This window comes from Panthera tigris, chromosome X, assembly GCF_018350195.1.
Source record: "Panthera tigris isolate Pti1 chromosome X, P.tigris_Pti1_mat1.1, whole genome shotgun sequence".
NCBI lineage: Eukaryota > Metazoa > Chordata > Mammalia > Carnivora > Felidae > Panthera > Panthera tigris.
In genome coordinates, this window is record NC_056677.1 from 10,148,837 (window position 1) to 10,209,784 (window position 60,948).

A 60,948-nucleotide genomic window follows, 5' to 3' on the forward strand; every position below is an offset into this window, starting at 1 on the left:
CCACCACAGAGCTCCAAGAACAGGGTCCCTGACAGGCACAGGATGAAGCAAAGCTGTGTATACCTGAAGATTCCCCTTGCCATACAGAATTTCACGGAACAAATGAGAAGGTGATGGATATGAAGGAAGGCACTTGCTGGGACGAGCTCTGCGTGTTGTGATGAATCACTCCATTCCACTCCTGAAACCAATACTGTGCTAAACTAAAACTTAAGCTAACATTTAAATAAAACTAAAATTGAAATAGTAATAAAATGCAACCAAACAAAGAAATGGAAAGAAAAACAGACTGGGAAAACATCAATTTCTAGAACGTGTCACTACAATTAACATAGAAGACTAAGAATGAAGAGGTGCCATTTTCCTCTTGAGAGGAAGGGTGATCTCGAAAATCTCTTGAAGTTTGAGGGGAGGGCCACGTGATGGAAACCGAGACAGGACCTCGCCCTGTGTGTGGCCTAGGGCATGGCTCTTCACACAGTGGAGCTGCTTTTCCATTTGTAAAATTTTGGAGTCGGCCCAAACCAATGGTTCTCCATCTTGGTTTGTGCTTAGAACCACCAGGGAAGATTCTAAGGGTCCCCATGCTCAAGCCATGGTTCATACAGTAGAAACTGTGGAGGTGGGGTGGGACATCGGCAATTTCAAAGCTTCCCAGGTGACCTCAATGTGCAGCTGAACTTGAGAACTACTCCTTCGGGTGATCTCCAATTGTTTTTTAAAGTTTTTGATTTTTCTTTATTTTGAGAGAGAGAGGGAGACAGAATCCCCAGCAGGCTCTGCTCTGTCCGCGCAGAGCCCGACGTGGGGCTTGCACTCAACGAGCCTTGAGATCCTGACCTGAGGGGAAGTCGAGTCCAATGCTCCACCGACTGAGCCGCCCAGGCGCCCCCTCCAGGTGATCTCCAGACTCTCACTTCTTGGGACGGCAGCATAGACATCACTTGAGATCTTTTGAGTAATCGAGACTCCGGCCTTATTCCAGAGCTAACACCATCCGAATCTCCATTTGAACAAGACCCCCAGCTAGTGTGTACTGACCTTCGAGTTTAAAAGCTCTGGCCTAGACGCTTCCAGCCGTTTGATCTCGCAATGCTTTGCTTCTGGTGCCGCTATTTCAATACAACTTTTGGATCTCAGCACCGGGCACTATGTCAGCGTTCAAAGTTTTATACGTGTGTTCCGTGTGTATATTTCAGAAGGGCACAAGAATATCCCATCACACCTGTACCACGCAGGGGGCTTGGCGAAAATAGATTGGAGGAAAAACAAAAAAACGTGGTAAAAGGTGCGGATGATTTTATGAGATTCTGATCAAAGATTGTTTTTCCTTTGTAGGAGGCAGTGGGGCCCCCTAAAGAGCCTCACTCTCAACGTCAGCGACGCCAGTGTGGTTATTAGAAACACCTGCCTCTCCACGGCAGTTTGTATCCAATGTCTTCTCACCTGGCAACACATAATTTCCAGGTTCCTTCTCTGTTCATCATGCTACCCGATGGCGCCTTTGTCCGCAGCTCCCCCTAGGAAGTAATAGGTGGGTTGGCAGAGGAGAGTTTGACCACTCTGGAAGGTTCCTGTTATAACGTTCATCACCTCCTTTAAGCAGACAGAAGAGAGGTCTGTTCTGAAAAAAGCAACAATCATAAAACAGCCTCACCTTTAGAACTCAGTTTTGGTATTTTCAGTAAATCTCACCAGTTTTGGTGTGAAGAGTCCAAAGGATTGGGGTCATGGCCTTGAAGCGGTCATCTTACTACCTTATTCACGAGACTCATTTGACATCTGAAGCCACCAAGGATTAAGAAGAGGAGAAAAAGGATTTCTGGAACAGCAGAGCTCGGGGGAGAAGGGCCCTCCTTTCCAATCCCAGCTTCACACTTGTTAGATGTAGGACTTTGGGAAAGTCGCTTAACCTCTCTGGCTGCCTTTCTTGACACTTTAAAAATGGGGGAACCAATGATCACTACGTATAGAGTTGTGGGTGTTGAGTATGATGATGCGTGTAGAGTGTTAGGACAGGCCATTATCTATGAGCAGCTCAATGGCCTAACTGGTTACTGACCAACGATACCACATCCATTGGAATACCTACAACCATAAAACCAAAGATCCAACTGAACGTGGCTTACACCAATAAGGAGATCCATTATGGTTTAAATCAAGACTCTACCACTTGAATCTTCCCATCTCCGCTTCTCACATTTTGTTGGCTACAGTTAAGGCATATACTCATTATATAACCATGAATCAAGCATATCAAGACAAACCTCCTCTTTCTCCATTATACTTCTTTTGATTTCTAATACCAGGTCATAGGCTGCGTCCGCGTAACAGAGGGTCACAATGAGCCTTATTAGTTTGTCTGGCATCGCTGACCTTGGCTGAGCTCATTCGTGTATCTGGGGGTTGGATGATACAGGCTAGGCTTGACTGAGTGGCTCTGTTCCTCATTCTCCTTGGCCTATGATGCCAGCTGGGCCATGGTCTTCTCTTGTCCGGGAGAGGGGCTCAGGTGTCTTATGGCGTAGGCTTGGAACTGGCAACTTGGCTAACTTCCGCCCTTATGCCACTGGTCGAGGCAAGTCACAGTCAAGTCCAGAGACAAAAACGTGGGGCCGCAGGTTGTGTCCACCGTGAAGCCAAAGGGTATGGATGTGCAGGGGAGGGGTGGAGGAAGGTCCGAACGTGTTTCTGCCATTAGATTCTGCGCTGGTTATATTACAGTGTCATCCGATGGTCCCCTAAGTAAGCCGTCGCAGATGAGCCTGAGAGATCGCTTGTGAAAGGAAGGGTTTGCCCCGGACTTGGTGACCTTCCAGCTCTAGCCGGCCATGATTTACAGTGCGTGGAAGAAAACCTAGCGGAGTATGAAGACCTAAACAAAAGTGGTACAGAAGTGCTCTGAACCAGCATCCTGGGCTCCTGCTTCGACTTCACCGAATTCTGAAACCCGAGCGCAGGTATCCCCGGAATCGGCCCCAAACAGATGGCGCCACGCGGTGACTCTGCCTGGAGACAAGCGCCCTGAGCCCCGGGGGGGAAGGTTCTCGGGTGAGCAGAGAGCGCGGAGGATGCGCGGGTCGTGCAGGAGGCGGGTCCCGGCCAGATGTGCACGGCCCGCCCCGCCCTCCCTGGCGCGCCCGGCCCCGCTGCACGGGGACAGGAGCCGCGCGCGCCTCGCCGGGGCGCCTCCACCGCCCGCTGCGACCGCGCCGGGGAGCGGCGGAGGCCCCGAGCGGCGGCCGAGGAGAGCGGAGGCGGCCGGCCCGCAGCGCCCCGGGGCCCGCGCCCTCCCGAGGGGGCGCAGCAGGAGCGGCGGGAGGCGGCGGAGGGAGGCCCCGGCGCCACGATGCCGCGGCCCTGGGCCCTGGCGCTCCCGCTGCTGCTCCCCTGGGTGGCAGGTGGATCGGGGGACGCGGCCAGGTGAGTGGTTATCGCCCGGCCTGAGCTCCCCCGCGCGGCGGCTTCTCTCTCTCTCCTCGGTCCCTCCAGGCACCCCTGCAGCGTAGGGGAGGGGGGCGCCAGTGTGCGCGCGCGCTGAGACGGGGTTCCAAAAGGTGCGGGGCCCGGGGCGCCCACGGGCTCTCCAACCCGCGCCCCTTTGGCGAGGCTTGCTCCCCGGCACCCCGCACCGCCTGCGCCCCACCTGGCGGCGTCGGGCGGGTTTCGGGGGGGAGAGAGGCTCTGTGCCCAGCCCGGCGGGTGCGCGTTCTGGTTGGTGGTCTGCACACATCTGTGCGGGTGCGAGCGGCGGTGGGTGGGTGGGTTCTGTGCCCGTGGACTTCTGTATCTTCCGTTCTGTCTGTAGGGCGCCCACTGATTGTCCGTCGCTAGTTTTGCTGGAGAAGGAGGGGGAGAAACTGAGGCCGAGGGAGTAAGTGTTTGCCGTGCTTGGGCTGAGCCCCGGGGGGGGGGGGCCGCGCCCCCCCCCCCCGCCCCTCCTCGCCCCTCCTCGCCCCTCCTCGGTCTAGGTGCCTTTCAGATTAAGGTTGACGAACCGGAAAGAAAGGGTGTGGGTGTCGGATGAAATTGACTCGTTTTTTCTTGCTGTGGCAATTGAGACTCTGAAGCCGTTCTCTCTACTGTTGATAAACTTCTGGAAGCCCTTGAAAAACTTCCTTCTCCAGAGATCAGCAAAGCCACTTGGTAAAGACGAACGTAGTTAGGGCTTACTGTCGGCCTGGCCCCGTTCTAAACACTTGAGGACTATTAACTCCATTGAAAGCCCGTAAGTGTTGTGGTAATAAGCACTATGATTATAATCCCCATATGGCAGGGAAGAGAAATGAGGCACAGAGCAGTTGAATAACTTGCGCAAAGAGGCACAGCCAGTAAGTGATGGAGCCCGCGTTCAAACCCAGGCAGTCTGGCTCAGATTCCTGCGCTCCTCTCCCGCACTAGGGCAGCCTTTTAGGAATCACTCCCTGAACATGCTTTCCCGGTTCTCTGGTTGTGATACCTTGCTTTCTGAGGTGCCCACTAGAGCTGGGTTCCTTTGTTGTAGCGCTGTTGACCTTTGGGGCTGGGCTGGACAATTCTTGGTTGGGGGTGGGTGGAAAGCTGTCCTGTGCGTTACAGACTTTTGAGCAGTATCTGTGGCCTCTGCCCACTAGATGCCAGTAGCAGCCTCTCCAGCTAGAATGTCCCCAGACACGCACCAAGGTGGGGGTGGCGGCGGTGGCTTCCAGAATCCCTGCCCTGTGGAGATTTTTTTGTGTGTCACTAATTCCCAGGGAGAGCAGGCTGAGAGCCTTGGTGTGGAACAGGCTTCTTAAAGGTGAGCCTATCTTTGTTTGACTTACAGGGGAAAAAAAAAAATCTTTCATCAGTCAGCCACCGTATTAAGGGATTTTGAAGTTCAAACAGAACAAACCTCAAACCAGGTTCTTAGAACATATGATCGTAAGTTTCAATTTCCTTTCCACAATAAAAATGTAAGCAGATGCAATTTTGCTCATAATCACGTTTTCCTGGAACGTTGGGGGGTTCTTGTATGGCTAGAAAGCCTACTTAAGAAAGACCAAATGCTCTTTGGAGATGAGATTAACGGTTCCTCAGCAGCCAGCAAACCGACCTCCAAGAGCTCCACTCGCAAAGAGCCACCAAATTAAAATAAAAGCCGAAAAGCCCTCAAATAAACCAAGGAATAGTAAAACGAAGAATCCACGTCAGGATTCTGCAATTCCTTGGTTTTCGAGATGTGAAATGTGCTTCCTTTACACGGTATCAGGTTCACAAGCTGGTGTGTTTATTACCTGCTCAGCGAGCTTGGGAATGTCAGGCGGTCAGCCCTCCAGGAGCTGCCCAGAAACCACGTTTAATCAACTCCAGCCCCCACGTTACAGACGATATGTTCACCAAAAAGGCAAGGCACTTGCTTGGAGAAGAGTGTGTCTTCCAGTTGTTTCCTGAGGCTTCACAGCCTACAGTAAAATCTGTGACTGCTGTGTAGAGCTTTCTAATAGAAGCACTGTTTTCTTTTGTTTTTAATTAAGATACTGCACCATGATTTTCGTGATCTAGGAAATGGCATGCCTCCTAAATGGTGCTTAGTGCATAGTACACACTTATCAGTCATCAACTGAATAAATCATTAGCAGCATGCATTTTCCTGATCTTAAGCATCAGTATTTGGCTTGAATCCTATGTATTTTTTTAAAAAAATCTTTCTAACGTTTTATTTATGTTCGAGAGAGAGACAGAGACAGAGCGTGAGCAGGGGAGGGGCAGAGAGAGAGGGAGACACAGAATCCGAAGCAGGCTCCAGGCTCTGAGCCATCAGCACAGAGCCCGACGCAGGGCTCGAACTCATGAACCGCGAGATCATGACCTGAGCCGAAGGCGGACATTTAACTGTCTCAGCCACCCAGGCGCCCCTGAATCTTATATTTTTTAAATGGTCTCTGGGCATTGGGACTTTTTGCCGGTCTAGGACATTTATTGATCTGAATTCCACCTCCACAGTGTTCTAGGACCTAACACCGGTGTCTTTTGGCCTTGAGCACATGAGATAAATGTTACTGTTGTTAATCTTTTCAAGTTTGGAGCAATTCCCTGTTATAACATATATCTGGTAAACGTTTTTTTCTCTGTTGAAGTCAAGTGAAAATGTGAGAGGAAGGAATGAGTGGGTTCATGCTGAGGTTCTGTGCTCAGGGAGAGAGATGCCTGCTTTCTGTAAATCACGCCTATGTTGAGAACTGATTCTTCTCCGAGCCCTGCTAAGAAAGTGCCCTTGTACGAATTTTCCACACGTTTTGTGGCTTAAAAAATACACAGATTTATTCTCTTAGAGTTCTGGAGATCCACAATCCAAAATGAGTCATAAGGGGCTAAGACAAAGGGGTTCGGAGGGCTGGTTCCTTCTGGAGGCTCCAGGGGAGAATCTGTCCTTGTCTCTTACAGCTTCTGGAGGCTTCCAACAATCCTAGGCTTGCATCCACATCACTTCAGTCCCTTCCTCATCACCTTGCCTTTTTTCTCTTAGTCATCTTCCTCCCTCGAAGAAGCAGCCTGTGATTATATCAGCCCCACCCAGATATTCCAGGATGGTCTCTCTCTCATAAGATCCTTAATTTGATCACATCTGCAAAGTCCTTTTGCCATAAGGTAACACGTACAGGGTCCAAGCCTTAGGACGTGAGTATCTTTGGGGAGACCATTTTTCAGCCTTCCACAGGAAGCATGAACTGTGAATCCGTTGTTCTTGGTTTTATGGGCTGGATCTTTTTTTTTTTAATTTTTTTAATGTTTTATTTATTTTTGAAAGATTGAGCCTGAGCATGAGAGGGGCAGAGAGAGAGACAGACAGACAGACACGGAATCCAAAGCAGGCTCCAGGCTCCAAGCTCCAAGCTGTCAGCACAGAGCCCTACACGGGGCTCGAACTCATGAACCGTGAGATCACGACCTGAGCCGGAGTCAGACGTTTCACCGACTGAGCCACCCAGCGGCCCCCCTGGATCTTGTTTTTAAACACGATTTTAATGATTTGTCAGTGGCTGAGGTATCATGCATCTTTTACATTTCATGGTCACTATTTCCTAGAAGAACTCCGCTCATTGGTTTAGGAGGTTATTAAAATCCTATTTATATGTAATTGATGCGTATAAGCCAAGGTTGCACGAACATTAAAATGAAAATAAGTATCTTACCCAGTCTTCATAAATCAGATCAGCATTTAACAAATACTGTTGACACTCTACTGCGTGTCAGCGCTTTTCAGTGTGATTTCGATCACTTCTCTCCTCAACCCTAAGAAAGAGATATTGTACCTATTTGACAGACATTGGGATGGACAAGCTTGAAGAGATTTGATGAATTTCCAAGAACCTTATTTGATTGGCTCTTCTGCCTTTAGAGCAGTGACATTCCAATATTCCAAATTTATTCCCCCACCCCCCAAATTGGATACATCGATGCTGACATAATCTCAGAAGCAATTCTGAGACCAGGATTCGAGTGTATGTGGTTTATTTGTAAGGTGACCCCAGAAAGTTCTAGTAGGGAACGAAATGTTTTCAAAGTAAGTTACCACTGTGATTTCATCCCGCTGGGGAATTCTGGAAGACCGTAGGACACACGGCTCAGAGTTACCCCCCTGAAGGCAAGGGAGCTGGGGTATTTATACTCCCATCAGTCATTGGTTGAGGGCTTCTGAGGGGGGCAGTCTACACTTTCAGCTTACCGTGGGCACAGGCAGAGCTGGCTGCCGCCGACAGAGAAGACCCTTGAACATCACGAAACAAGGCTGGCCACCAGCCACAAGGCACCATTTGTCACTAACCTGATGACACAGGGAAATGCCGCAGGCATTTGTGCTTCTGGTGACAAGTTCCAGGACACAGAGTCCTCTGGGGAGACTGGGGGCAGGACATACGGGTGTCCTAAGGTTTTGTGGGCTGAGTTGTGTCCTCCCCTCCCAAATTCACATGTTGAGAATGTGACTCTTGGGGGACATAGTGTCTTTAAAGTGGTAACTAGTTAAAAATGAGGTCATTAGGGTGGCCCTAATCCAGTATGACTGGTGTCTTCCTAAGAAGACATTAGGACACAAGGCTCACCCACGCGCGCGCACACACACGTACAACCACAGGAAAAAGACTGGAAAGACCATGTGAAGGTACAGGGAGAAGATGGCCATCTGTAAGCCAAGGAGTGAGGCCTCAGAAGAAACCATCTGTGGCTTGATCTCAGACTTCCAGCCTCCAGAATTGTGAAAAAATGAATTTTGGTCCTGAAGCCACCCAGTTTGGGGTACATTGTCACGAAAGCCCTAGCAAACGAACACGCAAGTTAAGCGCACAAAAGGTAGAGACCCTATGGGACGTGATCTTGATTTCCGGTTGAATGCACACTGAAAACTGGGCCTCCCAAGACATGTGACGTTGGGGATTTTAGGTAGGAGATGTCAGAATAGGGTAACTGGCCAGTGAGTAGAGCAACATTGCCTTTTGACCCTTTAATATTGGCCACAAGTGAGAGAAAACCCACATAACCTTGGCTTAAACAAATAGAACTGTGTTTCTCACATAGGAGGGGGTAGTTGGGTCAGTCAGGCGCCCAGGCTGCACCATCTAACATCTTTACCAGAAGGTTCCCCCTTCGTAGCCAAAGATGGCTTCTAGAGCTCTGGCGAATCTATCCACATTCCAGCCATAAGAAGAACAGATATTGAGGTCCCTCTTGCGATGTCAGCCATGTGTAAATTACAGATCATGTCTCCAATTTACAGATGAATAAACTGAGTTTCAAAAGACTGAGTGATTAAGTGATTTGCTTAAAATATCATAGCAGAGAGGTAGCAGATTTAAAAGCTGTGGTTGGGGCGCCTGGGTGGCTTGGTCGGTTAAGCGTCCGACTTCAGCTCAGGTCATGATCTCACGGTCCGTGAGTTCGAGCCCCGCGTCGGGCTCTGTGCTGACAGCTCGGAGCCTGGAGCCTGCTTCGGATTCTGTGTCTCCCTCTCTCTCTTCCCCTCCCCCACTCATGCTCTGTCTCTCTCTGTCTCAAAAATAAATAAACATAAAAAAAAAAAATTTAAAAGCTGTGGTTGTCTCCCAAGGATAGTTAGATCACTTTCCATGAGGTGTTCTAACCAGAGTAATCAGTGTACTGGTTTAAATACTAACCTGTTTTAAATCTGAAGGTCTCGGGGCGCCTGGGTGGCTCAGTCGGTTAAGCGGCCGACTTCGGCTCAGGTCATGATCTCGCGGTCCGTGAGTTCGAGCCCCGCGTCGGGCTCTGTGCTGACAGCTCAGAGCCTGGAGCCTGTTTCAGATTCTGTGTCTCCCTCTTTCTGACCCTCCCCCGTTCATGCTCTGTCTCTCTCTGTCTCAAAAATAAGTAAACGTTAAAAAAAAAAAAAAAGAATTAAAAAAAAATCTGAAGGTCTCATTTTTTGTGGGTTTTTTTTAAAGTTTATTTATTTGTTTTGAGAGAGAGAGAGCATGAGCTGGGGAGGGGCAGGTGGAGAGGGGGACAGAGGATCTGAAGCAGGCTCTGTGCTGTCAGCAGTGAGCCCAATGCGGGGCTCGAACCCACAAACGGTGAGATCATGACCTGAGCCAAAGTCGGACACTTAGGCGACTGAGCCACCCAGGCGCCCCTGAAGGTCTTGTTTATGAAAACAAATGAACAAAACCCCCCAAAACCCAATGTTCTAAAAGTAGTTAAAACTAATTCACTTCAACTCAACATTAATTGAACAAACGACATGCCCAAACATTCTCCTGGATGCCAGAGATACATATCTCTCTGCCGCCCCCACTGAACAACTTTGTAGGACAGGCAACATCTCTGTCTGTTTTGGTGAATGGGGTGCAGGGTGAGGGTCGTAACTCTAGCTCCCAGCCCCGTGCCCGGCACATAGTAGGTGTTGCATTCCAAAGAATGAATACGTATATATTATATTTTTACGTATTACAGTTGACCCTTAACACGCGTTTGAACTACTTGGATTTTTTATGGTACAGTACTGTGGATGCATTCTCTCTTAATAACATTTCATTTTCTCTAGTTTACTTTACTGTAAGAACACCATATTAATACGTATACAGAATACGTGTTAATCAACCTTTGTATGTTATCGGTAAGGCTTCCAGTCAACGGGTAGGCTATTAGTTCAATTTGGGGGGAGTCAAAAGTTATACAAGGATTTTTGACTGTGCCGGCGGCCAGCGCCCCTAACTCCCACGTTGTGCACAGATGAACTGCGTCTGTTTATGTATATATAGACACGTATAAAACTATATACACATTTGTGTGTGTGTGTGTGTGTGTGTGTGTGTGTGTGTGTGTGTGTGTGTGTGTATGGTGGTGGGGAGAGAGCATAGAGAACATAGGAAACATTCCACGGAAACCAGATAGGAGAAATTTAGTCTGCGTGAGTCAGGGAAAGTGGAGGACAGGGGCTGACATTTAAACTGTCCTTGCGGAATGAATATGAGCCCACGTGATAGAAAACAGAGGGCAGAAAGCCAGGATTCCACTGCTTAATTCCCAGTAGATGTTTCATAGGAATAAACGAATGGCTGGCTGGATTGATACATACCTGCAAGAGGAATGTGAAAGGAAGGCATCGGGCCCAGATAGGAAGTGGACTGGCCAGCATCTGGGGTCACGAGCCCAGGGACAGCCAAGAAGGCAAGCTGGAACCAGGCTGCAGGGAGCCTGTGGGTTGGGCCACGGGACGTGGGCTCGGTTGTGAGAGCAGAGAGCAAGGGGGGGGCCTTGCAGGCCGCGTTCTGTAAAGCTAACCCCATCATGACCAATTCAAGCTCAGAATGATCACACAATACACAATTGCACTGAATTATCTTTAAGGCAGCGGACCGTAGTTCAGTTGGACTGGCAGTATTTTTCCTTTCCGGATGTACATATTAGCGCGCTTATGATCCGTGGCGCCTCAGACTTGATGAAAACAAATGCAACATTAAAAATCGTACCAAAGCACCAAATATCTTTACAAAGACCATCACCTCTGCTCTTCGGGTAGTCCCTTTGCTTGGTTTCTGGGCACCACATGCATTAATTTTCTACTGCCGTTCTACAGAATACTCCAAAGCTCAGAGGTTTCAAACGACATTTCTTATCCCTCACGGTTTCTGTGAGCTGGGAGTTCGGGAGCACGTCAGCTGCACAGGGCTTGGGGCTTTGCACAGGGTTGCAGCCAAGTTGTCGGCCAATGCCGTGGTCCTCAGAAGGCTGGACTCCGGCTGGAGGGTCTGCTTCCAAGATGGCGCACTCACCCGACCACAGCAGGAGACTTTGGCTCCTCAGTGGCTGGTGGCAGGAGGTCTCAGCCCCTGGCCTTGTGGACCTCTCCATAGAACTGCTCGAGGGTCCTCATGGCATGTCAGCAGACTTCCACATCGCAAGAAATCCGAGAGAGAGAGAAGGCGAAGGTTGCTACGCTTTCTGTGTCCTGATCTCGGAAGTGAGCCTCTGTCACGCCCACCATGATCTCTTCGTCTGAAGCCAGGCACGAAGTCCAGTCCCACATAAGGGGTGGGGACGTGGGCTTCACTTTTTGAAAGGAGGACTGGCAAAAAAAATTTGTGGGTATGTTTTAAAACCACCACATCACACTTTCTGGTTTTCCTTCTCCCACGCTGGTTACTCCTTCTCAGCCTCTTTCATCAGCCTCCATTTGCACAGAGTTCCATCTCTGACCCGAGTTTATTCCTTGTCTATACTCCATCCAGGCGATCTTTCCAGTTCTAGCTGTTTCAATGCCACCTATGTGTAGACGGCTTCAAAATGTCAGCATCGAGCCCCAGGTGCTCTCTGCTGTACTCTTGACCTGTCCATTGGGATGTCCCGTTGAGCTTAGGACATCCCAAACTGAGCTCTAGATCAGCTCTCCAGAACTCACTGCCCCCCATCTCACCCAGTCTCTCTCTTCCAGAACAAACAGTATCCCCACTGGTTCAAGCCCAAAACCTGGGCATCATTCCTGACAACTCACTCTTCTCCCCTCTTCTCTTCAGTCTGGCGCTAAATCCCATTGCAGACCGCGTCCCAAGCCCATCTCCTGGCCTCCCTCTCGCCTGCCACCACCCGGCCACATCACCGTCATCTGTCACCCGAACCCCTACAGTAGCATCCCTTTCCCGCTTCTTGTGTCCCCTCTAGTTCAGTCCCAAAGTGTTCCTCTTAAGATTTAAATCAGATGGTGTTAGCCCTCTCCCTAAGGCCTTTCGGTGGCTTTCCATTGATTAAGAATAAAATCTGTTCCATCTAAGATGATGTAGAAGGCCCTGTTTGATCTAGCGTTGCCTAGTTCTCAGACTCCATTTTCTGCCCTTGGCCCCCATGCCTTTCCCTCCTCGACTAACCACTTGTATTCAGACCCTTGTTTCGATCGGCCTCTGGAAGAGCCCAAACTAGGACCACCCCCGTGCCCAGTTTCCACGGGCTCCTGAGCTTGGAAGGCAAGCGAGAGAAATGGAGGAAGCCATGGGAGGCACCACGTGTTGCACTACCATTCATGACCCGGGAGAATGGAAGGTAAGGGACACATCCCGGGGGCACACCTGATAGTCCGGGCATTTTTTGATGAGGCTTTTCAGTGCCTACGCATCTGGGAAGGTGAGACGCTTTGGGGCATCCCTGGGCCTGTTGGACTTGGGCTCTGTATATCGAAGATGTGTCGGAAATCAGAATTAATCCTAACCGGTTAGGTACAACGGACCGGCCGTCCTGGGAATTCTGATAAACACAAAAGGAAACAAAGCAAAGAGACCTCATGGCCGGACCTGACGGCCCCTCTCTAGAAACCATTTCGTTCCATTTGTTTGGCCATATATAAACGTGAGCGAAAGAAGTTTTAACTCCTCAATTTGTCTTGTAGAAGGAATAGCCTAAAGTTTCCTGGAACCTGACCATCAGCAAGCAAAGTAAGAGCTCTGGCACAGTATGTTTTTGCGGAAAATAAGGAATCCCATGAAGACATACTACACTACTTACACAATCCCTGGAATGTTTTTAAATTAACTTCAGCTGTGGAGATGGCGATTCGTGATTAATTCGATCAGTGTAGACAGCAAGCTGCATAATGCGTTAAAGGAACTGGGGACAGTTTGGCATTTAGCTCAGACTCCCACAGCTCAGAGCCTCCTCTCCACAGACGTTTGCTCATCTACACTGACACGTCCCTGCCTCGGGAACAGGTTCCCCGGGCCTCCGATATGCCAAACGTTGTTCAGCAAGAGAGATCTGAGAGAGACCGCCGCTAGCCGACCGGGCCAGACCTCCCGAGATGGCCGAGGATGTTGCTGGGGTCAGTTCAGCCCACGATCAGGAATCCTCTTTCTAGGTTCGTAAATCCCTTTGGATTGATGACCCCGCGTTTATCGGGTCCCAGCAGGTTAGGTAATCCAGCCAAATGCATACAAGCACATTATAGTCCGGCATGCATTAAATTCCAGTGGTTCGTACTGTGCCGGAAGCATGCCTCCTTCGTATCTTGGAATGCACTGCTCCAGTTTTGTACATTTAAAAAAATTTTTTTTTTACATTTATTTATTTTTGAGAGACAGAGAGAGACAGAGCACAAGTTGGGGAGGGGCAGAGAGAGAGGGAGACACAGAATCCGGCTCAGAATCTGAGCCATCGGCACAGAACCCGACGTGGGGCTCGAACTCACGAACCGCGAGATCACGACCTGAGCCGAAGTTGGACGCTTCACCGACTGAGCCACTCAGGCGCCCCGCCAGTTTTGTACATTTTAAGAAATACATGCTGGGGTGCCTGGGTGGCTCAGTCGGTGAAGCGTCCGACTGCAGCTCAAGTCGTGATCTCGCGGTTCGTGAGTTCAAGCCCCACGTTGGGCTCTGTGCTGACAGTTCAGAGCCTGGAGTCTGCTTGGATTCTCTGTCTCCCTCTCTCTGCTGCTCCCTGCTCGTCTCTGTCTCTCTCTCAAAAATAAACATTAAGAAAATAAATAAAAAATACACGGTTCACTAAACAGGGAACTGAATGCAATTCATGTTGATAGTTTCGTAAGATTTTATTTGTGCAAACAGATGCACGTATGAGAAATAAAAAAATAAAAAACAGATGCGCGTATGAGGAAAACATGTGCGCTAGACTTTAGGAAAGGAAATCGCTCTTGAGATACTACTCTGTTGATCAGGGTAGGCTAATTTCTGTATCAAACCATCTCAAGTTTGCAGTGGCTCAACACGGTTAAGTTTATTTCTTCACCTGCCTTGAAGTCCAAGGCATGTTTGAGAGACTTCTGCTACATGTTTTCACACGGGTCCAGGCTCCAGGTCCACAGAATCCTTTTTGTTCAATGGGCTGTTAGAAATGGAGCGTGTCCGGGATCCCACGGGAGGCTTTGTGAACAGACCTGGGGGTGATCTGCCCGCTTTTGATTGGCCCAAACCGGTCATGGTGACCCCACCTAACTGGCAGGCTGGCGGGCAAGCATAGTGTAGCCCAGGAGACACAGAAGCCGATTTGCCGAGTACCTATAACGTTCTCATCCACGATCGTTAAATCGTAACGCGCAAGTTCAGAAACATGGCCATTTTGGGGGGCCAGTTTCATCTTGTAAAAATTTCATGTAGCTTAACCTAACAGTGTATGTCCCTCATCCAGAATACAACCAGATATTAAAGTAAAAACGATAATTGAATTAATGGTGGGAAAGTTAGTGATTGGACAGGAATTGGAGCAAAAGACAGGTGGAAGGAGGATGCTAGGGAAGTAATCTGAATAATTCGCTAACATTAACTTGCAATGCCGTGCAAGAACTCTAGATTAAAGAACTATAGATTAAACCTTTTTTTTTTTTTTTAGCGCTTTTTAAAGGACTTTATAAGCCCATGTGCCCTGCTAGTATTGTCGAGATGCTTGCCTGCGCTGCGTTCCTTTCTTCCCCTCAATCGTATTGTTTCAACTTAAACAGAAATATTTTAATACTTACTTTTTTATCCATCATTTTAAATAACTGCATATGTGCATTTCAGAAAATAAAAAAAGAAAAAAGAAAAACCCGGCAAACATAGAATGTAGAGCCGGATTCTTGGGATAATAAATCAATTTCCTCTGGCATCTACAAACCAACAAGTAATTATTAGCCATTTTATCCGCCAGAGAGTACCCCCCCCCCCCGCCGCCTTTAAACTAGTTTTCCATTTTCCTGACCAGATGTAGAATCGGATGATTAAACCACTAAAATCCCATTTGTGGCTGTCCCTTTGAATTAAAAGGCATGTTGCTCGTTTGTGGACTTGCGTGGTTCTCTGATGGTTTTTCCTATGCTGTTGTTTCAAGCTGCTCGGTCTTCTTTAGGAAATATGCACAGAACATGTCGCTGCAGCTACAGAGAAGCTGTCGGCTGAACTGGTATTTTCTGATTTCTGTAGTTGCCCAGACATCAGAATCCATTGTATGGTTCTCAATCATAAGTTCATTCTTAACTATTGTTTCCTTTTTTTTTTTTTTTTTTTTTTTTTTTTTTTACCAAATGGGAATAAAGCTAGATTTAATAACAAATCTCCCTTATCTTCTAACAAAGCTGTAATGCTAAGATGCATTTGTGGGGAAGGAACTCTTTACAGCGGATAAGAAATCTTACTTGATTAACAAGTCTTTGGTGGCCCAAGAGTGGGTCGTTAACATTTTGGAGAGCTTTTCAAGTGATGCTTTGTACCCAACGTCAAAAATGATGATTTGGGAGAAATCGATACACCTCAGATTTCCCAGCTTCACCTTTTCACCTAAAGACACGCATGGGAAAGCAAGAAAACTCGAGAAGAAGGATTTCTCTGGAGAGTTGCGGTAATGTGCGAGCACTGTTCAGACAGAGGACCCTGGACTCTTTCCCCAAAGTTTTTAAATTAGGCTTTTAAAAAAATATCGTGTTTCAACCAATTTCAATTTTTTTGTTGTGATTTTACATCCCAACAGCTTTGGCAATCTTTTTTTTTTTTTTTTTTTGAGGTGAAATTGACAGATAATATTAATTACAGGTGTACAACATAATGACTTAATATTTGTATCTATTGCAAAATGATCACCATTAGGTCAGGTTACTGTCTGTCACCATGCATAGCTGCAATTTTTTTTCTTGTAACAACTTTTAAGACTTTTTCTCTTAGCAACTTTCAAATATGCAAAATAGTATTATTAACCATCTGTATATTACATCCCTATGACTTACGTATTTTATAACTAGAAGTTTATACCTTTTGACCCCCTTTACCCATTTCACGTTTACCCCCACCTCCCTGCCTTTGGCAACCACCCATCTCTTCTCTGTATTTATGAGCTTGTGTTTTTTTTGTTGTTTGTTATTTATATTCCACATAGAGGTGAGCTCATATGCTTTTGTCTTTTTCTGTCTGACTTATTTCACTTAGCATAACGTCCTCACGGTTCATCCATGTTTTCGCATATGGCAAAATTTCACACTTTTTTTTTAATGACTGAATAATACTCCATTGTGTATATATACCACATTTCTTTCTTAACTTCTTTCTTCTTTCTTTTTCTTTCTTTCTTTCTTTCTTTCTTTCTTTCTTTCTTTCTTTCTTTCTTTCTTTCTTTCTTTCTTTCTTTCTTTCTTTCTTTCTTTTTTAAGATTTATTTTTGAGAGAGAAAGCACAAGTAGGGAAGGGGCAGAGAGAAAGGGGGACAGAGAATCCGAAGCGGGCTCTGCACTGACAGTAGTGAGCGTGATGCGGGGCTTGAACCCACGAACCGTGGGATCATGACCTAAACTCAAGTCAGACGCTCAACCGATGGAGCCACCCAGGTGCCCCATATACCACATTTTCTTTATCCATTCATCCGTCAGTGGACACTTAGGTTGTTTCCAGATCTTGGCTATTGTAAATAATGCTGCAGTGAACATGGGGCATGTGTGTATCTTTTCAAGCTGGTGGTTTCATTTTCTTTGGATAAATATTCAGAAGTGGAACTGCTAGGTCATATGGTAGTTTTCTTTTTAATTTTTTGAGGAACTTCCATACTGTTTTCCAATTCACATTCCCATCAGCGGTGCACAGGGGCTCCCTTTTCTCCCCATCCTCGCCAACACTTATTTCTTGCCTTTTCGATAACAGCCATTCTAACTGGTATGAGGTGATCTGTCCTTGTGGTTTCGATTTGCGTTTCCTTGATGACGAGTGACGTTGAGCATCTTTTCATATACCTGTTGGCCATCTGGCTGTCTTTGCAAAAATGTTTATTCAGATCTGCCCTTTTTTTTTTTTAATCAGGTTGGTCTTGTTGTTATTGAGTTGTATGGACTCTTTATATATTTCGGGTATTAACCCCTTACCGGATATATGATTTGCAAATATTTTCTCCCATTCAGTAGGTTGCCTTTTCATTTTGTTGACGGTTTCCTTTGCTGTGCAGAAGCTTTTTAGTTTGAAGTCACCCCACGGAGGCTGCTCTGTCTTGCAAAATCCTGGATATTTCCAAACCGCTTGAAATCCTTCTGTAACTCTCCAGAGCCTTCAGGATGGACAAAATGTTTTGCACGGTCACGGGCCTTTTCTTTCTGGCCCCTGCTTATCTCTCTGCTTCCTTCTGCTCCCCATACCCTCCCCACTTCCCTTCCCACTCCCCTGCTCTGAACACACACCCCTGTCTGAGCTCTAGTTGATAGGCCACCAATCCTCGTGTTCTTAGTGGCTCCCTCCTTGGCACAGGCTATTTTCTTTGCCTGGAACATCTTCCCCACCAAACAGCCTCCTTTCGTGTTACCCGGGTAGGTCCCGTCAGTCACCAGAATTCGCATCAGGCCCCCATTTCATCCAGAAAACCCCTCCCCTGCCCACCTGAACCTAACGATTCTTGTATCTTCTCTGAGCTCCTGAGAACTTACTCCTTGGATAAGATTTGTCATGTTGGAGTGTAATTATCTGTTCACTTGCCTCTCTTCATGCCTAGATTATAAGTTCTTTGTGGGCAGGAGCTGTTCCTTATATATGTCTAGAGTCTCAGCGCCCACTACAGTGCCTAACATGTGTAGTTACTGAATAAATTTGGGGTGAACAAATGGAAAGATGGATGAATGAATAGCGCGGGAGGGTGGAATTATTTTCCCTCTACCATTCGAGGTTCTTGACTGAGTTCTCCCTGTAATAAAAGATTAATAGAAAACCAAGCAGAAGTGCAATAACGTATCTACCTGCTGCGCACATGGGGGAGACCCAGGAAAACCAAATAACTCCCCCAAATGGAGTTATTTAAGGAACATCTCCAGCTAAAGACCAAAGATGATGTTGGGGGGGGGGGGAGCAGGTTATGAGAGGTTACAGGCAAAGCACTGTAAACAAGGGTAAGGCTGTTACACAGATTTAAGTCCTGGCCTTCTCCATTGATAACAGTTTCTTGAGATTTAAAGTCATCATTGGGGTACCTGGGTGGCTCAGTCAGTTAAGCGTCCGACTTCCACTCAGGTCATGATCTTGTGGTCCGTGGGTTCGAGCGAGCCCCACATCGGGCTCTGCACTGTCAGTGCGGAGCCTGTCTGGGATTCTCTCTCCCTTTCTCTCTGCCCTTCCCCTGTTTGTGTGTGCGCTCTCACGCTCTCTCTCTCTCTCTCTCTCTCTCTCTCTCTCTCTCTCTCAAAATAAATAACTTAAAAAAAATAATAAAGCCATTATCCCCTTCCTGGTACAGAGAGGGGGACACCCTTACAGATGGAGATTTCTCTTCTTCTCAGGTTTTCAGAGCTTCTCCTATGTCTGCTGTTTCTTAAAAATAATCAGCCCCAAATAGCCCTTATGCCAAAGAAGCATATTTTGAGGTGAAAACTCTGTTCCCCTTCCATACTTTGGTGAAGTGTGTTCCCCTCTGACTTTTGATACAATGTAAAGTCCCCCGGTCTTTTTCTTGGCCCTGGTTTCTTCAGGTGTAAAATGATAGGGTAGAACGGGGCTGATGCCTAAGGTTACTTTCTTTAAGGTAAAATTCTATAATAACCTCCCCTTACGGTGAAAACTGATTCGTAGGTACGTTAACAAGTCAATTCGCGTGGAAACTGTGGCAACCACAAGAATGTGCCTTGCAGACTTCCAACTGCCGGGGGTGTAATTGACCCAGGGCCCCGACTACTCTGCTCTTAGAAATCCATCACCACATTTGGGGCGCCTGTGTGGCTCAGTGGGTTATGTGTCCGCCTTTGGCTCGGGTCATGAATCTCGCAGACCGTGAGTTCAGGCCCCACGTCGGGCTCTGTGCTGACAGCTCAGGGCCTGGAGCCTGCTTCCGATTCTGTGTCTCTGTCTCTCTCTGCCCCTCCCCTGCTCGTGCGTGCTCTCTCTCTCTCTCTCAAAAATAATAAACATTTAAAGAAAAAAGAAAAATCCATCACCACATTTGAGCAAGGCCACGCCTCCCATGGGCTGCTCCCTCCAGGCTGCCTTCCAGGCTGAGCATGGCAGGGATACTAAGGCAGGACCTTTTGTGGGAAATACCACTCTCCTCTGAAGGTCAGCTTGGGCTCCAGGAGTCCCCTCGGTTTTGCCAAACCTTCCTTAGACCACGCGGCAGCCTCGGATGCTTCCGCTCAACTTTTTTCCCCGTTCCCTCCGCTCAGAGTCAGACGTCCATGGGGCTCCAATAGATGTCCCAGCCTTCCCCGGCTCCCGTCCATTTTCTCTCACAGGTGTTTCCTGTAATAACATCCTTGCACGTTTAGTCCCCTTATGGGTTCTGCTTCTCAGGGGACTCGGACTGAAGCAGAAACCTAGTTCAAACTGAGATTCTTTTCGTTGATTATGAGTCAGTGGCAGTTTTAAACCTTATACCCTCTTCAACACATCTAATAATAATCCTACGCTACTGAGAGCGATCAGGTAGAGGGCATTTACCGTGTTAGTCACTGTTCTAAGCCCTTTACGTATATGTATTCAATCATCTCGTTGTCACGAAAACCCTTAAAGTAAATACCCTTTTTATCCTCATTTTACAAATGAGATCAGTTGAGACATAGAGAGGTGAAGTAACGTGCTGAAAGTCACAGGTATATAGTAGAGCCAAGATTCCAACTCAGGAAGGAGACCATAGTCCTAACCATCATATTTTATAACCACTCAGCATCAGCTGATCCTGCTTTTTCTAGAAACACTCTCTGCATTTGGCTTTCCTGACACTGTACTAACCTGGTGTTCCTTTTACCTTTCTGAGCATTGTTTGGGTCTCTTTCTGGACCTTTCCCCTCCCTCCTTGGCCCACCTTCACGTGCTAGTTTCCCTGGGGCTGTGCCCCGAGCCTTCTTTTCTTCTTACACTACATGCATTCCCGTGGACTCAGTAATCAAGTACCTCCAGAAGACTCCGGAATGCAGTCCTGCTTCCTGGACTTCTGGCCTCAATCTCCAGCTTCCTACTCAACATCCTGTCTAATGAGCCCTTATAATTATCATGTCCCAAAGACAGCTCCTCATTTACCCTGCTCCTGGATGTGGTCCTCCATCCATGCTCCCCATTCCAGAAACAACACCCTGCCATCTTCCCAATTTGGCATCCCTCTCACGCTCCACGTCTGATTGACCAGAATACGACCTCCGTGAGGCTGAGAGCTGACGTTCCTCATGATCGCTGCTGAGCTTCTGGAGACTAACCCAATGCCTGGTACATGGTAGGTTCTCAGTAAATACTGAATGTTTCAATGAATGAATGAATGAATGAATGAAGATTCATCCATTGCCAAGTCTTTTGGTGCCACCTTGAACCATTCACTTTTCCCCACTGCCCCTGCTACTGCTCCAGTCCAAAAGACCAGCATCTTCCAAGCCAACTGGCATCCCTATTTCCATGTTGCCTCCATCTTGTCCACTTTCCAGACCGCTGCCACGATAATAGTTTTCTAAAGGAAAATGTTATCAAATAACCTCCCTACTTCAAACCCTTCCGTGCTGCCCTATGACCATTCAGTTATGAGGCCCCATAGCCCTAGCTTGGCTAACATGGCACTCTGCGTTGTAACCCACTCTCCTCCGTTCCCTCCGATCCTCTCATCTTCTTTTGGTTCCTCGAGCACCAACACGGTGTCTCTTAGCTCTTACCCTGCACTCGTGCTGTGACTTCTGCCCGTAATATTCTTTCCCTCACTCCATGCGGTTGACTTCTGTTCACCTTCCATTTCACTGAAAGGTTGCGCCCTCAGAGGGAGCATCTTGGAACTCTTCAACCAGAGTGTGTCTCTTTGCTTGAAGCTTCTAGAGCTGATGGAGTATGTTTAGCGCCTCCGTTACCCTCACCCTCTTGTCTGAAAGCTCATAGTCAGGGACCATGTTCATCTCTGTATCCCCAGTCCCCAGCTCAGCGCTCAATACGTATTCACGTCCTATTGAATAAGCTGAGCTTGGGGCGTCAGGAAATAGGTAAGGCCCTCCCTTGCAAACCTATAGGCAAGAAGTTGGCCACGGTCATCGCCAAGGTTTTAGTTGATAGATTGAAATCTAATTAAATGCATCCCTGTCTTCCTGTTTGTCATGTTTTCTCTTTGATTTTTATTATTTTTTAAATGTTTGTGTTTTTTGGAGCGAGCATGAGCTGGGAAGGGGCAGAGAGAGAGAGAGAGAGGGAGGGAGGGAGAGAGAATCCCAAGCAGGCTCCGCACTGTCAGCACAGAGCCTGACACGGGGCTTGGGCTCGCGAACCGTGAGATCATGACCTGAGCCAAAATCAAGAATCAGACACCTAACCAGCCGAGCCACCCAGGCACCTCTGTCATGTTTTCTTTTCAAATCCAACCCCAGTGTCAACATCCCCTGTGACACCTTCCTCTTCTTTCCCAGGCAGAGTTACTTCCTCTGTCTGCTCTGCTCCCCAAACATCAGCTCCAGGTTGTTAAAGGAGAAGGCAGATGTGCGTGCTTTGTCAATGTTTATGAGAGGCATGTGTAGTGAAGAAACTGACTCTTGAGGGGGCGCCTGTGTGGCTTCGACCTAGATCATGACCTCGCCACCCCTGAGTTCGAGCCCCAAGTCACTCTCTGTGCTGACAGTTCAGAGCCTGGGGCCTGTTTCGGATTCTGTGTCTCCCTCTCTCTCTCTCTCTGTCCCTCCCCTGCTCATGCGTGCACTCGCTCGCTCTCTCTCAAAAATAAACTTGAAAAATAAGAAAAAGAGACTAACTAACTCTGAAGTTCTAGGGGGAAGAGTTTTCTGCAGGGTGAGACAAAGTTACATTACCTTATTCACCAAGGTTTGGGGATAGCTGTTTTTACCGACTAGTTTCAATCTTTGTGTTCACATCTTAAGGACATCGAGACAAATAATCCAATTTAAAAATGGGCAAAGGACCCGAATAGATCTTTCTCCAAGGAAGGTACACAAATAGCCAATAAACACATGAAAGATGCCCAACACCATTAGCCAGCAGGGAGATGCAAACCAAAACTACAGTAAGATACCACTTCTCACCCACTAGAATGGCTGTAATGAAAAAAAAAAATGGACAATAACAAGTTCTGGTGAGAATGGAGAAATCAGGGGGGCGCCTGGGTGGCTCAGTCGGTTCAGCGTCCGACTTCAGCTCAGGTCACGATCTCACACTTCATGGGTTCGACCCCCGCGTCGGGCTCGGTGCTGACGGCTCGGAGCCTGGAGCCTGCTTCGGATTCTGCGTCTCCCTCTCTCTCTGCCCCTCCCCGGCTCACAGTCTGTCTCTCTCTGTCTCTCAAAGATGAATAAACGTTAAAAGAAAAATTAAAAAAAAAAAAAAAAGAATGGAGAAATCAGCAGGCTTGTCCGTGGCTGGAAGGAATGTAAAATGATGCGGCCATCTTGGAAAACATTCTGGCAGTTCCTCAGAAAGTTCAACATGGTTACCATGTGACCTAGCAGTTCCACTCCTAGAAGTGAAAACATGTCCATGCAAAAAGTCGTGCGTCAATGTTCACAGCAGCATTATTCGTGATAGCCCAAATGTAGTAACAACCCAAATGTCCATCAGCTGCTGAATGGATGAACATATGTGGTGTATCCATACAATGGAAGATTAGTCAGCCATAGAAAGGAATGAGGTCCTGTTACGTGCCACAGCACAGATGAGCCTTTTGCATATTAAGTGGAAGAAGCCAAACTCAAAAGATCACATAGCACATCATTACATTTATGTGAAACGTCCGAACTAGGCAAATCCCGAAGCAAGGAGTAGATTTGTGGTTGTCAGAGGATAGAAGGGGGGCGATTGGAACTACTAATGGGTGTGGCTTTGGGGTTTTTTCGTTGTTGTTTTTTTTTTTTTTTTGAGGGATGAAACTGTTCTGGAATTCAGTAATGGTGATGGTTTCCCAACAGCGAATACGAAAACGTACTGTGTTTTATTATGTCAACTTTAACAATTTTTAAAATACTAAACCAAGATTCTGAAGCGCATCATGATGTTTGGACTGACACACATAACACTTTATGTTCCGTGGTCTGCTTTCTTGTTTGGGAATTGTTAGTAACGTGCAGACTGGGTCGAGATTATTTTGGGCAACTGGATACTTCAGCCGTTAAGCGTCCGACTCTTGATTTCGGCACAGGTCATGATCTCATGGTTTGTGAGATCGAGCCCCACGTCGGGCTCTGCGCCTGACAGCGTGGAGCCTGCTTGGGATTCTCTCTCTCTCTCTCTCTCTCTCTCTCTCTCTCTGTCCCTCCCCCTCCCCCAAAATAAGTAAGTGAACTTTAAAAGTTTTTTCTTTCATTAAAAAAAAAAGTTTGTGGGATCCCTTGAAGAATTGTTAGTAATATCCATATCAGATTATGACAGGTGACTGTGTCATTTCTCGGTCAGAGCTCTGAAAGCATCGCAAAGGACACTTACCATGCTGTCCTCGACTGCAATATATCTGTTTACAATAGATTGGGAATTTAAGAGAGAAAATAGTGGGTCTATTTTCATCACTCTACGTGTCTAAGACAGTGCTTGCAATATCGCAAGTTCTGAGTAAAGGTTTCACTTGCAGGGGGACAGTCTTGTCCCCAGGGGACGTGTGGCAATGTGTGGAGACACTTTCGCCTGCCACACCTGGAGAGGTGGGATGTTGCACAGGACAGCCTCCAGCGGCAAAGATGTATCTGGCCCAAAGCGTCCGCCACGTGGAGGTTGAAAAACCCAGTTCTAAATGGTCGAGCGAATGACTTATAAATCCCGCAAACTAACTTCGGCAGAAGATGAAAGAAAGTCCCCTTGAAGAAAAATTAAACACTGAAAGCATCCTGGCGTTCGGTGTTCTCGGTTAACGAAATGTCCCAGACCGTATCTTTGTGGCTCTTGACGGAAGAACCAGGCTGGTGGGAGAGGCAGACCGCAAGGGAAAACCGCAAGGCTGTGCAACTTCCCGACCTTGAGTAAGGTGTTATTGCATAGAATTCAGTCGTGCAGCAGAAAGCAGGTGGTAACGCGTGCGTTCCTTGTCTGTTAAAGAGCCCGGGAAACGTTTTACGTTGTATTTGACACGCGGGAGGAAACCATCCCAGCCCTCCACAGAATACACAGCTCCGGTCTTTTCTTCCAGAAGCTGGTAGCAACCCTGTCCGACACTAGGTCAGCAGGCAAGTAAATGTGGGCGAGCTTCACTCGTGGCCCAGAATGCTGAGGGGCGCTTGATGGCCGGGCTCGCTCTTTCCGGTCTCCGGATCAGGGGTCGGCAAGTTCCAGCCCGCGGGCCAGCAGTGGTTTGCATCTTTTTAAGTGGTTAAAGCTAAACCAAAGGAAGAGTACCGTTCCATGGCGCGCAAAAAGTGTATTGAATTCAAGTTTGGGTGTCCATAAAGAAAGTTTCTTGAACCCAGTTATGCGCACCTGTGTGCTATTGCCTACTGTTGTCCGTCTGGCTGCTTTTGTGCCTGTTCAGAGACCGTGTGACCGTATTTATGACAAAGCCTAGGATATTTACCATCTGACCCTTTATGAGAAACATTTGCCACTCCCTGCTCCACAGTTAAGGAGTGTAGCGAATGGTGTTTCTGGGAGGCGGTCTGGACCGAGAACCCGCTCCGGGCTGGATTCCCCGACACCCGGCTCTGCTGGGCACATGACTGTCCCCCCCCCCCCCCCCCCCCCGCCGGGCTGGAGTGTCCTCATCTGTGACATGAGAGGGCTTTGCCAAAGGGTCTCTGGAGCCCTTCCAGTTCTTAACTGCCTGTGGCGTGTGGAGATTCCAGTTTGTCTAGTGGTTCCCAGGTGGCCAGTGGGGTGAATGCAGCACTCTTGTCTGGGACAAAGCGGCGGGGCCGGGGAGTCACATTACCGCCCTCGGCAGCGAAACAGACACAGACCTGGATCGCCACCGTGTCTATGCGGAATTGGAGCGGAAAATTGGCACCGCGGAGTGTCCAGAGACCGACTTTGGGCCCCTCTCACGTGCCCTCGTTTTATAGATTATGTCACTCACTCCTTTTAACCCTGGAGAAGAAAGAAATGGCGCTTATGATCGGGGAAGGCTGGTAAGGGATGGTGGCAGAGGCTGGCAACCGGAAATTGACGTTTTCAGAATCTAATTTAGCCCTTAGGGCGGGTTTATTGAAACTCACCAGGTGCTTGTCATCTCTCCTGCTCATTGACTAGCAGGAAAGGGTCTCTGTTGCCCTTTCTGTTTTCTCAGTACTAACGGGTGGCTCTTGACCCACAGTGCAAAGGATCGTGGGCTGTCGACGTCCACACCGCAGCCCGGGCTCTGTCGCTACGGAACTAAGCTGGCCTGCTGCTATGGCTGGAGAAGGAACAGCAGGGGAGGCTGTGAAGGTAATTTATAAAAACTCAGACCACCCTGTGCTCGAGTATGAGGCCACTGTCCTTAGGTTTTTACCTGTGACACCGTAAATTGTCGCCAACTTGTCAGTGGGTTCCCCAGCAGAGGGACGAAAATATCTATACCCAAGGTCCGGGTTCCTGTGAGATGTTTTCCCGTTCAAAATGTGGCTGCTACCTTCATTCTAGACAGGATTTGCTTTAGGAGAGGGGTCTTGTGAGTTACTTCTGTCAGTCTCAGGCCGGTATACTTCCTTCTGGTTATAATTGTTCCAATTGATTGCTAATGAAATCGACTTGTTAATTATGAATCATCCAACCGGTAGGCTCCAATTACACACCAGAAAGTAAGCCATTTACTTCATGGTTTGGTTACTCACATTTTTAAAGTCCATTATGCCTGTTTCTAGATATTTCAAGAGATGGGTGCATATAGGTAAACACTTTAAGTACTTTTCTGATTCTTTTGTCTGGATTTCAATCTAAGGAACCGTAATTTGCTTTGGATACGGTTTCTCAGACCATGTGTGAGGAACTCCCAAGAGAGGCCTCTGATCATTTTCAGGAGGGCTAGGGAGGACGAGGATTTGCATACTTTTATGTCACTTTCTTTTTTTTATAAAATTTTTTTTTATGTTTGTTTATTTTTGAGAGAGAGCATGCGCAGGGGGAGGGGCGGAGAGCGGGACACAGAATCCAAAGCGGGCTCCAGGCCCCGAGCTGTCAGCACAGAGCCCGACGCGGGGCTCGGAGCCACGAACCGCGAGATCATGACCTGAGCCAAAGTCGGACGCTCAACCGACTGAGCCACCCAGACGCCCCTCTTTGTTTTGTATGACTGTCTATGAGAACCCACAGTCACAGTGAAGAAGAATCCGATCCACATTCCTCCTAGCTGACTGTCTGACCGGGAGTACATTCCTTCAGGGCAGGAATCTGGTCTCATGGTCCCCATGTCCCTAGCAGGTGGCTATACCTGAACCCAAAGCCCTTAATCTCTTCAATAGGATAAACACACAACTGGATTATAAACAGTAAGGCGCAAAACTGTTAGCTTTTTTTAACAGTACTACCTTCTTTCTGTCTCTGCCCTAAACTCTTCCTCTCTAGCTGGTTAAGAAATAGCCAGATAGGGGCGCCTGGGTGGCGCAGTCGGTTAAGCATCCGACTTCAGCCAGGTCATGATCTCACGGTCTGTGAGTTCAAGCCCCACGTCAGGCTCTGGGCTGATGGCTCAGAGCCTGGAGCCTGTTTCCGATTCTGTGTCTCCCTCTCTCTCTCTGTCCCTCCCCCGTTCATGCTCTGTCTCTCTCTGTCCCAAAAATAAATAAACGTTGAAAAAAAAAAAAAATTAAAAAAAAAAAAAAAAAAAAAAAAAAAAGAAATAGCCAGATAGACCACAGGTGAAGACAGAACTTGATAATAACTGAGATCTATAAAACCCTGGAAGGCACTGATAATGCTCCTACCCGCTCATTATTATGCAACATCTCTCACCATCAGCCTCCTTGTGCCAAGATGATAAGAGTATAAAGATACCAGAAAAATAGTTGAGGTCGTTCTTGCCCACCTCGGTAAAGTTAGAACATTCTCCTGGGGCTTTGTCAATTAAAAAAAAAAAAGAGGGTGGGGCCTCACACTGACGGGATTTATAGTGTCCCGATCAAGGACATTGTCCTGAGAACTCAGAATGCTGTCTGTGACCTTGGGCAAGGTGGGTAAGCTGGCTGAGCGGCTGAGGCTCTCCTTCCTCCATGTGGAGAGATTAAGCCCTGCTTCAGAGGACGAGGAGAGTAAGCGTTGAAGGATATGCTCGTTCCCTGGCACGCGTAGAAAATACCTCATAAATCACCCTTGATTCGGAAAGGACCAGTAACTCTCCTGTCCCCGAAAGCACCAGGTGATGCAGGAATGAAACGTTGCTGTATTCTTTTTCGAGACACAGCACATTTTTATTTGAAGCCAGTCAGGTGGAAAGGGGCAAAAACCACGTGGAGGGCATGCTTTGGAATCTCTCACAGTTGCACAAACCCCAGCACCTACTGCCATAAAACTGACACGTCTCTGGTGAATAAATGAGGGCGGTAGGGTCTGTTCTATACCTAAATCAGAGCAGTTTGGCCGTGGCGCAGCCAGCTGGTCACGTTCTCGATGTTTTTGTGGACAATGTACTACCATAGGCAGGAGAGGCTTTAAAGCAAGATGTTAGAAGAGCACGTGCACAGGGTCCGAGCGAAATGCTCACTGTGCGTGTCTGGCAAGCCGGGGGGACCATCGCCCCACCCCCTACCCCCGCTGCCCGAGCCCAAGGTTCAGGTATTGCATTGCGATGATTTCTGTATCTGAAATCCGTGTTGTATCACGTCCAATTTGCATGGTCCTTCTTGACGGTAAAGGCATCTCCTTGAAGCACCAAATAGCAGCGTGATTAGCCCCCGACTGCCAGACCTCTGATTCCCAAGCCAGAGTGTGGGCTGAATGGTAATGAGGCGAGAACGCACGTCCCGAACAAGCCGAATCACACCCCAGACCTGGGAGGTCACTTCCATCTGTCTGTTCCTTCCTCCAGAGGCCCTGAGTCCACGCTGGCACTTTCTAGCTCTTGGCGGGATGGCTCAGCTCGACATCGTTACCCTTCAAATGTACGGCACTTAGCGCGATGAGATACGGAGCTGAGAGCTGTCCGTGAACGCATTCCCACCGAGAATCTGGAGGAATCTAGGGAGGATGAACAAGAACTTTAGCTGGAGGACACTTAAACCTCAGGCCATCGTAGACATAAACCAAACTTCCCCGTGCTGGACCCTGGCTGTTCGAATCACAGATCCGAAGTGACTGTAAATGGAAAACATCTTGCTGGAGCTTTGACCTCAGAGCAGCGGGGATATTATTCACCATTTCTCTCATGTTCTATTTGGCACTGGGCCTGGCTTTCCTCTCTGGCCCACATTGAAAATAACTTTCGAGGGAGCCATCAGAGGTATTCAAGGCTCAAAAAAGTAACATTTCTTTTCCTAACATCTGAACTTAAGGCTGCCTCTCCAAGAACACATCCATGACAAAATAGACGCTGGAAAGCAGAATTCTCTTTTGTCTCCAGAAGTGAAAGCAATTTGCCGGGAAGCATTTTTTCCTGACCTTCTCACTTGTGATTTGTTCAGAGCCATAAAAGGTTGCCCTGGTCAGAGTTCTGCACCTTTTATTTTACTTACGACTCAGAACTGTTTGCGTGTCTGACACGTTCACGACACCGCTAAGCACAGCGGGAGGAACAACGATGAATGTTTAAGTCTGTGTTCTGAAGGCACTGGGATCAGATAGCAGATGCAAGTCAAGGATAGAAAGCAAATATATGTCTAATTATTTAATAAGATGGTACCTGATCAGCTTCATGGGAGAGGCCCGCCAGAGGTCTGTGGAATTCTCAAGTTCACACATGGCCAGAGAAACCCCGGAAGGCTTCTGGAAGCAGAGGTCATGCAAAGTAGTCTTTGAAGGATCAGGAGGATATTAACCATTGGAGGGTGAAAAAGGGGTGCCCGTGGGTGAGAAGAGGCTGAAAGGGTAGATTTATTATTTTTAAAAATATTTTAATGTTTTTATTCTTGAGAGAGAGAGAGAGAGAGAGCATGAACGGGGCAGGGGCAGAGCAAGAGGGGGACACAGAATCCAAAGCAGGCTCCGTTCTCTGAGCTGTCAGCACAGAGCCCAACGTGGGGCTCGAACTCACAAGCTGTGAGACCGTGACCTGAGCCGAAGTCAGACCCTCAACCGACTGAGCCACCCAGGCGCCCCACATTTATTAATTTTTAAACGTTTATTTATTTATTTTGAGAACAAGAGAGATTGCGAGCCCGTGTGCACTAGCAAGGGAGGGGCGGAGAGAAAGAATCCTGAGCAGGCTTTGCACTGTCAGCACAGAGCCCGACACGGGATTCAAACTCATGAACCGCAAGATCATGACCTGGGCCGAAATCAGAGAGTCACTTAACTGACTCAGCCACCCAGGCGCCCCAGAAAAGGGTAGATTTAGAGAAGAGTAGGCAATCTAGTTTGACCACAGGGTTGCGTATGTCCAGGGAACAGAGTAGGCCAAGGGAATGAACAAAGATGAAGCCAGGCCATGGTGATGGTACTTATACTGTATTCTAGAGGCAGTTCATAATATTTGGTGACTTCTGCACAAGGCCTGGCATGATCAGAGCTGTGCTCCTGGAATATCGGCTTAATGTCGTATCTGACATCAGATTTCCTAAGAGCAGAGCCTGTAAGGGGGCTTCCTGGACAAACAATCTGTTGAGAGGTGCTCTCCGGAGAGATCTGTAAGGGAGCCGGGAAGCAGGGGAAGAAGCCAGGCAAAGATGTGGTTTCGAGAGAAGTCTGCCTTCGGCTTGATTCCCCGGGCACCTCGAGTTTTAACCCCACCACCGAGTTTGTCCTGCCCCCAAAGCAGGGGCTAAGCTGTGAGACCCCGTGCCAGTCAAGCACTTGGTCACAGGGCTGTGGCAGGGAGAAGCGGGAGACAGACGGGTGCAGGGTAATGTCCCAGACATCTGTGGGCAGCGTGGTTCCCTTTAGGTAGATAAAGACCTGTTCGGGGAATGACTTGGTGGAAAAGGAGGGATAGGATGTTGCAACGGATTGGTTTGGGGACAAGAGATAATAGCGATGACTGGCATTTTGAGTCCGGGTAACTGGGAGATAAATGTGGACATTAACAAAGAATAGGGTCTGTGGTGGAGGGGGAGGAGGCTGGGGTCTTTGGGAACAGGCGTGCTTAGAGGTAGACCTACCGGAGCCGGGAAATCAACGAGAGGGGAGGTAGGTGGCCTTCCTGGGCAATGGCTGAGTCAGCCGTTCAGGGCCTGGCTGCTTCCTGGGCTCCTACTAGATCCAGAAGCTGCTAAGGGCTCTCTACTCCTTACCTACCTCCTTTCTCGTTCATTATTCCTTTGGCCTCTTCCTCTCTTTGGGTTTTTTCATTTTCCTTTCTTTCTGATCTACTTCGTCTCCCTGTCTCCTTCCTGTGAGCCGGACTCAAACTTCCCACCGTCGTTGACTCTTTTTGCTTGCCCCCAACCCAGACAGACGCTCTAGCCTCGCTCTTTCTCCTGCCACTTCTTTCATCAAACAGATGTTTAGCGAGGGCCTCATTTGTGTCAGGCGTCTGGGTGCAAACATCAAAACAAAACAAAACAAGATAATGAAACAGAAAAAGCATATCCTGCCTCACGCCATCATCACCATCACCATCCTTAGGCTGATCCTTTTGACTGATAATGTACAGCTTTCAAAATAGAGTGTGCTGGGTGGCTCAGTCGGTCGAGCGTCCGACTGTGGCTCAGGTCATGGTCTCGCGGCTCGTGACTTCGAGCCCTGTGTCGGGCTCTGTGCTGATGGCTCAGAGCCCGGAGCCTGCTTCGCATTCTGTCTGTGTCTCTCTCTGCCCCTCTCCCACTTGCACGCACGTGCACACTGTCTCTCTCTCTCTCAAAATATAAATAAACATTATAAAGAAATTAGGGTTTGCTAATTCCAAAGACAAACAGGAGAAACAATATGCAAGAGAAAAGCGAGGTGAGTGACAGAAAGGAGGAGGACCTTGACCTAGAATTACTCTGGACTCTCTTCCAGCTCCCACGTTATACTTCTTTTATTAAATGTTTTTGTGTTTAGATGCAAACCTATCTGGCCGTGGTCTGGGAGGCTTTGTTGATCTTGGAATGCCACTTGGAGGCCTGGCGGGGCTAAGCAAAGTGAGGATAAACTTGGAAAAGCTTGCATTCGTGGGGGTGCGGGACGGGGCGAGTGCTCTCGTTCGCAGGCAGAGGGCTCCCCAGCATCCCGAAGGGGAAAACAGACCCGAGAGGGAGCAGCACATCATCCTCTCTACGGCCCCCCGGATTTCTGTGCCGTACAGAAGGCTGCTGAGTGTCACACATGTGCATTTCTCTGTGCAATCTCCTCCTGCTCAAAACGCCTTTCCTTTCCACAGCTTTGTGTGAACCCGGATGCAAGTTCGGGGAGTGCGTGGGACCGAACAAATGTAGATGCTTCCCGGGATACACCGGAAGGACGTGCAGTCAAGGTGGGTACCACAAGCCAGGGTCCCAGTACCAACCTTTCCCCGGGGCTTTCAGAAGCAATGCAATCATTGGGGGGGGCTCTGTGATACAGGACAGCGCCCGGGATTTTGTAGACTTAACCCGAGTCTTAGAATGAAAAGGGTTTCAGGACTAAACTTTTCAATCCATCTCTTCTAGAAAAATGTAAAAGTCTTTCTGATCTTTTTGTTAAGATGCCAGACAAAAGGCCTTTTTTTTTTTTTTTTTTTTGGCCTTTTTTGGCCTCTAGAATATTTTTTTTTCTAAACAATTTTTCTTTTCTGAAACAGTTTTCATTGTGGGGCACCTGGGTGGCTCAGTCGGTTGAGCGTCCGACTTCGGTTCAGGTGATGATCTCGTGATCTGTAAGTTCGAGCCCTGCGTCAGGCTCTGTGCTGACAGCTCAGAGCCTGGAGCCTGCTTCAGGTTCTGTGTGTGTCTCTCTCTCTACCCCTCCCCTGCTCATGCTCTGTCTCTCTCTCTCTCTCTCTCTCTCTCTCTCGAAAATAAACGTTTAAAACAATGGTTAGAAAAATAAATGAAATAAATACATAAAACAATTTTCATTGTGTTTTTATGCTACCAAATGCATATTTTTATTGGAAAAAAAAAAAGCAAAACAACCCAACGATGCAAAAGGATATAAATGAAAAAGTGGGAGTGGGGCGCCTCGGTGGCTCAGTCCCTTGGGCATTGGACTTCGACTCAGGTCGTTCTCTTGCAGCTTGTGAGTTCTAGCCCCACATCGTGAGCCCTCTCTCACTGCCTCTGTCTCCCTCTCTCACTGCCCCTCCCCTGTGCACACTCCCCTCTCGCTCTCTCAAAAATTAAAATTAAAAACACATTTTTTAAGTGGGAGTGCCCATCCCCCATCCCTCCTCTAACCAGCATTAACAGTTTGTCCTCGATGCCACAGCACTGCCGAACCGAGCACCTGTGATCTGTTTCTGTGATGGTGCAGACAGGGATGTTTCTCGTGGGCCGGTTTGCGTGTTAGTGCATACAGAGCTAGCTCGTGCTTTTTAAGGCTGTATCCTAGGCCCCGATGCGAATGCTTTTATCATTTGTGTAAAAAAGATTTTATTTACCTGCTCTCATTTACCTTGTCTCCGATTCCTCACCATTACAAGCGATACTAAATCGGATGTCAGTCTCTGCATATCCTTGTACCCTTGAGTATTTTTATAGGAAAAATGTCTGAAAATAGAATTGTCGGGGTGAATGACGTGCACATTTTTTTAACTTTACGTATTTTGAGAGACGCAGAGAGCGCGCGGGAGGGGAAGAGACAGAATCCCAAGCAGGCCCTGCGCTGTCAACACAGAACCCAACGTGGGGCTCGAACTCACAAACCGCGAGCTCATGACCTGACCCAAAATCAAGAGTCAGATGCTTAACTAACTGAGCCACCGAGGTGTCCCGACATGCATATCTTTAATTATAATTAGCGTATTCAAAAAGATACTTTGTGACTTGTCATAAGCTATTTGAGGATATTAAAGAGTATTTATAATAATGAGAACAGTGGTTCTCAATTTGGGCAATCTTGTTCCCCAGAAAGAGTTGCCAGATAAAATAGAGATCTCAAGTTAGATTTAAATTTCAGATAAACAACAGATAATATTGTAGTGTATGAACGTTTTAAATACTGCACAAGACATAGGTATACTAAAAAAGTATTAGTCAGGGTGCCTGGGTGGCTCAGTCAGTTAAATGTCCGACTTTGGCTCAAGTCATGATCTCAACGTTCATGAATTCGAGCCCTGCATCGGGCTCTGTGCTGATGGCTCAGAGCCCGGAGCCTGCTTTGGATCCTGTGTCTCCCTCTCTCTCTGCCTCTCCCCCTTCACGCTCTGTCTTTCTCTCTCTCTCCCAAAAATAAATAAACATTAACAATATTTCAAAAAATAAAAATAAAATTAAAAAGTATTAGTCAGTTATCTAAAATTCAAACTTAGGGCGCCTGGGTGGCTCAGCCATTGAGCATCTGACTTTGGCTCAGGTCATGATCTCATGATTTGTGAGTTCGAGTCCCTCATCTGGTGAGCTCGAGCCCCACTTTGGGTGAGCCCTGCTTCTCTCTCTCTCTCTCAAAATAAAATAAAATAAAATAAAATAAAATAAATAAAATAAAATAATAAAAAAAATAAAATTCAACTTTAACTGAGCATCCCATATTTTTACTTGCTAAATCTGGGAAGCTCCCCCTCGAGGACATCTGGCAGTGTCTGAAGGCATTTTGGGGGGGGGCGGTGCTACTGGCATCCGGTGGGTAGAGACCAGCAATGCTACCGATCATGTTCCAGTGCACAGGGCAGACCCCACACGAAGAATGCTCTGACCCAAGTGTCGACAGTGCTGCGGCTGAGAGACCCTGGCCTGAAGAAAGTGTCCCCAGCCCTATGAGCAGTTGAGCAAAGAGCCGCAGATCACGTTGAGCTGTCCTTCAGGCCGCCGGGGTTCCAGATGGACAGGTGGGATCCCAGAGAAGGGCAGGCACACTCCACTCCGCCATCCCCAGGCCTTGCTGCTAAGCCCAGAGATTAGCTACGTAGGCCGAGGGGACTGCCGGGCCTGCGGCCTCTGCGGGGACCTCTGAGCCTCTTCCATCCCACCACCAGCACAGAGGCCGGTGCCCTACGGTGCTTACCCCCCATGTCCACCTGCTGGAGAGACGTGCCTCACAGATCGTGCTCTTCTAAGTCGTCATGCAGCAGTGTCCCTCACCGGAGGGGCTCGCGCCAGAAAACCTGTTTCTCCCTCGTGTCTTGGATTCTGTATCGAAATGGCTCCGCCAGAGATTTGGAACAGAGAAGAGATCTTTCATGCTGGTTTTCGATTCCCAGTAAAATATCAGTGTCGAGGGAGTGGTCTAGTCGGCTCAGGTCTGGAACTGTCTGTCTCCCCCCCACAGCCTTTCTGCCCCCCAGGGTGGCCTGATCAAAGCCCGGATGTATCCATTAATGGTGACAGGCCTCAGCCCTCCGCTATGCCGCCTTTCCCCCAAATGCTTCTTCCAAGCGACGCGTGAGTTACCTCTGAGTTAAGGCCAAGTGATGGGGCGTTTCTGGGTTTCCCATTATGTCTCATCAGCTTTCTCCAGTTCCCACTTCTTTATTTTCAAGGATACGCTTTGCCTGTTGCCCTGCTGAATTTTGGTGTTACGTACAACTTGGTTCTTTTCTCCTTTCTGTGTCTTCCTTCAAGGAGTTAAGCTATGAGGGACCCACGTGACCACATTTCCAAAGATAAGCTCCTCTCCTCGTGATCGTTTTATTTCCCTCCTGTATCGTTTTTATTTTATTTGTTTATGTTTTAGTTTTTAAAAAATTTTTTTAATGTTTTATTTCTTTTTGAGAGAGCGAGAGAGAATGAGTGGGGGAGGGGCAGAGAGGGAGACAGAATCCAAAGCAGGCTCCGGGCCCTGAGCCATCAGCACAGAGCCCGACGCGGGGCTCGAACTCACGAACCGTGAGATCATGACCAGAGTTGAAGTCGGATGCTTTACCGACTGAGCCACCCAGGTGCCCCTAAAGATTTTATTTTTAAGTAATCTCTACACCCATTGTAGGGATCGAATGCACACCCCAAGGTCAAGAGTCGCTGGCTCTAATGACAGAAACAGCCAGGCGCCCCTTGCCTGATTTTTAATGTACTCGTTTGTCTCATAGCTTCTTCCGCTCGCTCTCACGTCTGTGAGCTTCATCCATTGTGTTTATAGCTGTACTCTGTCCAGTCTCATTGCCATATAGTGTTCCTTCTGTTGGGACATGTTTGGATGTCGATGGTTGGGGCGATTAAGAATAGCATTATTGTCGGGGCGCCTGCGTGGCTCAGTTGGTTAAGCGCCCCACTTTGGCTCAGGTCATGCTCTCACCGTTGATGAGTTCAAGCCCCGTATATATCAGCCTCCGTGCTGTCATCATTTTAGCACGTGTTTTCCTGGTGGGCACATATCCATGTTGCCGTTGGGGATCTCCCCAGGGGAGGCACTGCTAGGTCCTCGGGTAAATCTGTATCTAGCTTCGGTAGATTCTGCCCAACAGGCGTCCAAAGTGGTTGTGCGCGTCTGCCTCCCCTCCGATGGTGCGCGATCATCCTGTTCGCTCCGCACGCTCATTCGTCCTTCAGGATGGAGTTTTCATGATGACTGGAGAAGAGGCGACTCACTGCCCCTTTTACCCACCCCCGCCGGTGGGGGCCAGGGAGGCCAACCCAATCCTACATCTTGATGTTGCCCAATCCGGTTAACCTTTCTCCCTTTTCCCCCTGCCCCGTGCAGACGTGAATGAGTGTGGACTAAAACCCCGGCCGTGCCAACACAGATGTGTGAACACACACGGGAGCTACAGGTGCTTTTGCCTGAGCAGCCACGTGCTCATGCCGGATGCCACGTGTGCGAGTAAGTTTCAACAGCCAGGCTGCTCTCCGTCATCCTTTGAGACTAGATTCTTGCCATCTGAGCAGTTGGGGGGTGGGGGGGGGGAAGGTGGTAAAACAAGTAAACGTGAAATTCACCATTTTAACCGTCACCACATCCGCATCACCCCAAAAGGAAACCCTGCGCCTATCAGCAATCACTGCCCACTCCTCCTCCCCCAGCTCCCCCACAGTCCCTAACCTGCTTTCTGTCTCTCTGGATTTGCCTATTCTGGACACTGGCTTTTTAAAGAAAACAGCTAACTGGGAAGAAAAAGAACTTACATATCTCTATATGCAGGGTTGTATGGGGTTTCTTCCTGAAAATGAGCATATTGCCTTGGGAAGGTGATACATTGAAATTCCATCTTGGAACATCTTCTTTCCACCCACTTCCCATCTTCTTCCCACCAACTGCCTTTCTCACGCCCCTTGCCCCATGCCCAAAGATTAGTGACTCTTGTTGGGAATACGTTCCGATTCACATTCCTGAAAAGAAAAGCCCTTCTTTGATAAAGAGAAACCCATGTCCCGTGGGAGGCTGAGAGTATATCTATTCATTTATTCAGAGGGAAGGTTTTTTCGCTTTAATGTTACAACCGACAGGCAAACCCATCCTCCCTGCCTGCCTGCCCTCCTCCCCTCTCCCCCTCCTCCCCTCTCCCCCTCCTCCCTTCTTCCCCTCCTCCCCCCTCCCATCTCTCTTTGCTCTGTCCTGCTGTCCCCAGCAAACCTGGAGCTTAGGTGTTCTGCCAGCTCCCTGTGGTTACAGAGTCTTAGGACTCCCTAGCCCATCCGGGGCTTTGCCACAGTGTCACAGTCCTGGCTAGCGCGTGGCTTGCTGCTCTCCTGACGGGTCCTTGTGCTTTCGGTTCTTGGCAAAGCGCCCAATACCACCAGTCACCTAGATCCTCTGTTGGCAAGCAAGCTTAAGAGATAAAGCAGACATTCAAAGTCTTTTTTTTTTTAAATCCTTAGTATTACAAATTAAACCCACCAAAGACAAGTATGTATGTGTGTGTGTGTATGTGTATATACATATCTCCGTATATATACATATATCTCCATATATATATATCTCCATATATATGTATCCATCCATATATATATATATATATATATATATATATATATATCCATATGATATTATATTTTATATTATATGTAGCTTCATGAATTCTCATAAGGCGAGAATAACCCTGTAACACCTACCAAACAGAACTTTGTCAGAACCTCCCTCCCTACCCCATCATGGGAATTACCATCTAGGCTTTTACAGTGATCACTTAACACTTTTAAATAGATATATACTAATGGATGTTTCTGAAACATTCCATGAAAAGCCTAACCAGTGCCAAGAAAGGTATCTTTTCCCAAACGGAAAGATAGAATTAGGTAAATGTTGAAGACTAATCTTAAGAGGCGACTCAAGAGGAAAAGAGTATAAACTAGAAATGTTACCATTGGTGGGTGTTTGTTACATTACCTTGACCTGTGTATGTATCCTTTACCCTCTTTGTCTATTTCTGTATATGGAAGCTGTTGCCTGTGCCTCCCTGTTTATAGCCCAGAGTGTCCAGGGAGCCCTGGACCTCTTTCCTAATTTTATTTCACCTGGTTCCTGGCAGTCTCTCTTGTCCCTCTGAGTGATGGGCATGTTACGGATGCCCATGGTGGATAAAGGGAGTATATTCACCATACTTGCCTATAGTAGACACGCGTGATCCCTACATAGTAGGCCTGTGCTAGGGAAATGCATTTATGGGAGACAAGTTACGTGTAGCAACAAGTAACCGGAAAATCCACCTAAATTATCTCAGGTACTGAAAAAACGGGAGACCCACAGTTCTAGAACAGCTCGGCAAGGACTTCCATCTCTGCCATCCTCAGGGTATGGATTTTATGCTCATGCTTGTGACCTCATAGTCACAGGATGGCTGCCCCAGCTCCAGGTATCACACACGCGTTTGAGGCGTGCTAGACAAAGGCGAGTGATGTCAATGAGCGAATGACTCTTTCGTCCTTGTCCCTTTTTGTCATGCAGCAGCATGTTTGGGGAAGCCCCACTCCCTCCAGGAGACTTCTCTGTATATCTCTTTGGCCACGGCTGGGTCCTATGGCCACCCTTTGTTGCTGCAGAGGAAGCCGGGGTGAAGACACGTAACTGGCTTTCCAGCCTCTACGACGGTAGTGGCGAGGGGAAAAGGCGTCCAGGATGGCTTTCGGGCAGCCAATCGGTCCTATTTGCCGCATGTTTTAATACAGCCATGTGAACGACTGGTTACTTGCTAACTTAAACAGTGTACAAGGGATAGATTTTTGTTTGCCCTAATTACTCAGACTGATCATCTCCATCGGAGATTGCATTTCAGCGTAGCGACGCCAGCCGGGTGACATAAAGAGTGATTTGAATGTGCAAGAGGAGGGGCGCCTGGGGGGGGCTCAGTCGGTTGAGCGTCCGACTTCAGCTCAGGTCATGATCTCGCGGTTCGTGGGTTCGAGCCCCGCATCAGGCTCTGTGCTGACAGCTCGGAGTCTGGAGCCTGCTTCGGATTCCGTGTCTCCGGCTCTCTCTCTCTCTCTGTCAAAAATAAATAAACATTTTTTTAAAAATGACTTTAGAATGTGCGAGAGGAGAGGAAGATGCAGTCTCTGGTAACTGCCGGGGACGTGCCGACCTAAAGACGATCAAATTCAATACACCGGCCCGCAGAACAGACCGTGGGGGCCACCAAGAGGCCACCCTTGCCCAGATTCCATTTGGGTCTCAGACAGTGATGCTTATCCTATAATACATTGCAGGTGTCCCACCGAATGTCCTAGAATGCAGAGATGGTTCCTCCGTAAGTGCTTTTTATCACCTCGGCTAATCCTTGCCTACGTTTTCAGACTCGAGGACATGTGCCATGACAAGCTGCCAGTACAGCTGCGAAGACACAGAGGAAGGGCCTCGCTGTCTGTGTCCGTCCTCGGGGCTCCGCCTGGCGCCTAATGGAAGAGTTTGTACAGGTAGCCCAGCAGGAGGGCCGGCCTCCACTCCTCCTCCTTTCCCCTTTACTGACCTCCTTCTCTCTCACTCATCACAAGTCTGCTTGTTGACTGGACCGAAAGTTCCTGAAAGTACAGATTTATGCCCATTTCTGAGACCATCAGCCACATATACTCTAGACACCCGTTAGGACGCTGGAAAGCACACTTCTCTATTATTTGGGGGTTGTCTAATGTCATAGTGGAAAAAAGGATACAGGTCATCTTACTTTAGTACATTTACCCTGTATGTTTCACTTCAATCACCATCCCACAGAAACCTGCTACTTACTGCCATTCAGTGGATAAAATCCCAAGGGCCACTGGACTCCCTTTTGGGTTCTAACTAATATTTTCCTACAAAAAAGTGTTTACTGGGGCGCCTGGGTGGCTCAGTCGGTTGAGCGTCCGACTTCGGCTCAGGTCATGATCTCGCGGTCCGTGAGTTCGAGCCCCGCGTCGGGCTCTGTGCTGACAGCACGGAGCCTGAAGCCTGCTTCAGATTCTGTGTCTCCCTCTCTCTCTGCCCCTCCCCTGTTCATGCTCTGTCTCTATCAAAAATAAATAATAAAATGTAAAAAAAAATTGTTTTTAATGTATTTACTTATTTTTTTTTTTAGATCTAAAACTGTTGAGAGTAGTCTATCCCTTGTACACTGTTTAAGTTAGCAAGTAACCAATTTCTCGTGGTCTTTAAAGCTTGCTCTAAATTATGTGAACTAAGTATCCCAAAATCATTTCCGCTTGGAGGGGTGAACAAATTAAATCCATAATATTAGAGGGCGAGAGACAGCCATCATTTATAACTTTGAATTTAGTCAAGTCACTGGATTAGAACTTTGGGCTCTTACTCTCTCTGGTCTTATTTTGTGTCTTAGTCTTGGGTCCCCAAAAGCTGACCCCAAGCAAGTAGCTGATCTGGGAGGTGATCTCAGGGAATGCTGGTTGAGGAGGGGAGAAGGGAAGGGAAGACCCTAGCACAGGGTGAGTTCAATGAGCCGGTTAAACATCTGTGCCCTTCCAGGAGGCTGGGAGAGCTGCCTCCGCATTTTCCTTCCTTCCAGAGCAAGTTGGGGGGGGGCGGATTTATGCGTCAAGTTTATTGATGGGGGAGTGGCTCCAGAACACTGACTGGAGGACATGCCCAGCCCAGCCCAGCCCGGATAAGGGTCATTGCAGAACGTCCCAGGTACGGCCTTAGGCAGGTAGCTGAGTGCCGAGGGGCGATGGGTGGGGCACCCACAGGGCACCCTCAGTGACTGATGCAACACTTTCTGCCTTAGCTCCCTTGTGGATTTGTATTCTGTTCAATAACCAAACTGTATATCCTCCTGGATCTGTACTTACATTGCACTAAAGATACACGGTATTTAGAGCAAGTGAGCACATAGCATTAATAAGGGATCTCAAACCAAATCAGAATATTGAAAGAGTTCTTAATGTTTTTTTTTATTTAAATTTTTTTTTACATTTATTTATTTTTGAGAGACACAGAGAGACCGTGAGCAGGGAAGGGGCAGAGAGAGAGGGAGACACAGAATCCGAAGCAGGCTCCAGGCTCTGAGCCATCAGCACAGAGCCCCACGCGGGGCCCAAACCCACCAACCGTGAGATCGTGACCTGAGCCGAAGTCGGAAACTTAACTGACTGAGCCACCCAGGCGCCCCTTTGTTTTATTTAAATAAGCATATTCTTACTTGCTGACTGCAGTAGAAATACTTTTCAGTCAAGGTGTTGGACGTTTATTCTAAATGTACCTAACTTGATAAGCTGCATTTAGAAAGTTCCGCCAAACAGGCTACCTAAAGCAGTTACATCTTTTTTTTAAAATCCCCGTAAAATTACAATCTTGGCTCTGTTCTTTGAGAGTAATCCGATTTAGTTACATTCACCGGGTTTAACGTTCTTTGGTGAACTAAGATGTATATGACAAGGCTAATTCTTGACCAAACTGAAGGCAACTTTCACCACCTCTGATTTGTCGGGTGCCTTTTTTATTGAAGGGAAAGCTGATCTGCACAAAAGTGGTCACTGAGAAAGGAGTTTTGATCAGTCCGACACTTCTTTAGTATTTTAAGAACGCACCGCAGGTCCAAATGAACAACATACACCATCTGCTCGATCTGATAGTGAACGCAAAGCCGGAGTCTGGCTATTTTGCTCAGCGTTGCCGCCGGCCCCTCGGTGACCTGACTCACAAGGAAAGGAGGGAGCCCTGTTGTCTGCTGAAGTTGCGTCATCACACAATTTCTGTTTAGGTGCAGTTTCAGGAAACCACATCTTGGGCACTTGGCTGGCTCCGTCGGTTAAGCGTCCCGCTTCGGCTCAGGTCATGACCTCGCTACACGGTCTATATACCTGGAAAGGTAGTAATTCAGCCCCCGAGCCTGTAGTGTATATGTCCCCAGGGCCAGGCATCTCCCAGCCCCAGAAGAGCCTGGGCCTACCAGGACAGATGCGAATATAAGTCTAAGACGGGATGCACCACGTGATGGAAACACATAAGAGGAAGAGCCGTGAGTGTGCTGAGAACACCTCCCGAGGGTATGATGCTGGCAGAATAATCAGAGAGACTGCCGTGCGTGTGGGCTCACGTGCGTGCGTGCGGGTGTGATTTGGAGGGAAAGTGCCGTTCTGGCTTTCGCCGACACCTTCTGGTTCTGCGTCCTAGATATCGACGAATGTGCCTCTGGGAAAGCTGTCTGCCCTTACAATCGAAGATGCGTGAACACATTTGGAAGCTACTACTGCAAATGTCACGTTGGTTTTGAACTGAAATATGTCCGTGGCCGCTATGACTGTGTAGGTAAGAGCGGGTCGCACCGTTTCCCTTTTTGTTCTCCCCGCCCAAACCTATAGCTGTCGTCTACGGATATTTTGAGGTCGATTCCGTCTATTAGTTGAACAGTCTGTTGTACTGACCAGTTTAACAATACAGAAGAAGTCACATTCTTTTGTTTCTGGCTTTTAGGAAAAGTCTGATGAGATGAATTAGAAGAAGCCAGGTCAGTCAAGGTCAAAAGTAAGGGACCTCAGCGGGTATCGTTTGTTCTGGGGGCAAATATCTTAAGATGGTTTTTGTGCGTTTTTTAAAAATTTGGCTGGTTTTCTTTCTAATTTTTGACTTTCCAGCTACATACCTAAAAATGGAAACAATATAGCACAAAAGGAAGCCTAAAAAGGCCTGTTTGAGCTTGATCTCCGTGATCTGTTCATAACAGTTCCCTCTGGGGGTGGCATTAGACAAAGGTGCAAAGAAGATGAAGGCCCCTTTCATGGTTCAGGCTCCAAATGGCCTAAGATGTTCCCTTTCCAGGTCACCGAAGCCACTCTCTGATAAGATTCTGGTCTCAGTTGGCTATTGGCCTGATCTGTGTGAAAGAAGATATTTGGGCCCTTAGTGAAGGGATTCCGAGTCCGAACGAGCAAGTAAAGTACGGTGTTTGGGGACCTTGGGTGCATCCGCACTGCCCTTGATGTAATGGGGGACGGGGCCCGCCCTTTGGTGAAGGGAGATCCGGGCTCCCTGTAGATGCCTATTCGTGTAACACGTGGAGCCGACGTGTGCACGACAGGAAAGCTCACAGTTGGGGGAAAGGGGGATTTCTTTCAACCCCACATGCAGAGCTTCCCAGGTTGTGTCCTGTGTGACCGCACCGTGGCCACCGTTGGTTCCAGCATTTTGAACCGTCTTAGGAAGACTCCCCAGCTCTTTACTCAGATCTTTTCAAACACAAAGGCCATTCTTCACCGGCTCGTCACAGCCATGTTGCTCGTGGGCTTGGACCCCATGTCCCGCCGCAGACCCATCCAGCTGTGTAACCCAGTGGTGTTGTGTCCCTGAGAAGTAGCCCGTTCCTGGATCCCTAGCCGGTTCCACTGGACAGGGTGGGAATTCCCATGGAGAGCTTCCAGAAGAAACCCATCTTGTGATTTTAAGGGATTAAGATTGGCATCTGGGCTCCTTTGGTGACTGACTTAAAAACAATGGGCTATTTTGTGTGCATAGGTCTCCCAAAGGGCGGATAGCAAGTCAGATGCAGAAGAGAGCTAATGAACTTCTCACTTGGGTGGGATTCGGCCAACTTTCCTGGTCTCGGTCCAGCAGACGAGCTCCGACCAGCCCAGCCCTGCTCCTGGCAGCCTTGGAACAAAATGCCTAGGAGTGTAGATGATGTCAGTGGTTCATAACCCCCCTTCTCCTTTGTTGGTTAGGAGTTCCGAGCCCTTCCACATGTAGAATTTATTTTTTGATGCCGTTATTTAGTTTGGAATTAGACAGATGAAAACGTGCAGAAAAAGACGTAAACATCTTCCAGCTTTCAGTAGCTGTGATAAGCAGTCGAGGTTGCTGGGGGTGCGGGGGGCTGCGGGGGGCCCCCCAGTTCCCTGCGTACCGGCGTCGGGCAGAAGCCAGGCATTGGGAGATTTGACGGCGTCCCGGTTCTCAGGCCCCACGTGGTTTGTTGGCAGGTGTTGAGGGGTCGGCCCTGGAGTTGGTCAAGTGTAAGGGATAGTCGGGCTTTTAGCAAAGCCCGGCAGCCGCAGAGTTGTTCACGGGAACGTTCACATTTTTTAGATATAAACGAATGTGCTGGGAATACCAATCCGTGCAGCCTCTATGCCAACTGCCTCAATACCCAAGGATCCTTCAAGTGTAAATGCAAGCAGGGATACAGAGGCAATGGCCTTCAGTGTTCCGGTAAGTAGGATTTGCTCGTGGCGTCTTAGCTATTCTCGGCAAAGCATTCTCTCCTTCTCTTTTGTCTCCCTTCGTCTCTGTCTCTCTCTCTCTCTCTCTCTCTCTCTCTCTGCACGTATGGTAACGTGTGCATGCAATATTTGGAAACTCTAACTCAGCCTTGACTTCTCTGCTAACTGGACCACATCTTCACTACTCACTGAAGTCGTAGCCACTAAAGCTTACAGAGCAGCAAAGGTCCTGGATTTCTGTCTGGTCACAAGGCACTCTGAACGACCGAAAAGAAGATTTAAGGACAAATGGCGCTGGGCCCATGTTATCTGCCGAGAGAGGGCAGGTTATGGCACGGTAGCAAGCAATCCTCACACGTCAGGGGCTTAGAACCACAAGCTTGTTGACCACAGGAATCAGAACTTCTTCCAGAATACACCACCAAAAGCAAGTCGGACAAAGCTGACGGCACGTTATCGGTCATCCTCAAACCTAGATTCACACGTTTGGCAACGAGTCCCATTGTTCTTGCTGGTGAATTCCTTACTGCGTAGGTGGTAACATCTCCAATTGACAAACCACACGTAGAACCGTGAAATGTGACACTCACCGCTCTCGGCGGTGTATTCTCTCCGACGTTTCCTCTCCATGTGGTCCCTCAGGGAGCCACGCTGATAGAGTCCCCAGCGTCCTGTGATACCACAATACCGATTGGAGCCCTTAGGGTTTGTCAAGACAGGGAAAGAAGCATGGACAATCGCACACCAGCTCTTCGTTCATTCAACTTGGGAGTAGGGGCAAGATATACATTGTCTTGCTGTGTGTCTGGCAAACTAGAAATGACCATAAGAACCCGGAACGTCTACCAAGACAGGCCGGTGGTGATTACATTGCAGTCACCGTCCTGGCGAAAGTGTCTCATAATGCTTGAGGTCCCTTAGGTTTATCCCTCGGGTCTTGTCCCTTTTATTTCTCTATTTTTAAAAAAAATTCTTTTTCACGTTTATTTATTTTTGAGAGAGAGACAGAGTGCCAGTGGGGAGGGGCAGAGAGGGAGGGAGACACAGAATCCGAAGCAGGCTCCAGGCTCCGAGCTGTCGGCACAGAACTTGACGCGGGGCTTGAACCTATGTGCTGTGAGATCGTGACCCAAGCTGAAGTCGGACACCCGACCGTCAAGCCACCCGGGCACCCCTGGTCTGGTCCATTTTAGCACTGGCCCATCATGTGCCTCAATCTGTTCACTGCCCTGACTCCACTGTCCCGTATACCCCTTAGCATGGTTCTCACGTCTTCCAACACGTACGGCTTCAAGTTCTGCCTTGACCTGTCCCGTGTCCTTATATGGCCGGTGCTCCTGGTGACACAGCGGAGTGGCCACTCCGTGGTGGCCAAAAGCAAAGTGTCCGCACCGTGATAGACACTGAGCCCCACAGCCATAAAAGTTCACAGTACCCCGGTGGGCCGTGGTTGAGTGCCGCTGGACGAGAGTGTGTGCCAAAGAATATGGTCAAGGAGGATGAGTCTAGAAATCAAATTCTCTGCAGAACCGCCAGAAGAACTGGGCAGCATTTCGTCTGGAACAAAGGGTATGGAAAAGTATACGTGGTGCCCGTAGGTATTTAAGGAATGTGAAATAAAAGTGACTTCCTAAAGCGGACTGGGAGCGCCGGGTGGAGGCCATGTTCTGTCTCCCAGATGATGGCCAGGTGTCTGGGAGTAGAGCCGGGAGCCCTGCCCAGCGCGTGTTCCGCCACTCAGGCTTCCAGGCCCGGCTCTCCGAGGGATTCCTGCACGGGGCTGGAGGTGGGATTACACAGGTCTCCAACCACACAGTGCTCGGGTCTCGATCCCGTGCACATGTGCTCGTGATCTCCTTCTGGAACTTTCTCAAAGAGAGAGAGAGAGAGATCGACGGCCCGTGTAGGACGTGCACGGGTGGATCGGGAGGAGGGATGCCATACCCTGGAGAGGCCCCCAGAGAAGAAGTGGAGTAGATCAGCTTTTTGTGTTGCATCGTGGTCAAGGGCTCCTTCGTGCCACCAAATCTGAACGCTTGTCTTCCAGCCTCACCTGTTGTGGGCCATTTGGTGTAATGGTCAACAGCTGAGGTTCAGGACCTAGGAAAGCCTGCATCTCACTCTGAGCTCTGCCCCATACTGGCTGTGACCTTCGATAGATTTTTTTCAACCTCTCCAAACTCCATTTCCTCCTGTCCAGCTTGTGACCAGCTAGGCCCCAGTCCCTTGTTGCTCCCTGATTTCAACACGGCAGGGTGGACAGTTTCACGCAGATCTTCAGCCCCAGGGCGGTGGGCTCTCTGCCTGTGGCCGCGCGTCTTCTCTAGAGTGCCACTCAGCCCCTTTGTAAGGACAGCCCTCAACCAGTGGGGGCCAGGAGTCTGGATAAATACCCCTAAATTGTCGCAGGATGGGACAGTTCTGAGGTGTGTTCCACATTGTTTTCCTCCTTCCCCTCACTTCTGCCTCCAGGGATCACCTCTCAAATAAACCCCCTGCCCCCAAATCCTTGTTTCAGGGCTGGCTCGGTCAGTAGAGCACGTGACCCTTGATCTCAGGGTCATGATTTCAAGCCCCACGTGGGGTATGGCGCCTACTTAAAAAAATATATATTAAAATATCAAGCAGTAGGGCCTCCTGTGGGTTGATTCTGGAAGCATTCATTTACCGTACTTCACTCCATTTTTCATGAGTGACCTAATTGTCAGCCAATGTGAAACTTCCCACCTGTTGTTATTGTAGTGATCCCTGAAAATTCTGTGAAGGAAGTCCTCACGGCCCCTGGTACCATCAAAGACAGAATCAAGAAGTTGCTGGCTCACAAAAACAGCATGAAAAAGAAGATAAAAATCAAAAATGTCATCACAGAACCTTCTGGAACTCCCGCCCCTGAGGTTAACCTGCAGTCCCTCAACTCTGAAGAGAGTGTTTCCAGAGGTAGGAACTCTGATGGAGGAAAAAACCGAAATGAAGAGAGAAAGAAAGAGGGGCTCGAGGAAAAGAAGAGAAAGGAGAAAACCCTGAAGAACCACGTGGAGCGGGAGCAGAGCCTTCGAGGAGATGTGTTTTGTGAGTAACACTTTGGTTATTTTACACATTTTATCAAAAGCGAATGGTGATTTCTCCTGGCAGGGAAAGAAGGAAACACGGCTTCGTGCCTGCCGTAACACTAAGGTTCGGTACTGATTCCAAAGAAGCAGGGTTCTCTGTAAGTTCTGGAAATGAACATCCCCCGCAGATCCCAAATCGTATTTGCTGCTGTGGGAAACAAGGAGGTTAAGTCCTTTCCCCTTCCCTGGGGGGCTTCCTGTTTGATGCAGACCTTCTTTCCGCTCCCAGCCAAGTAAGCACGCTTGCCCTGGCTGTCCATGCTGCACACCCCCAGACCAGAGAGACCTTGGATCCAGCTGGATCTGCCAAGCTCTGCCTTTTTACTTCTCGAAGGCACTTTCGACCTGCCCGCTCGATGCAAGGGGAATTTCGCAGCTGTGAGGTTACAGGTTAAAAAGCCAGAATGACAATTGTAGAGGGGAACATTCTAGAGAGGAGCTTAAATTTTCTCCCTGAACTGGATAACTGCCCTTTTCACCCATTGCTGTGCAGAGCCCACAACTAAGTCTCAGCCCCTCCAGGACGGTTTCCATATTAACCCCCTCTCCCCCACATCCCCAGGCGGAAACTTGGTGTTTCATTTTCACCAGGCATTTGTTACCGCCCCTATTTTTTTTTTTTTTTTTTTTTTTTTTTTTGGCCTTGTCTGCCCTTGGCTCCATGGCTGTTGGATTTAACCAAATGGAAAGCAGACGCAGGCCCACTTATCCAAGAACTAGCATAACGATGGCATTGTCTCCTCGGAGAGAGAGCGAAAATCTCAAGAGTGTATTTCCAAACCCGGGTGAGAAGAGGCACGTTACTAGTGTAGATGCTTAGGTCATCTTTGGAAAACGATGTTTTAGACACAGAAACTGGAACCAGTGTGAATGCTTTGGGAATGTTCAGGAAAGTCCGCTCTAACATAGTCTGTACTCAGAATAACAGGATAAACCTCTGCTCGGTCGTTCACTCACACCTCCTTAGCATGCGAGGGTTCAGGGCTTTTCTTAACTGACCAAGTGTTCTTAATTAGCCCCGAAGGTGAACGCAGCGGGTGAATTGGGTCTGGTTCTGGTCCAGAGAAAAGCTGTCACGTCCAGGCTGGAACACAAAGGTAACTGATACCTTCATTTATGAATCACTGCTTCATTCCTAAGCCCCCGAGGGAAAAATCGTTACATCTGGACACAGTGCCAGTAGGAAGAGTAGGTCCTTACGGGGTCAGTACCAATGACGACAGTATAGGAAGGCTGTCTTCCCTCCACCACGCCCGCCTGACACCGAGAATGACACATGGTATATATGTGAAGATAGATGAAAATGACCCCTTTGCTTCAACTTCAACACCCGCAGCCTGAAAATGACCATGCACTGAATTCCGGACGATAGTGCTGCGTCATAGACAACCCCAGACCTTCGGTCGCCTACAGCCACTGTTTATTTTTGCTTATGAGTCCGTCACCCGGCTGAGTGGTTCTGCTGATCCGAGCTGGTCTGGGGGGGGGCTCACCCACGGGTCCGCAGTCAGCTTTGGTCCCACTCGGTGACTTGGCCGATCTTAGCTGTGCTCCGGGCCTCAGTTGGGACAACAGAGCTGTCTCAGCTCTGCTCCGTGTGGTGACTCATCCTCCAGCGGGCCAGCCAGGCTTGTTCTCGTGAAGCAGTGGCAGGGTTCCAAGAGAGAGTGGAAGCACACAGGCCTTGTGAGGGCTAGGCTCAGAGCGGCCACAGCATCACTTTCACCGTATTCCGTTGGCCAAGGCAAGTCCCAAGGCCGGCCGGGACTTGAGAGTTGGGGAAGGCGCTACAACGTCATATTGCAAAGAGGGTGGAGACAGGGAGGGGTAAAAATTGGGACCGTTCTTGTGATCAGGCTAACAGAGCCTCATCGTCAGGAATCTCGTAGGCGTGATCCCGGGTTCCTCTGAGTCCATTTAGCACTTTGACTACCTGTGACAAATTATATGTGGCATCTCTACACAGACACCAGGGGAAAGCCTATTTCTGTATTTATCCCTTTATTTGGCATAAATATTCATGCGTCGATCTTCCCTCCCCTTTGCAAACTCTCTTTTACTTACTGCTGTGCATGTCCTAAGCTTGTGCTAATTTGACCGCCTTTTGTGTTTACCCCATGAGTACATTCTCCAGTTCGGTCCCTTTGGTTTATAGGAATCTCCACCATGAAGGTAGAGCCTCTCTGGTTCAGTCCTCCAAACTTAATCTGAGAAACTTCTACTAAAACCTCTCCAAAGGCTAGTGACCCAGCTCCTACAGGCATCTTGTTTTCTTCCGTATTTCCCCTAAATGTTCTGTTTTCAATTTTATTTTATTTTTAATTTAATTTATTTATTCTGAGCAAGAGAGGCAGAGAGAAGGGGAGAGAGAATCCCAAGCAGGCTCCATGCTGTCAGCACGGGGCCCGATGCGGGGCTCGATCTCACAGACCATGAGATCATGACCTGAGCCAAAACAAGAGTTGGACGCTTAACCAGCTGAGCCACCCAGGCGCCCCTCAATGTTCTTTTTTTTTTTTTCTTAAGTTTCTCTGCATCAAACATCTTATTATCCATTTTCCTGGTTAGGAAGAAAATGTTTCTTAGCTCAGGGAATTAGCTACATTCTCCAGGTGCTTAGAACTGCTTCTGCTCGGCTCTCCACTTGCTAAGTGACATTACTAAATTGGCCCCTTTTGGATCCCCAGAATGACCAGGTCTCTTTTTTTACCTTTTCTTCCATGATCCTTAATGAAACACATAAAGTTTACTCAACTGTCAAAGGTCCTTGAGTAAGGTCCCTTGGAGCACTCAGTCTCAATTAGAAGACTCGGTGGGCTCCCCAGCTCTTCAACTTGCTATTTGTTGGAGTAAAAGCACCACTCTTGTCTAAGGTGCTGTCTTAGGCTGGATTCCCCAGAAACAGAATTTGTGTGCAAGTGGTTTACGTGGGAGGCGGTCCCAGGAAAGAATGCCTGGGGAGTGGGAGCGAGAAGGAGGCAATCAATAGTGCGTTATTAAGAACTTTTCACTGGGGGCAACTGGAGCCCAGTCCCATTGGGGAACTCAATCCCATTGGAGCTCAATCCCATTGGGGAACTCAATCCCATTGGAGCCCAATCCCATTGGGGAACTCAATCCCATTGGAGCTCAATCCCATTGGGGAACTCAATCCCCTTGGGGAACCCAATCCCATTGGAGCTCAATCCCATTGGGGAACTCAATCCCATTGGAGCTCAATCCCATTGGGGAACTCAGTCCCCTTGAAGCTCAATCCCGTTAGGGAACTCTGAAAGCCAGTGTAGAACACACAGCTCAGAGTTGTCCTATTGGAGGACAAGAGAGCTGGGTATTCATGCACCATCTCCCATCTGACAATGATTAATGGCCGCTCCCGGGAGGGTGTTAATTCCCTGGTACTCCTGGCTTCCCATAAAAGCAGGGAAGGGCACCACTGTGGCCACTGGACCTCCATCCCAGTTGGACCCTCTGCAAGACCAGAGAGAGCCTGGATTCCAATCTGACTTCAGGTCCATGTTCAATTCCAGGGACTTATGGTCTTACCCAAAGGCAAGAAAATTGTGGTATCTGTCCACCAACACCTGTCCATCAGTGGTTGAGGGTTTTCTTGGGGAAATAGCTTCCTGGTATTCTGGTCTGCCTGGCTTGATCCGAGCATGCTCCAGCAAGAGAATACCCTCACACAGAGAAATTGAGCATTCCGCAGATTGTCCCGAAGGATCTGACAAGGTCTGCACTAGGTCGTTTGGGTAGGAGAGATTTTCTGGCCCAAATTTTACAAACTCTTGCCTATATTCTCTGTCTCACTTTGCTCACAGGGCTCTTGCCCATTACTTTTTTTTTTTTTTTTTTTTAAGTTTTTGGTTTTGCTTCTCCTTTATTTAAGATCACAACAGAATTTGGCCAGAAGGACTCCACAGGTTTAAATTGAAGCAGTATCTGGTTTGACACTGTCCTTAAGGCCATTTCAGTGGCCGTGATCTGTACTCCATGCAGCTGTTATGATTTTGTTAAATTAATATTTGTCAGGCAGAGCTCCCCGGGTGCCAGATGGCTCAACAAAAGACCACAAGAGAAATTGAGATAGAGAAGTTTATTACTCGCAGGTCCTGTAGGAGCATGGCACGCCTCGAGGGCCACACAGGGAAGTTGAGGCAGGGTGCTTAGAGAGAGAGGCGGGACCTAGAGCACGGGTCTTTATTAGTGGATTGGTCCGTTCAAACCAGAAAGAGCTGGGTCTTGGTGAGTCCCAAGGGAGTCTTATCTACAAGGGCTGTTGGGAAGTCATACTAGGAACTTAATTAGCTTGTGACTCAGCAGGCTGTTCTCTAGGGCTCGCACCTGCATGAGGGGCAAAAATCAGTTTTAGGACCCCGTAGGCTGTTTGGCCAAACCAGATGGTTGCGGACGCAGCAATACCGTGGAGTAGCTTAGCGCGATGCTCAACAGCTGAAAATACGGCATTTCCTTCCAAAGCTCCAGATGTCAGACGTGCTTCTAATACTCTTCGTGATTATACAATGTACCCTTTTTCTTAGCAGATTTAAATATCTCAGTTGACTGCAGCTTTGAGCACGGGGTCTGTGACTGGAAACAGGATATAGAAGATGACTTTGACTGGAATCCTGCTGATCGAGATAATGGTATTTGGATTTTACTGTTTCGTGTTCTCTGCTGTGTGCTCTGTCCTCCGTACAGGTAAAGAAGGCTCTCCAGTGACGGAGGGTTATTATTCCTATCTCTCGTTAGGTCAGCGTTTGTCACCTTTGGAAACTTCTAGACCTTCCGAAGTCTGCCCTGATGAATGGCTCCGTTGGTTCAGTATCTGTGTCCCGCCTTATCCCTCTTACCCCCACCCACCCACATACAGGATGTTCTAGCAAAACTTTTCCATAGTCACTCCTGCTGCCGAGAGACAGATGTTAGAACTCGTGAACATTTTTGACTTATAAAGAAAAAAAACCCTATTTTTTAAGTAATCTCTGTGCCCGACGTAGTGCTCAAACTCATGACCCCAAGCTCAAGAGCCACATGCTCTACCAAGTGAGGCAGCCAGGGCCCAAGAATTCATGTACATTTTAAGAGTATTGGGGGAAGGGTAGAAGGAAGCTGTTCTTTTCCCCAGTTTGGCAGCTCATGGTGCTCTGTAGTTTTTGTTTTGCTTTTTGTGGGGAAATAAATCTGGAAAGGAAATATGACCTCTGCCTAAACCTGAAGTTTTAGTAAAGCCACCCCTCAAAGTAGCAACACCATGATGAGCATCGGGTCAGCAACCTGAACTTCTGGACTGAATGTTCCCCTCTGTCGCTTGCAGATTCCTTTCTGGCCGCTCACACTGGGATTTTTCTCGACTTCAGCTCTGAGCTGTGGAATTCGAGCACTTTCCACTTCTTGCTTAAACACTATTGACGGGCCCTAGCTTTCCCCTTGGGTAGAGCATTTTGGCTGACACAACCCACTTGGAGCATAAATCGAGGCCCTGTCTCCTGAGGCTGACAGGTAGAGGTGTAGGTAGAGACATCTCTGGGAACTCGACTTTCTTACCAATCCATTTATTTATTTGGGAATCTACAAGTTCAGCCCTCAGTTACAAGATCCTTCTCCTGGATCCTTCCTCTAGACTAGTTCCTCCCTTAGACCTTGCCTTTCAAGGCTTCACACGCAACCAGGAAACCTGGATATCCCCCAACAAAAATTCCTTGCAAAACTTGAGATTAGGGTAGAGGGGGTACATCTCACGCGGCAAGTTGTGTGAGTGGAACTATCGCCGAAGATTCAAGGCAGGTTTAACCAGTCCCAAGACCATATATCTTGGGAGAGCCTGTCTGGTCAATAGCTAACTTGCATTTCTCCTTTCTTCCATCATGACATCTCCAAGTTTCTATCCGCCAGAGCCACATCATACAGGGAGCCCGTAGGTTATTCCAGAATCTTGACAACTCACACAGTCAGCAGGGTCTTCATGTGGAGTTTTCCAGCAATGGAAAGTCCCCTGTTGACAAACGCGATTCACAAATGGCCTCAGGCTTCCCAGCCTTTGTGTCACTCAAATCGTACGTACGTTCTTCCCCCCTGCGCCCCGTTCGGATCTCTAGGTGGGCTCGTCTTTCCCTGAGGAAACATGGGATGAATCAGCATTTCTAGAAGGATAAAATCTCAAGGACAAATCAAAATGGGCTTTAGGTGAGAGAGTAGGGAAATCTGCCCCGGTGGGTCACAGAAGAGAGGGTGTCACTGGTGGAGTGGCAGTGGCTAAAGTGTAGGATGCCTACGTTTCAGGTTAGCAGGAGAATACTTTTTAGTACATCTCAGACAGGTTGTTTGTCTGAAATTCAAGCTCTCCTGAGCATCCTGTATCTTTATTTGCTGAATCAGGCAACCTGAGCAGCTGGGGAAAAGACCAGACAGTTCCTGAGTCCAGTGAAAACTAAGGCAAGGTCAACCTGGGTCCTGCAAGTGACGCTGGGAATGTACTAGCAGAAGATTCCGGGCCCCCACCCCCTACCCCCAGTGCATTCCTCCTGGCTTCCGTACGAATTCTTTCTTTTCGTCAACTTCTTTAGACCCCCATTCCCTGAGAGTTTTTTGCCCAGGTTCTTCAAAGCCACAAGCAGAGGACTGAAGATGAGCTATACTTAGGACATGGATCTTAGAAATAGAAGGAGGTGTGTTCCATTCCTCAATCGGAACTCAGACTGATACGTTACAGGCGGTAGTTGAGCTCCATGAAACCATTAGGACAAATTCATGTATGTTGTGGATTAAATACCACCCTACCTAAGGAGCTGGCCGTCATACGTCTCATTGACTCTGTGGGAAAATGCAGTCCAAGGTTCAAACAACCAAGGTGGAAAGTTCTGGAACACGAGTTCTCCATCAGCTGCCAAAAGACTATTTCATTAGATTCTCACCCCGTCTCTGCTTACCACCGCGCTTTGTGTGTGTGGACAGATCCCTCCGTTTGTCTAGCCTTCGCTTTCCCTTTCCGTACCACAAAGGATTTCAGCTCTGTGATCCCTAAAACCCATTTTAGCATGAAATTGTTTTTCCTGTGTTGGAAATGAGAGAGACTTCAGCTTTCCCTACAGGAGACTATCATTCATTTTTTTTTTTCATTTTGTTTTTTATAAAAAATGGTTTTTTGTTTTTTTAATGTTTATTTCTTTTTGAGAGAGCGAGAGAGACAGAGCAGGAGCAGGGGAGGGGCAGAGAGAGAGAGAGGGAGACACAGAATCCGAAGCAGGCTCCAGGCTCTGAGCTGTCAGCACAGAGCCCGAGGCGGGGCTCGAACCCACGCACCGCGAGATCGTGACTTGAGCCGGAGTCAGACACTTAACTAACTGAGCCACTCAGGCGCCCCCTATGTGTTTTTTTAAGATTTTGAATCCGGTTATCATTCATCTTCTGTGCTATTCTATACCCCCTAGCCAGACCCTTTACAACGGCCTCGTTAACTGCGCATTTTTCTTCTCTTGAAGCGGTTGGCTACTATATGGCGGTTCCGGCCCTGGCAGGCCGCAAGAAGGACATCGGCCGCCTGAAACTCCTGCTCCCGGACCTGCAGCCCCAGAGCAACTTCTGTGTGCTCTTTGATTACCGGCTGGCCGGAGACAAAGTCGGGAAACTTCGAGTGTTTGTGAAAAGCAGTAACAACGCCCTGGCATGGGAGGAGACCAGGAGCAAGGACGAAAGGTGGAAGACGGGGAAAATCCAGTTGGGGCAAGGGATCAGCGCTCCCAAAAGTGTAAGTGGAAAACCAGTGTCACGTGGGATACTGACATTCTCTTGCAGTGACTCAACAAACAGAGGGGCGGTGGGGCCCTAAAGACGAGCGAGACTTTTTCCCTATGCTTCGAGAGTTTATGTTCTGGAGCAAAATAGGCCAGGCGGCTAGGCAGCACAGCTCGCGATAACACCCGTCAGGTGCATGCACCGCACGTGTCATGGAAATGACACACGTTTGTGTGTCCGGCTCCTCACCAGCGTCCTCCCAAACCAGACTCTAATTTTACATGTATAACTTAATATGTAAAAGAATGTCTTGCTCATTCATTCTGTGCCCAGCACTGATCACGATGAGTGGAAGCTGCAGGGTCAGTTTTTTTAAGTGTTTGTTTCTTATTTTTATTTTACTTATTTTTTTTTTTAATGTCCATTCACTTTTGAGAGAGAGAGAGAGAGAGACTGAGTGTGAGCGGGGCAGGGGCAGACAGAGGGGGAGACACAGAATCCGAAGCAGGCTCCAGGCCGTGAGCTGTCAGCACAGAGCCCGGCGCGGGGCTTGAACCCACGAACCGGGAGATCGTGACCTGAGACGAAGTCGGACGCTTCACCGACGGAGCCACCCAGGCGCCCCAAGCGTCTGACTCTTGATTTCGTCTCAGGTCATGATCTTATGGTTCACGGGTTCGAGCCCTGCGTCAGGCTCCATGCTGACGGTGCCGAGCCTGCTTGGGATTCTCTCTCTCCCCCTGCCTCTCTCTCTCTTTTTGTTTCCCTCGTGCGCACGCTCTTTCTCTAAATAAATAAACAAAACTTCAAAAGAGCTGACCTATTTACAATTACACCAAAAATAACAAAATGCCTAGAAATAAGCTTAGCCAGGGAGGTGAAAGGCCTGTACTCTGAAAACTATAATTCATTGAGAAAAGAAAGTGGAAGATGACACAAACAGATGGAAAGATATTCCACGCTCATGGACGGGGAGAACAAATACTGTTAAAATGTCCCTCCTGCCCAAAGCAATCCACAGGTTTAATGCACTCCTCACCAGGATACCAATACCATTTTTCACAAAACTAGAACATATCATCTTAGAATTTGTATGTAGAAATTTAAGGTCTTTGTACACAAGACCTCAAATAGACCAAGTGATCTTGAAAACGAGGAACAAAGCTGGAGGTATTATAATCCCAGGGCTCAAGATATACTACTGCTGTCACATATCAACACAGGATGATAGTGGCACAAATAGACACATAGATCAACGGAACAGAATAGAGAGCCCAGAAATAAGCCCACACTTACGTGGTCAATTCATCTATGACAAAGGAGACAAGAATATACAATGGAGAAAAGATAGTCTCTTAATGGTGTTGGGGGAAACTGGACAGCTGTATGCAAAAGAATTAAACTGGACCAGGGCACCTGGGTGGCTCAGTCGGTTAAGCATCTAACTCTTGGTTTCAGCTCATGGTTTGTGAGATCGAGCCCTGTGTCGGGCTCTGCCCTGACCACGCAGAACCTGCTTAGGATTCTCTCTCTCCCTCTTTCTCTCTGCCTCTCTCTCTCTCTCTCTCTCTCTCAAAGTAAATAAATAAACTAAAAAAAAAAAAAAAAGAATTGGGGCCCCTGGGTGGCTCAGTCGGTCAAGTGTCCGACTTTGGCTCAGGTCATGATCTCGCAGTTTGTGGGTTCAAGCCCCATGTCGGGCTCTGTGCCGACAGCTCGGAGCCTGGAGCCTGCTTCGAATTCTGTGTCTCCCTCTCTCTCGGCCCCTTCCCTGCTCATACTCTGTCTCTCTCTGTCTCTCAAAAATAAATAAATGTTAAAAAAAATCTTTATTAAAAAAAAAAAAAGAATTCAACTGGATCACTTTCTTACACCATACACAAAAATAAACTCAGAGGGATCTAAAAACCCAAATGTGAGACCTGAAACCAAAAAGTCCTAGAAGAGAGCACAAGCAGTAATTTCTCTGACATCGGCCATAGCGACATTTTTCTAGATACGTCTCCTAAGGCAAAGGAAACAAAAGCAAATATATACTATTGGGACTAAACATTAAGATAAAAAGTTTCTGCACAGCAAAGGAAATAATAATCAACAAAAAAGTAAAAGACAACCTACTAGATGGGAGAAGATGTTTGCAGACGACATCCAGTAAAGTGTTAGTACCCAAAATATATAACGAACTTCTAAAACTCCACACCAAAAAAATCCCCAAATAATCCAATTAAAAAATGGGTAAAAGACGTGAAAAGACATTTCTCCAAAGAAAACCTACAGATGGCCAACGGACACATGAAAAGATGTTCAGCATCACCCATCAGGGAAATGCAAGTCAAAACCACAATGAGACACCGCCCCACACCCGTCACAATGGCTAAAATCAAAAAGTATTTGTGAGGATGCAGAGAGAAAGGAACCTTTGTGCCGTGTTGGTGGGAAGGCAAACTGGTGGCAGCCAGTGTGGAAAATGGTGTGGAGATTCCTGAAACAATTGAAAACAGAGTTCCCATATATGATCCAGTAATTTCACACCCGGGTATTTACCCAAAGAAAACAAAAAAATACTAATTTGGAAAGATATATGCAGCCTCGGTTTATTGCAGGATTACTTATGACAGCCAAGATCTGTTTTAAAAAGTTGTGGTAATGGGCAAAAAAGAAAAACTATCAGTCAGCTGTCATTTATTTTCATAATATTTCTTTATAAATATTGTTGGACGAATGAATATAAAATAGTGACTGTCTGTCTTTCATTTTGTTCAGTGAGTCGCTCCTGTCAGTTTTTGTCCAATTTAGAGACAAATTTTTTTTAGTATTTCTACAACATAAAGGAAGTTTGCTTCTCTTTTGATTATTAATAGATGATAGATATTTAATTTGATCTACTTTATCATAGGTGAAAATGATTATAGCCTGTTAGCAAACATTTTTCAACATTTGAAAACAACGACATTCCCAATAATTTCCAATATTAAAGCCAATGTTTTCGGAAAAATAACCATACTACTACACACTCCCAAAACCTGAATATATCAAAATAATTCTCTTTCAACTGTTCGGTTTTACATTAGGTGTTCACAGGGAATGTTAAATTTCTTCTAGCCTGGTTTTGGAAAAGAAAACCACATGATTTTTTTATTTTTGCTTTTTATTTTCTTTAAACATTTTTTTTTAACGTTTATTTATTTTTGAGACAGAGAGAGACAGAGCGTGAACAGGGGGGAGGGGCAGAGAGAGAGGGAGACACAGAATCCGAAACAGGCTCCAGGCTCCGAGCTGTCAGCACAGAGCCTGACGCAGGGCTCGAACTCACAGACTGTGAGATCATGACCTGAGCCGAAGTCGGACGCTTAACCGACTGAGCCACCCAGGCGCCCCTCTTTTTATTTTCTTTAAATGGGAATTCCAAAATTTCCTCTTCAACCATACCCTTCTCCGCTTTTCAGGGCTGTCCAGATTCTTTTAGGTGGTGCAGTGACCCAGTTTTCTCTGACTATAACCCGCTCAGTGTAGATACCGGCATCTGGAAAATACATTACTATGCATGCAATGTCAAAGCCTGTTCCTATGCAACAGGGCTGATGAGTTCAGTCCTTTTATTGTTAAGTAATCTCTGTGCCCAAGGTGGGGCTCGAACTCACAACCCAAGATCAGACGTCTCATGCTCGACCGACTACGTCAGCCAGGCTCCCGAGTTCAAGCCTCTTTAATAGCTATTAAATAGTTTGAGTATATCTTTGACTTGGAAGCTGAAAGTAATTATTTTTATATCTTCTCCGTTATTAGATCATTTTTGAAGCAGAACGTGGCAGGGGAAAAGCCGGAGAAATTGCAGTGGATGGCGTCTTTCTGGTTTCAGGCTTATGTCCAGATCGCCTTTTATCTGTGAATGGTTGAATGTGACCGTGGTCTTTTGCGTCTGTATATTCGGCTTTTTATGTCAGTTCTCTGTTTTCTGATATCACACCAGAGATTCCCCCACTTTAGAAATACAAACTGAAAAGTTGTAATGTACCAACAGAAACGTCATTGTCACACGCCTTTCTTGTATAAGACGTGCCAAGCGTTGCTTTAAGTGTAGTGCCACTGTGCTTTTAGAAGTATAAAAACAAACAACAACAACAAAGACTACAGGGAATTGTTTCTTTGTTTGACTTTCCTGGCACTCCTTGGAAACTGTGACGTCACAGATAGGTTTTTACCTAAGCGGCTTAGCCTGATCTTTTACAGCCAAGCTTGTACATTTAAATTCTTTGTAATGACGTTCAAATAATTACCTTGTGTCATGGTTTAAGTTTTCCTAAGGAAGAAAATGAGTTTTTGATGCTGTGTTTCATTACGTGTATAATTATTTGCTTTCCTGGAAAATGGGGGTTTTATTCATTTTCGTTGGAAATACTTTGCATTCTTAAAAATTCATAAAATTACTTCCTTTTCTGGGAGCACACGACTGCTTTATTAGGCCTCATAAGTGCAATGCACATTAGTTTCCGTTCTTGAACGTAAGGCCTCAGAGAAATCCCTAAAATGAAATCACGCAAATACCAGGATACAGAAGAAAGACCAGTGCCTTCTTTTCTGTTTCTCTTTTCTTCCAAATTCAAGAACAGCTTTGTGTGGTAATGAATCCTGAGTAAATTCCCCTGAGGATGAACGTATATTATGTTTTTAGATTCTGGGTCCAGGACAGCTCCCAAACAGAGGGTTCCCCAGATATTTGTTACCCCCTAAAGCAATGAAGGCATTGAGCTGTAGGATGAAGGAAAGAGAGAAAATGGCCTCCTTACTAATCTTTAATGTTTATAGCCTCACTCTTAAAGTTTATTTTTATTTTTAATTTTAATGTTTATTGTATTTTTGAGAGAGAGAGACAGACCATGAGCAGGGAAAGGGCAGAGAGAGAGGGAGACGCAAAATCCGAAGCAGGCTCCAGGCTCTGAGCTGTCAGCACAGAGCCCGGCGCGGGGCTCGAACCCACGAACCACGAGATCGTGACCTGAGCCGAAGTCGGCGCTTAGCCAAATGAGCCACCCAGGCGCCCCAAAGTTTTTTTAAACTGAAACTTGTAGTGATCCTTTTTTCCCCCCAATTTAGTAACCTTTTCCCAACAGTGTTCTCTTTAATACAACCAACACATACAACCTTTTAAGATGGTAGAGGAAAGCGTTGTTTTCCTTTAGTGTGAAGGGATTTTGGCATATAGTCTCCAAGGGCCGTGGTTGTATCTGTTAGGATAACTGCTAGGTATGAAAACCCCCAAAATAAGTGTTTCTAGTGAGACCAGATGAAGAGGTTTCTAGCTAAGTCACATCAGCCTGCAGAACTGTGAGACATAATAAGATGGTTGTTTTAAGATGCTAAGATTTGGGGTTGTTTGTTACACAGCAAGAGCTAACGGATACAGGTGGTTTCTAATACTGTGGTAGAACTTGAAAAAGAACGCCTGTTTCTTCAATGACCAAGGAAGTTGGAGAGCATAGTTATGGCTTGGAATAAAGGAAGATAGAAGGGAGAACTTGCCGTGAAGGACCAGTGCCCCGGTGATCCAGGTTAAAGGAAGAGATGTTGAACCCGAAACGAAATAGGGAAGCCTGGGAATCATGTTCTCTACAGGTAGAGAATCATTGCCCAAGGCCGAGTTAAGTTGAATTAAATAATAGCGTTTCATGTCTCTCTAGGAGCTGTAGCAGAGACTTAAAGTTGCCTACCCAATATCCATTTTCGAATTTCGCCTTACAAGTATAAGCATATAAATATATATGTATATACAGCCTCTCTTTAAGGTGGGAGAGCCTGCTGAAGTCACTGGTGGGGCTTCGAGGAAGAGTCATTAAAGAGGGCTGTCAGTTGGAAGCCCCTCTCGCCATTCCTCTTCCGCCTCCTTCCTTCCTGCAATGTGGTCGTGAGGGCAGGAGCTCTGTGAGCTACCTTGTGATCGTGAGGTCCAGGACCGTACCTTGTGGAGGAGTGCATAGCTGGAAGACGCCTGGGTCCCTGATGACACTGTGGCATCTCTATCCCTGTCCCAAACCAGTCACGGTCCAACATTTTATTAAGTGAGAGAAAACTGAACCCTCTCTTGGCCTATCTGGGATTTCAAACAAAGCACAATCCAGACTCTGG

The 60,948-nt window shown here is 47.7% G+C and overlaps 1 protein-coding gene across 1 annotated transcript; it reads left to right on the forward strand.

Annotated features, from left to right (window-relative positions):
* Positions 1-3,106: 3,106 nt before the first annotated feature.
* On the forward strand, positions 3,107-59,341 carry EGFL6 (EGF like domain multiple 6). Its single transcript, XM_042975220.1, has 12 exons — positions 3,107-3,423; positions 25,603-25,715; positions 31,717-31,809; positions 36,108-36,227; positions 39,134-39,253; positions 41,943-42,077; positions 43,851-43,973; positions 46,727-47,053; positions 48,111-48,191; positions 51,633-51,737; positions 54,573-54,838; positions 58,612-59,341. Exons 1-12 carry the CDS (start codon positions 3,107-3,109, stop codon positions 58,720-58,722), a joined length of 1,911 nt encoding a protein of 636 aa, XP_042831154.1. The 3' UTR covers positions 58,723-59,341.
* Positions 59,342-60,948: the final 1,607 nt, after the last annotated feature.

Bases quoted from the DNA above. Each gene is read 5' to 3' on its own strand.
- EGFL6 (XM_042975220.1), top strand. From the start codon at position 3,107: ATGTGCACGGCCCGCCCCGCCCTCCCTGGCGCGCCCGGCCCCGCTGCA. The intron at 39,254-41,942 runs GTAGCCCAGCAG...TCTGCGTCCTAG, and splicing joins TAATGGAAGAGTTTGTACAG to ATATCGACGAATGTGCCTCT. The intron at 54,839-58,611 runs GTAAGTGGAAAA...CTCCGTTATTAG, and splicing joins GGATCAGCGCTCCCAAAAGT to ATCATTTTTGAAGCAGAACG.